General features: G+C 45.2%; 1 protein-coding gene across 1 annotated transcript; it reads right to left on the bottom strand.

Annotated features, from left to right (window-relative positions):
- Positions 1-7,670: 7,670 nt before the first annotated feature.
- On the bottom strand, positions 7,671-38,967 carry LOC143810102 (G-protein coupled receptor 55-like). Its single transcript, XM_077293001.1, has 2 exons — positions 38,899-38,967; positions 7,671-9,004 (listed from the first exon to the last, which is right to left on the bottom strand). The coding sequence occupies exon 2, from the start codon at positions 8,990-8,992 to the stop codon at positions 8,114-8,116; it is 879 nt and encodes a 292-aa protein (XP_077149116.1). The 5' UTR covers positions 8,993-9,004; positions 38,899-38,967; the 3' UTR covers positions 7,671-8,113.
- Between the last annotated feature and the right edge of the window lie 24,347 nt (positions 38,968-63,314).

Raw genomic sequence — 63,314 nt, 5'->3', positions numbered from 1 at the left:
CCTGGTGTCCATCAAGAGCCAAATCTAACCCCACCATCAGGGGCTTTAGTGTAGAATCAGGTGCTCATCTAGATACACTCCTCTAGGCTCTCCTTGGATCACATCACAGTGGTTCCACCACTCCGGTTACAACCCCAATATGCTGTTGGAAAATCTGCGTAAAAAAGTATACTTCTTCCACTTTCACAAAGAGTCCAGCTCCTTCTTTTCACTACACCATTTTGTTTAGGGTTGTATGGTACAGTGGTCTGAAACATGATTCAATTTTTCCTTAAAATGCTTTGTGCCTCATTACTTGCATATTCAGGTTCATTATCTGCATGCAGAATTTTTGACATTCTCCAAAATTTGTTGTATACTTCAGCGAGTTCTATTTCAAGTTTCTCTGAAACTTCATTTTTGCTGTGAAGCAGAGAGACAACTGTATATCAATCATCGATAAATGTGAGAAAATATTTCTTCTTTCCAGGAGTTTGAGTACTCATTAGACCACAAATATCTGTATATATTAATTCCAGAAATCATTATGATGTTGTAGTGTTATTTTTAGGAAAGGATTTTTCTGACATTTTCTTTTTAAAACAGCTAGTACATTTAATTGTCTAATTACACATATCAACTGTAAGGCCGGGGTCACACTAGAGAGAAATACGGACGAGGGAGAGGAGTAAAAACAACGCATTGCACACGGACCAATGTTTCTCTATGGGGCAGCTCCCATCAGCCGTATATATTTCTCGGCCGTATTTTACGGGCTGAGAAAATCGCAGCATGCTGCGATTGTCAGTGTATTCCTCCAAAAATACGCCAATGAAAGTCTATGGGTGCGAGAAAAATATGCATTACGCATGGACCATGCGTGTGACTTGTGAGAAATACGCACCAGTGTTCTATAGAAAAGCCAGCAATTCAGTGCAGTGTACAGTAAAATCACACTGACAGGTTAGAATAAAATAGATCAAATAAATGTCTACCTATAGTATATGTATATATATATATGTCATTGACACACACATATATATTTATATATATTTATATTTCATACAGCGCTAGATAGCAGAAAAGCTGGTAATTCAATTGCCGGCTTTTGCTAACTCCTTACCAAACCCTACAGGATATGAGACATGGTTTACATACAGTAAACCATTTCATATCCGTTATATTTTTACATATTCCTCACTAATAATGTTAGTAGTGTGTTTGTGCAAAATTTGGCTGCTCTAGGTATTAAAATAAAGGGTTAAAACACAGAAAAGAATGGCGTGGGCTCCCGCACAATTTTCTCCGCCAGAGTGGGAAATCCAGTGACTGAGGGCAGATATTAATAGCCTAGAGAGGGACCATGGTTATAGGACCCCCCGGCTAAAAACATCTGCCCCCAGCCACCCCAGAAAAGGCACATCTGTAAGATGCGCCTATTCTGGCACTTAGCCACTCTCTTCCCACTCCTGTGTAGCGGTGGGATATGGGGTAATAAGGGGTTAATGTCACCTTGCTAATGAAAGATGACATTAAGCCAGGTTAATAATGGAGAGATGTCAATAAGACACCTATCCATTATTAATCCAATATTAGTAAAGGGTTAAAAATGCACACACACATTAAGAATAAAGTATTTTAATGAAATAAATAAAAAAACATGGGGTTTTAATATCTTTATTGTATGCTCAATCCAATTTACGACCCTCGTTCTCCTGTAAGAGAAAGGAAAATAATAAAGCAACAATATCGCATACCTGTCCGCCGTACAGTCATGTCCCAGGCTGTAAATCCATCTGAAGGGGTTAAATACATTTACAACCAGGAGCCTGCTAATGCAGCCGCTCATGGCTGTAAACGACTGGGGAATGAATGGAATGCAGGTAATGTAGCTTCGTTGACTTGCAGTGCAGTCATAAAAGCTGCATCCCCTGGTGGCATAAACTCATATGAACTGTAGCGTGGGAATTTTTCTGAATATTTTCTCACGCTACAGTTCACGCAAGTTTTTCCGTGATTTAACCCTTTAATTTAACACCTAGAGCTCCCAAATTTTGCACACACAAACTACTAACATTATTAGTGAGGAATATGTAAAATTATTACTGTATGTAAACCATGTCTCATATCCTGTCGGGTTTGATAAGGAGTTAGCAAAAGCCGGCAATTGAATTACCGGCTTTTCTGCTATCTAGCCCTGTATTAAATATAAATATATATATATGCCTCACTGATATATATATATATATATATATATATATATATATATATATAGACTGTATATATGTTTTCACAAATATTTGAGCCCATGGATCCATTATATGTCCATTTTGCAAATCTCGCCGTACGGATGCCATACGGATGTTTACATGCGCAAAATGCACCAACGGATGACATACGGATCACTGTTCAGGAACTTTTCTGCATATCTCGGCCGTAAAAATCGGACCTAATTTTTATACGTTAGGTCTGACCCCGGTCTAATATTATCTGCAAATTGTTTTTGAACGAACTTTCTTATTACTTCTGGGTCTCTATGTGCAAGATTCCTGTGACATACATGGATACAATTCTTGTGCTGTTCATGTTTAGAAGTGCATACACTTTCCTTTAGATCTTCTCCAATGCCCTGCAGGTGCCTATCTGGCCTAACTTGAGGTTTAGAACCAGAGTTGCAGTGGTGACAGAAAGGAAGGCAAGTAGGCTTGTACTAGCCCTCCGCTGTCCTATTTGATGTGCCCACTCTGTGTTGACATGTCACAAAGGTGGTTGAAACACCCTTCCCTAGAACTCAGACAGGATATACATCTCTTTCCCTCATGTTCCCAGAGCGGAAAGTATTTAGGTTAAATATACACGCTAGGATAACATTTCTGAACCCGTAAGGAACATTGTTGCAGGAAATAGACAACAGAAAGTTACATAATCCCGTATAAACACCTTTCAGGTGTAGGAGAAACCGGAGTAGCCCAGGAAAAGAAACAGTCCTAGGAAAAGCGGAAGTGCTACATTTAGGCTGTGTGCACACGTAGCATATTTTTCGCGTTTTTTTCGTGGTTTTTCGCTATAAAAACGCTATAAAACCGCGAAAAAAACGCTAACATTAAGTATCCTATGTAATAGAATACATTCCGCATTTTTTGTGCACATGCTGCATTTTCTTCCTGAGCGGAATCGCATTCCAGAAAAAAACGCAGCATGTTCATTAAAATTGCGGAATCGTGGCGATTCTGCACCCATAGGAGTGCATTGATCTGCTTACTTCCCGCACGGGGCTGTGCACACCATGCGGCAAGCAAGCAGATCATGTGCGGTTGGTACCCAGGGTGGAGGAGAGGAGACTCTCCTCCACGGACTGGGCACCATATAATTGGTAAAAAATAAAAGAATTAAAATAAAAAATAGCGATATACTCACCTTCGATGTCCCCCGCAGTCTTCCGGCCTCTCCGCTGCACGCTGCCGCTTCGGTTCCTATAGATGGTGTGGTTCAGGACCTGTGATGACGTCACTGTCTTGTGATTGGTCGCGTGACCGCTCATGTGACTCACGCGACCAATCACAAGCCGTGACGTCATCTCAGGCCCTTCACCGCACAACAGACAGCTATAGGAACGGACGCCGCTGAGGTCTGCAGGTGAGTATAACCATGTTTTTTATTTTTTTATTATTTTTAAACATTCTTCCTTTTACTATAGATGCTGCATAGGCTGCATCTATAGTAAAAAGTTGTTCACACTTGTCAAACACTATGTTTGACAAGTGTGACCAACCTGTCAGTCAGTTTTCCAAGCGATGCTACAGATCGCTTGGAAAACTCTAGCATTCTGCAAGCTAATTATGCTTGCAAAACGCTAGTTTTCTGCGGGTATATGCATGCTAATTCTGCATGCGATATACCCGCGGCAGGAGACGCAGAATTGCCGCAGAAATTTCCGCGGCAATTCTGCAACGTGTGAACTTAGCCTTAGGATTCATCTTGTAACATGGGCACCAATCAGTCTAGGCCTGGCCAGGTTACAGCACAGGACCCAGTAGCAGAAAGAGAAGGAAAAAAATATGTGAAAAATGCAAAAGTCCTCCTGAAACTGGTGGGATCTTTAAACCTGTGGAGGAAGACTAAATGAAGAGGAATGGAAAGATGTGCTGATAAGTAAGAGGAATGCTGAGGTATGGTATAGAACGGCATGGAAAGTGAACAGACAAATGTGGATTGAAATAAGTGATTCTGTGACTGGTGAAAACATGTATAAGCCTCTGCCTGAGAAAATGATGCTGGCTGCAGCAGCCACACCCAAATAGACCAGACCACCCCCATACTTCCTGGAAGGCTTGATATGTACAGTCTGCCAAACGCAAAACCTAGACTGTCGTGAAATTCGTTCTTCCTGTGGGGCATCACGCCCACCCAAGCATACTTCCCTGTATCTGGTCAATGCAGATGATGTGGTCTGCACTCCAGCGGCCATATTAACTCACCCATTTCATATTAGATTTGTCAGCAGACACTTGAGAATATTGCACACCCCCGGAGTGTGCCCCCAAATCTCCAGGGCCCTGACCAAGCAGGGGGGTTCACTCGCACACTGGCACACTATGGGCTCATGAGTCAGGGGAGCCCAGTTCCAACACTCATGAGTGGGCCCCTCGCTTGCTCAGGGTCCCGGCACTAGCAATACTTACCTCTCCCTGTTCTTGTGTAGCTAGAGTGTCTTTCGAGTCTCCTGACTCTGTGACATCTCAGGGTAGAGGGCGCGATGACATCACTACAGTGCACCCTCTGCTCAGAGCAGTCACAGTGCAGAGAGCTGGAAGTGGAGTCCTGACTTGCGGCCAGCAAGAAGTGGTGAGTATTTCATTTTTTAATGTGCATTATGTGGTGTCCATTCTGTATGGAGCATTATATGGAGCCCATTCTGTATGGAGCAATATATGGGGCCCGTTCTGTATAAAGCAATATATGGGGCCCATTCTGCATGGCGCAATATATGGGGCCCATTCTGTATGGAGAACTATATGGGGACCATTCTGTATGGAGCATTATATGAGGTCCATTATGTATGGGGTCCATTCTGTATGGAGCATTATATGGGGCCGATTCTGTATGGAGCATTATATGGGGTCCATTATGTATGGAGGCGCTCTTGTCCTGAACATCTGATGTGATGACGAGTACCCTTTTTTTCTTACACCTTTTATCTTTTTGAAGCAAAATGTTACACCAGCTATCTATCTATACTGTGTGTTCACATGCTTGAGTTAAAACCAGCCTGCTTCTCACCAAGGTTAGGGCCACAATTTGATATCCATGGGGCCTATAAGCTAGATTTTAGGGATCTTTTTTAGGGTGAGCCATCGTTGAGCGGGGGTGCCATATCCACTGAACAGTAGGGTGCCAACCCCCGCAGCTAGGCGATAGACAGGAGCCAGCCGCCGTGGAGGGGGGGCACCAATCTCGAGATAATTATAGGGTGCCAACCTCCGCTGATAGGCAGTGGTAATTAGGATTCACAGTGTGAGGGAAATATTAGTTCAACACGGTTGAATTTTTTAAAGTGATTTAATAAAAAATAAGTTTTAATTATATGATCAATTAGAAACAAGTTTTTTTCTTGATTTTCTGTACCTTGAATGGCATTTTTTTTTTTGTCCATTATGTATGGAGCAATATATGGGTCCATTCTGTATGGAGCAATATATGGGGCCCATTCTGTATGGAGCATTATATGGGGTCCATTCTGTATGAAGTATTATATGGGGCCCATTCTGTATGGAACAATATTTAAAGCCCATTCTGTATGGAGTATTATATGGAGCCCATTCTGTATGGCGCAATATATCGGGCCCGTTTTGTATAAAGCAATATATGGGGCCCATTCTGCATGGTGCAATATATGGGGCCCATTATGTATGGATCACTAAATGGGGCCGATTCTGTATGGAGCATTATAGCATTATATGGGGCTCATTGTGTATGGAACAATATATGGGTCCGCTCTGTACCGAGCAATATATAAGAACCATTCTGCATAGAGCAAAATATGGGGGCGATTCTGTATGGAGCATTATATGGGATCCATTATGTATGGAGCAACATATGGTGCCCATTATGTATGGAGCAATATATGGGTCCATTCTGTATGGAGTACTATATGAGGCCCATTCTGTATCGAATATTATATGATGCCCATTCTGTATGGAGCTATAATGATGGTGGTAGCCCATGGATTGCTTCCAGACCCCCAAGGGTTAAATATGTTTATGCACTTGTATATGGTACAGGTAGAATATCTCCATGAGCTGCAGTTATCAAGCAAAGGGTTAACTGTAGTGACCAACCCAGATGGGATGGGGGAAACTGAGTGAAACCAAGGCAGGAAGTGACAGGCAGTTAATGGGAAGGCAGGAGTGCATATGCAGCAGGGATAGTAGGCTGCTAAGGTAATATTCAGGACAGCAGATTGCCGTAAATACCCTTCATGTGATTCCGTCTAATGGCCAAGGGCAACCTTGAGATGGATGTCGGGGACCAGTGGCACACTCAGTTTGCGAAGATAGATAGAAAGATGGACTCAGACTACATGTGGTGGAAGGTATCGCAATCCAGAAATGCTGCTAGAGGTGAGGAAGATCCCCAAGGGCCAGGAAAGCCAGAAAGGGGAATATGCCACCTATACCGAGAATCAGGGCTAAAGTTGTATACGGTACCTGTGGGAAAGATGACAACCCGTTGGACTTTATCCTTCAAACTTGTTTGTAAATATTGTACAGATTGCCATTCTCTCGGTAAAAGTTTGGATTTTATAAACCACATGTCTCCTGGACAGCTTGCTGCCCTGGTTCCAGAAGAGGGATTCCTGGACTCAGACTAGTCCTTGTCTCGTGTGCTGCACTATCCCAGAATGTGCCCTGTACCATACATTAGTGCTGGAAGTAAGGGTCCAGCTCACTGGCGCCTCCGCTTCACCGCCACGGATGTCTTCGATGCTTAACCTTCAATGCTCATCTATCAGACCTGGTCCTTGTTGTTCACTCCCCGCACCCTCACTTTTTACCTGCCGATTCCAAGAAAATGTCTGTAACCTTGATACGGTAAAATAAAAGACATCAACTTCACTGCAAACTGGGTGAGTGCCACATTTCTCTTTTGGCTATTATGGACTCTATGGACTATGGACTCTATGGACTCTATGGCTCTATGGACTATCTTTTGGCTATTATATGTGAAGCACCATTTCCCAGTGGCAAAAAGCAACCGTTTTTTTAGTCCTGAAGGATCATATGTTGTATGCCTTGAAGTGAGAACCTTTGAATATTGAATTAATTGACTGCATGACATTGGCTGTATACAACTCATGCCTTCACTGACCTCATATGATCAAAAAATGTGAATAACTGAATATTAAAAGAACTCCCATAAATTGTAAACATTGCATTCATTGTGTGACATTTCTCTTTTTCGACAGTTTATTGTTAAAGGGCCTCATTTTTACTATTTTCACAGTTTTCCTATTCATTTTACGTGTTAGATAAAATTGGGATGGAAGAAAAACAATGCTAATTTTATTATCATCCAGATTTAGCAACATAAAAAGCTTCATATTTGTAATTGCTCATTACCATTAACATCTACATGACACTTTTATTTTTCGACAATTACATACATTTTAATGAATCATAATAATCAGCAACACAAATACCCATATGTTTTCCGGCAGCTATCCCTGTGTGTTTTCATTAATATTTTATGCTCCTTTAATGAGTTCCTTGCATCACTCTTAATTTTTCCTCTAGGACTTACATCTTTATTTGCTTCTTGGAGATTTTGTCTCAAGTTGTTATTATTGTAACTGTTCACAATTCCATGAGGATTGGAGGTTTACAAAACAAATTAAACGTTTAATTGTATGAAAATTCAAGAACTGAAGTTATTAGCTTCTGATATTGCCCATGAAAAATTTAATGCAGATAGCTGGAACTAAGGAAGGCAGGAAGAAGGAGACTGAAAAAATCTGTAGTCCATGTCCTGATCCTACTTGCTGTTGAATGGGTGTGGTGGTTTGTGTCTTGATTTTTAGTTTTGTTATTTATTTTTAAGTTGAGTTTGTTAAAGAATGCAATATTTTCTCCATAAGTCACCTATCTGTCTTTAAAAATTCTTTGAGAACACAGTAATAACATACACCATCCAAAAAACAATTGGTATTAGCAGTGCAAAGACTGACTTGTATGAATATACGCAACGGCTTTGTATAAACTTGTGATATGAACCCATTTTTAACTAAGAAGTACAACAATAAGGACAAATGAAAGGGTCCAAATGAGAACAGGAAAGTTAGTAAGTTGGCCAAAAGTATCTTGCGTGACTTTTCTTGACCTCGTGAAGCACAAGAGAGGTCATCTTGGCTTTTCGTCTTAAGTGTATGAAGTATGTGCCCTGTGCAAAAAGTAATGAGGGCAGCGCTAAGAAAAAACATCAATTCAAGCAAAATAACCAAATGAGTGTTCGTCCAAGTTGTTTCTGAAAACCCATGGAAACAATGTAAATCATCGCTATTCCGAAGTTTAAAAAGAAAACTGCTAGATCCTCCCCACACAATAATGCACACCAAAGTGCACACTGCAGTGGCCTTCTTAGGAGACCTCCATACTTTGGAGGATAAAGGGAATTGTATGGCAATGTAGCGATCTATACAGATACACAATGATATGAGGATGCTACCATACATATTGACAAAATAGAGGCTTTCCAGGAATGTGCAGACACCGGTTCCCAGTGTCCATCTCTCCCCAACACTATATGCGTTTATTTTGAATGGAAGTGTTACAAGTAGCAAGGAATCAAAGCCGATGAGAGTGGCCATATATATTGTGGCTTCTATCCACTTCTTAATTCTGAAAACGAGCATCCAGAGAGCCATCAAGTTAAAGATTAGGCCAAAGATGAATGTTGGAATGTAAATGACTAACTGGAACAGTTGAACTGATTGTTCAATCCTGGTAACGTTGGGCATTTTGTGGGAAACCTGGAAAACACATGAAAGAACTTATAATCTTTTCACACATGATCTAGTCTCTATTGCATGTAATTTTTGCAATTTTCATGTTTCTTCATCTAAAATGTCTATTTACTGCCAATTTGAAGAGAAGCTGTTTAAAGAGGAAACTTATTTAATCTATTACAACACATTGACAAAGCCAGCATTTTGGCCCATTGGACATTGTATTTTTCACAAACCAGAATAACATGTGAAGCAACATTATTTACATAGTTATATAGGTTGAAAAAAGACCTAGGTCCATCAAATACACCCTTTCTCTACCAGTTACACATTCATTAGATCATTTATATTTATCATTTCATCACTAGATTATTTATAACCCACAATACCCTTTGTGAGAAAAATATCCAATAAAGCTGTTATAGTGTCTGCCATTATTACCTCCTGTGGTCGGGCATTCCACAGTCTGACTGCTCTAACTGTAAAGAACCCTTTCCTATTTAATTGCCGGAATCTGATGTGCTATCTGATGTTATATAGGATAGCACTTGGACCGATTTTATATAAAGGAGCAGCGCAGATCTTTTCTTTTTTGTCTGCAGACAGGTTTGGTCTGCGGAAAAAGACTCATAGCATGCTGCAAGTGGCTCTGCAAATCAGATCACATGCAACCATTCAAGTCTATGAGTGCATGTAAAACATTGGACTGCAGTTGTAGCGCCCCCACTGCCACAGGGCCGAGGGGTACCCGGTACCGGGCCTCTGAGTCTCTGCTCTGGGGTTGTCACGGTGGCTAGGCCCGGTCCGTGACCCTGCTGGTGGGGAGGCGACGTACAGTGAACGTTATGATGGATGTGGATAGTGGTAGTGGTGCGGTGTAATGCCGGTCACAGCAAATAACGAGGACACGAGTTTGCAGTCTCTTTACCTCTTTACTGAAGGTCTCTGGGTCCTCAGTCCGGATTCCGGTTAACCAGGCTGCGCAAGTCCGGCCGGTCCAATGGCACCTCCAGAGTTCTCTTTGCAGGTGGAAATCTGTGCCTTCCTGCTAGCGCTATGTGTTGTGGTCCTTCCCTGCTGTGCTTACGGAAAGTCCCCACAACTGTTGTGTCTGTTTCTTAAGTTCCCTCACAACTCGATTAGATGATGTTCTGCTAATCCTCCGTCCCTCCCTGATGTTGCGGTTAGGACGGCACCTGTTTGACGGGTAGGCTCGGAGCTCTTCCGGGACCCTAGAGTCGCCCCTCTCCACAAGTTGCCCCCCAAGACTGCATAGGTGATTTAGGTGAGACAGCCCGCCTGAGACTGACTGTCCTGCCGTAGGTTTGAAGTATTGCCTGAAGCTGTATATAGAAATACTTCCTCGGCGTTCCGGCCACCGGTTGTTTGCGCCTCAGTAGGATGTTGCCTCGGTCTTACAGCACGACTCCTACTGGTATTCTCCTTGTTGCTTTGATCTCGTTTCTCACTCAGCACAATCTATCTCGCTTCTAATCCTTCCTTGGGCACCGCCGCTATCCTGAGCAGGCACGGTCCCGTTACGTTCTTTCCTGTAGCCAGGCCTCTGTCAGGATCCCACCCCTGACAGGGACCCTACCGAATCTTCTCCCACAACACCCTCTGCCACAAGGTGTTGCCTGGTTCCAACCCAGTCAGCTTTCTCCCTAACTTCCTGCCTGACCCCCAGTTTTACCAGTATGTGAGGAGTGGCCTAATGAATAGAACCCTTAGCTCCCCCTGGAGGCCCGGCTGTGAAATGTATTGGTGTCTGTGATACCTGGTCAGATGAACTCCTTCAGTGCCATCAGACGTACCATGGCTCCCCTTAGTGGCGGAGCCACAGTACTGCAACGACCAGGACTCTGGGGCGATGCACTCCCCCCCGGTTAAATCCAGTACTCCTGGACTGGGAAGAAAACAACCATACAGGTTAGCAAAAGGACATACAATTTTGTTGAGTGCAATAACAATAAGCATATTTGAACAGAGCTTCCCTTTATGGGAGGTGAGGACACTTGAACGTTACAAACATGGTTAAATATTATAAATTACAGGCTATAAACAACTCCTGTTACCCAACCGGGTATTCTACTTAGTGCAAAATTGTTGAACAATAATTTAACATTGCCTTTAAGGATGTACACTTTAAATCCACTAAAGACCTTCTTATAACACATTATAAGGCTTGAGCAACTGTGCTACATTCTCCTACTTTACGTCTGCAGGACCGCCTGTCCTAACTGCTCCAGGCCTGCTGCCTCTCCTTTCTTTACAGGACCGCCCCTTTCAGCCCGGGCCTACTGCCTTTTCAACTACTATACACAGTATAGAACATAACATTACTTTCAGTTTGAAATCACTGAGCCATCCCTATATGGCTCCTAGGAGGACTCACCACTAACCCCTACGGGTTCACTTCCTGTCCTCATTCTTCCTTCAACATATTATAAAACATTAAACTTCCATCATTACTTTTCTTACTGACAAATATGCAGGACGCTAGGTCTACCCCTACGGGTCTGCTGCATCTTTCCTATAATTACTTTATTTCAGAGCACATTATCAACATTTCTTATAATTGACTCGTTGGTTACATATAACTTCTTCACATCAGCATCATTACTTTCTCTTTTAAGACATCATTAGCACTCTACTGTTTTAAGGCAGTATTACTCGTAAGTACACAGGTGAACATCCCCTTTAAGAGGGGACCAAGTCTTTATGAGGTAGCGCATCTTCTCAAGCTACCAGTCCATACTCAGCAAAGGCTCCGGTACGGTATCTTCGCAAAGAGTCCTTCTTTAAGTAAAACCAGTAGGAAGCACCTTTTAGAAGGTGCAAACTATTTACAAGCAGTTTGTATCATGCATTGTTCATGATCCAGCAGTTCTTTCAGTGATGAATAGTGTTGAGCATTCCGATACTGCAAGTATCGGGTATCGGCCGATACTTGCTGTATCGGAATTCCGATACCGAGATCCGATATTTTTGTGATATCGGGTATCGGTATCGAAACAACATTAATGTAAAAATGTGTAAAAGAGAGAATTAAAATAAAAAATATTGCTATACTCACCTCTCCGACGCAGCCTGCACCTTACCGAGGGAAGCGGCAGCGTTCTTTGTTTAAAATTCGCGCTTTTCTTTCCTTTACGTGAGTCCCGGCTTGTGATTGGTTGCGTGCCGCCCATGTGACCGGGACGCAACCAATCACAGCAAGCCGTGACGTAATTTCAGGTCCTTCAGGATTTTAAAATTACGTTCCGGCGTTGTGATTGGTTGCGTCGCAGTCACATGGGCGACACAACCAATCACAGCAAGCCGTGACGTAATTTCAGGTCCTTAAGGATTTTAAAATTACGTCCCGGCTTTGTGATTGGTTGCGTCGCAGTCACATGGGAGACGCAACCAATCACAAGCCGTGACGTCACGGGAGGCTGGACACGCGCGCATTTTAAAAAGCGCGCGTGTCCAGCCTCCCGTGACGTCACGGCTTGTGATTGGTTAATGGCGGCCATGTTGCCGGGACGCGGACCAATCACAGCAAGCCGTGACGTAATTTCGTCACGGCTTGCTGTGATTGGTCCGCGTCCCGGCAACATGGCCGCCCTGACCAATCACAAGCCGGGACTTCACGTAACCAAGTAAAAGCGCGAATTTTAAACAAACAACGCTGCCGGTTCCCTCGCTGAGGTCCAGGCTGCGTCGGACAGGTGAGTATAGCGATATTTTTTATTTTAATTCTTTCTTTTACACATTTATATGGATCCCAGGGCCTGAAGGAGAGTTTCCTCTCCTTCAGACCCTGGGAACCATCAGGAATACCGTCCGATACTTGAGTCCCATTGACTTGTATTGGTATCGGGTATCGGTATCGGATTGGATCCGATACTTTGCCGGTATCGGCCGATACTTTCCGATACCGATACTTTCAAGTATCGGACGGTATCGCTCAACACTAGTGATGAATAAACAGGAAACAAAACAAAAAGCAGAAGAAGGGATCCCGGGTAAACAAAGGGATCCCTTTAAGAATAACCCAGGTCGGGTTTAAAGTAGCAAAAAGCAGGGAAACAAACAGTTAACTATGTACAGTTTCAGGTTTCCGAGGTTTAGTTGGACGGCTTCCAGGGCTGCACCTGGCACTTAACCCCTCTTGGTCTGGGAAAAGTGAGGTCCAGGGTTACACCCAGTGCTGGACAAACACCGTTAATCCATCTTTCATGTACGGTTAAATCATGCGCAGCGATGGAGATCTGCGCAGCTTGAGTATGGGCATTTGCTGCAGCAGAGGTAGCGGCTGCTGCAAGATCAGTCACTGGAATGGAGTCAGCAGTTGTGGCACTAGCAGTCACTGGAGTGGTGTTGGTCGTCAGGGCAGGGTCGTCCTTCATACCTGCTTCAGATGCGGTCCCTCCGGTGCCGGTCTGCTCTGCCTCCGCTGGGATCTGGAACGCTGGTTGCAGGGCCTTGAGCTGCGGCATTGTCATCTCCATTTGCAGCATCTCGCTTTCCGGCAGGGCCTTGCTTTCTGGCTTCGGAGCGCTGGAACTTCTTTCTTGCTCCGGACCAGGCGAGGCTGCCGACAGATGTCTGGTGAGGCTCCCGATGATGGTCTTCTTCCACCCGGCCTCAGTGCTCAGCTGCGTCTGCAGGAGTTGGTGGATCAGCTCATCCGCTCCGGTCTGCAGGAGGTCAGCATCAACTGTGGAGGTCTGGCTGCGGTGCCTCTCCGGGTAGCTGGGGGAGTCCTCGGCTCCGACCCCACGCTCCGGCTCCGGGTGGCTGGCCATGGCGTCCTCCATCTCGCTGACTTCTTCTTCCTGGTCCTTTTCCCGCTCTCTCCTTCGTGGGCGGTTTCGTTTTCGTTGTCGCCACCCTCCATTGAGAATCAGGAGGTGGATCTCGGCTGCTGACGGACACGTCCTCAAGGGGCAGAAATACTTAGACTGGGCGGCCATTGTCTTTCGCGCTCTCCAGCTTGTTTACGCCCACTTCCACGCCCTTCTTCTTCTCCTGCGCTCCTCTTAGCGCTGTAATGGCGGCGGTTTTGGCGGGAACTTCTGGCGGCAATTGGCAACACACAGTCTTTGCGATAAGTCACAGTCCAATCACAATAAATCACAATTCCACGATTCTTCAGGCTTAAGTAGATCCTGTTCGTGACGCCAAGTTGTAGCGCCCCCACTGCCGCAGGGCCGAGGGGTACCCGGTACCGGGCCTCTGAGTCTCTGCTCTGGGGTTGTCACGGTGGCTAGGCCCGGTCCGTGACCCTGCTGGTGGGGAGGCGACGTACAGTGAACGTTATGATGGATGTGGATAGTGGTAGTGGTGCGGTGTAATGCCGGTTGCAGCAAATAACGAGGACACCAGTTTGCAGTCTCTTTACCTCTTTACTGAAGGTCTCTGGGTCCTCAGTCCGGATTCCGGTTAACCAGGCTGCGCAAGTCCGGCCGGTCCAATGGCACCTCCAGAGTTCTCTTTGCAGGTGGAAATCTGTGCCTTCCTGCTAGCGCTATGTGTTGTGGTCCTTCCCTGCTGTTGCTTACGGAAAGTCCCCACAACTGTTGTGTCTGTTTCTTAAGTTCCCTCACAACTCGATTAGATGATGTTCTGCTAATCCTCCGTCCCTCCCTGATGTTGCGGTTAGGACGGCACCCGTTTGACGGGTAGGCTCGGAGCTCTTCCGGGACCCTAGAGTCGCCCCTCTCCACAAGTTGCCCCCCAAGACTGCATAGGTGATTTAGGTGAGACAGCCCGCCTGAGACTGACTGTCCTGCCGTAGGTTTGAAGTATTGCCTGAAGCTGTATATAGAAATACTTCCTCGGCGTTCCGGCCACCGGTTGTTTGCGCCTCAGTAGGATGTTGCCTCGGTCTTACAGCACGACTCCTACTGGTATTCTCCTTGTTGCTTTGATCTCGTTTCTCACTCAGCACAATCTATCTCGCTTCTAATCCTTCCTTGGGCACCGCCGCTATCCTGAGCAGGCACGGTCCCGTTACGTTCTTTCCTGTAGCCAGGCCTCTGTCAGGATCCCACCCCTGACAGGGACCCTACCGAATCTTCTCCCACAACACCCTCTGCCACAAGGTGTTGCCTGGTTCCAACCCAGTCAGCTTTCTCCCTAACTTCCTGCCTGACCCCCAGTTTTACCAGTATGTGAGGAGTGGCCTAATGAATAGAACCCTTAGCTCCCCCTGGAGGCCCGGCTGTGAAATGTATTGGTGTCTGTGATACCTGGTCAGATGAACTCCTTCAGTGCCATCAGACGTACTATGGCTCCCCTTAGTGGCGGAGCCACAGTACTGCAACGACCAGGACTCTGGGGCGATGCACTCCCCCCCGGTTAAATCCAGTACTCCTGGACTGGGAAGAAAACAACAATACAGGTTAGCAAAAGGACATACAATTTTGTTGAGTGCAATAACAATAAGCATATTTGAACAGAGCTTCCCTTTATGGGAGGTGAGGACACTTGAACGTTACAAACATGGTTAAATATTATAAATTACAGGCTATAAACAACTCCTGTTACCCAACCGGGTATTCTACTTAGTGCAAAATTGTTGAACAATAATTTAACATTGCCTTTAACCCCTCTGTGACCTTTGACGTACTATCCCGTCGAGGTGACCTGGGCCTATCTGACCCTCGACGGGATAGTACGTCATAGCAGATCGGCCGCGATCACGGGGGGAGCGCGGCCGATCGCGGCCGGGTGTCAGCTGCATATCGCAGCTGACATCCGGCACTATGTGCCAGGAGCGGTCACGGACCGCCCCCGGCACATTAACCCCCGGCACACCGCGATCAAACATGATCGCGGTGTACCGGCGGTATAGGGAAGCATCGCGCAGGGAGGGGGCTCCCTGCGGGCTTCCCTGAGACCCCCGGAGCAACGCGATGTGATCGCGTTGCTCTGAGGGTCTCCTACCTCCCTCCTCGCCGCAGGTCCCGGATCCAAGATGGCCGCGGCATCCGGGTCCTGCAGGGAGGGAGGTGGCTTACCGAGTGTCTGCTCAGAGCAGGCGCTTGGTAAGCCTGCAGCCCTGCACAGCAGATCACAGATCTGGCAGAGTGCTGTGCACACTGCCAGATCAATGATCTGTGATGTCCCCCCCTGGGACAAAGTAAAAAAGTTTTAAAAAAATTCCCCACATGTGTGTAAAAAAAAAATAAAAAAAATATCCTAAATAAAGAAAAAAAAAAAAAAATTATTCCCATAAATACATTTCTTTAGCTAAATAAAATAAAAAAAACAATAAAAGTACACATATTTAGTATCGCCGCGTCCGTAACGACCCAACCTATAAAACTGCCCCACTAGTTAACCCCTTCAGTAAACACCGTAGGAAAAAAAAAAAAAAAAACGAGGCAAAAAACAACGCTTTATTACCATACTGCCGAACAAAAAGTGGAATAACACGCGATCAAAAAGACTGATATAAATAACCATGGTACCGCTGAAAACGTCATCTTGTCCCGCAAAAAAAGAGCCGCCATACAGCATCATCAGCAAAAAAATAAAAAAGTTATAGTCCTGAGAATAAAGCGATACCAAAATAATTATTTTTTTCTATAAAATAGTTTTTATCGTATAAAAGCGCCAAAACATAAAAAAATGATATAAATGAGATATCGCTGTAATCGTACTGACCCGACGAATAAAACTGCTTTATCAATTTTACCAAACGCGGAACGGTATAAACGCCTCCCCCAAAATAAATTCATGAATAGCTGGTTTTTGATCACTCTTGCCTCACAAAAATCGGAATAAAAAGCGATCAAAAAATGTCACGTGTCCGAAAATGTTACCAATAAAAACGTCAACGCGTCCCGCAAAAAAACAAGATCTCACATAACTCTGTGGACTCAAATATGGAAAAATTACAGCTCTCAAAATGTGGTAACGCAAAAAATATTTTTTGCAATGAAAAGCGTCTTTCAGTGTGTGACAGCTGCCAATCATAAAAATCTGCTAAATAACCCACTATAAAAGTAAATCAAACCCCCCTTCATCACCCCCTTAGTTAGGGAAAAATAAAAAAATTAAAAAATGTATTTATTTCCATTTTCCCATTAGGGTTAGGGTTAGGGCTAGAGTTAGGACTAGAGTTAGGGTTAGGGCAAGGGTTAGGGCTAGGGTTAGGGTTAGGGCTAGGGTTGGGGCTAGGGTTAGGGCTAGAGTTAGGACTAGAGTTAGGGCTAGGGTTAGGGTTAGGGCAAGGGTTAGGACTAGGGTTAGGGCTAGGGTTGGGGCTAGGGTTAGGGATGTGTTTGGATTAGGGTTTCAGTTATAATTGGGGGGTTTCCACTGTTTAGGCACATCAGGGGCTCTCCAAACGGGACATGGCATCCGATCTGAATTCCAGCCAATTCTGCGTTGAAAAAGGAAAACAGTGCTCCTTCCCTTCAGAGCTCTCCCGTGTGCCCAAACAGGGGTTTACCCCAACATATGGGGTATCAGCGTACTCAGGACAAATTGGACATCATCTTTTGGGGTCCAATTTCTCCTGCTACCCTTGGGAAAATACAAAACTGGGGGCCAAAAAATAAGTTTTGTGGGAAAAAAAAGATTTTTTATTTTCACGGCTCTGCGTTGTAAACTGTAGTGAAACACTTGGGGGTTCAAAGTTCTCACAACACATCTAGATAAGTTCCTTGGGGGGTCTAGTTTCCGATATGGGGTCACTTGTGGGGGGTTTGTACTGTTTGGGTACATCAGGGGCTCTGCAAATGCAACATGACGCCTGCAGACCAATCCATTTAAGTCTGCATTCCAAATGGCGCTCCTTCCCTTCCGAGCTCTGTCATGTGCCCAAACAGTGGTTCCCCCCCACATATGGGGTATCAGCGTACTCAGGACAAATTGATCAACAACTTTTGGGGTCCAATTTATCCTGATACCTTTGTGAAAATACAAAACTGGGGGCTAAAAAATCATTTTTGTGAAAAAAAAAAAGAATTTTTATTTTCACGGCTCTGCGTTATAAACTGTAGTGAAACACTTGGGGGTTCAAAGTTCTCACAACACATCTAGATAAGTTCCTTGGGGGGTCTAGTTTCCAATATGGGGTCACTTGTGGGGGGTTTGTACTGTTTGGGTACATCAGGGGCTCTGCAAATGCAACGTGACGCCTGCAGACCAATCCATTTAAGTCTGCATTCCAAATGACGCTCCTTCCCTTCCGAGCTCTGTCATGCACCCAAACAGTGGTTCCCCCCCACATATGGGGTATCAACGTACTCAGGACAAATTGGACAACAACTTTTGGAGCCCAATTTATCCTGGTACCCTTGTGAAAATACAAAACTGGGGGCTAAAAAATCATTTTTGTGAAAAAAAAAGGAATTTTTATTTTCACGGCTCTGCGTTATAAACTGTAGTGAAACACTTGGGGGTTCAAAGTTCTCACAACACATCTAGGTAAGTTCCTTGGGGGGTCTAGTTTCCAATATGGGGTCAATTGTGGGGGGTTTGTACTGTTTGGGTACATCAGGGGCTCTGCAAATGCAACGTGACGCCTGCAGACCAATCCATTTAAGTCTGCATTCCAAATGGCGCTCCTTCCCTTCCGAGCTCTGTCATGCGCCCAAACAGTGGTTCCCCCCACATATGGGGTATCAGCGTACTCAGGACAAATTGAACAACAAAGTTTGGGGTCCAATTTATCCTGATACCCTTGTGAAAATACAAAACTGGGGGCTAAAAATCATTTTTGTGAAAAAAAAAAAGGAATTTTTATTTTCACGGCTCTGCGTTATAAACTGTAGTGAAACACTTGGGGGTTCAAAGCTATCAAAACACATCTAGATAAGTTCCTTAGGGGGTCTACTTTCCAAAATGGTGTCACTTGTGGGGGTTTTTAATGTTTAGGCACATCAGGGGCTCTCCAAACGCAACATGGCATCCCATCTTAATTCCAGTCAATTTTGCATTGAAAAGTAAAATAGCGCTCCTTCCCTTCCGAGCTCTGCTATGCGCCCAAACAGTGGTTTACCCCCACATATGGGGTATCGTCGTACTCAGGACAAATTGCTCAACAACTTTTGTGGTCTAATTTCTTCTCTTACCCTTGGGGAAATAAAAAAATGGGGGCGAAAAGATCATTTTTGTGAAAAAATATGATTTTTATTTTTACGGCTCTGCATTATAAACTTCTGTGAAGCACTTGTTGGGTCAAAGTGCTCAACACACATCTAGATAAGTTCCTTAAGGGGTCTACTTTCCAAAATGGTGTCACTTGTGGGGGTTTTTAATGTTTAGGCACATCAGGGGCTCTCCAAACGCAACATGGCATCCCATCTTAATTCCAGTCAATTTTGCATTGAAAAGTAAAATAGCGCTCCTTCCCTTCCGAGCTCTGCTATGTGCCCAAACAGTGGTTTATCCCCACATATGGGGTATCGTCGTACTCAGGACAAATTGCACAACAACTTTTGTGGTCTAATTTCTTCTCTTACCCTTGGGGAAATAAAAAAATGGGGGCGAAAAGATCATTTTTGTGAAAAAATATGATTTTTATTTTTACGGCTCTGCATTATAAACTTCTGTGAAGCACTTGTTGGGTCAAAGTGCTCAAGACACATCTAGATAAGATCCTTAGGGGGTCTACTTTCCAAAATGGTGTCACTTGTGGGGGGTTTCAATGTTTACGCACATCAGGGGCTCTCCAAATGCAACATGGCGTCCCATCTCAATTCCAGTCAATTTTGCATTGAAAAGTCAAATGGCGCTCCTTTCCTTCCGAGCTCTGCCCTGCGCCCAAACAATGGTTTACACCCACATATGGGGTATCAGCGTACTCAGGACGAATTGTACAACAAATTTTGGGGTCTATTTTCTCCTGTTACCCTTGGTAAAATAAAACAAATTGGAGCTGAAACAAATTTTGAGTGAAAAAAAGTTAAATGTTTAATTTTATTTAAACATTCCAAAAATTCCTGTGAAACACCTGAAGGGTTAATAAACTTCTTGAAAGTGGTTTTGAGTACCTTGAGGGGTGCAGTTTTTAGAATGGTGTCACACTTGGGTATTTTCTATCATATAGACCCCTCAAAATGACTTCAAATGAGATGTGGTCCCTAAAAAAAAATGGTGTTGTAAAAATGAGAAATTGCTGGTCAACTTTTAACACTTATAACTCCGTCACCCAAAAAAATTTTGGTTCCAAAATTGTGCTGATGTAAAGTAGACATGTGGGAAATGTTACTTATTAAGTATTTTGCATGACATATGTCTGTGATTTAAGGGCATAAAAATTCAAAGTTGGAAAATTGCGAAATTTTCAAAATTTTCGCCAAATATTCGTTTTTTTCACAAATAAACGCAAGTTATATCGAAGAAATTTTACCACTATCATGAAGTACAATATGTCATAAGAAAACAATGTCAGAATCGCCAAGATCCGTTGAAGCGTTCCAGAGTTATAACCTCATAAAGGGACAGTGGTCAGAATTGTAAAAATTGGCCCGGTCATTAACGTGCAAACCACCCTTGGGGGTGAAGGGGTTAAGGATGTACACTTTAAATCCACTAAAGACCTTCTTATAACACATTATAAGGCTTGAGCAACTGTGCTACATTCTCCTACTTTACGTCTGCAGGACCGCCTGTCCTAACTGCTCCAGGCCTGCTGCCTCTCCTTTCTTTACAGGACCGCCCCTTTCAGCCCGGGCCTACTGCCTTTTCAACTACTATACACAGTATAGAACATAACATTACTTTCAGTTTGAAATCACTGAGCCATCCCTATATGGCTCCTAGGAGGACTCACCACTAACCCCTACGGGTTCACTTCCTGTCCTCATTCTTCCTTCAACATATTATAAAACATTAAACTTCCATCATTACTTTTCTTACTGACAAATATGCAGGACGCTAGGTCTACCCCTACGGGTCTGCTGCATCTTTCCTATAATTACTTTATTTCAGAGCACATTATCAACATTTCTTATAATTGACTCGTTGGTTACATATAACTTCTTCACATCAGCATCATTACTTTCTCTTTTAAGACATCATTAGCACTCTACTGTTTTAAGGCAGTATTACTCGTAAGTACACAGGTGAACATCCCCTTTAAGAGGGGACCAAGTCTTTATGAGGTAGCGCATCTTCTCAAGCTACCAGTCCATACTCAGCAAAGGCTCCGGTACGGTATCTTCGCAAAGAGTCCTTCTTTAAGTAAAACCAGTAGGAAGCACATTTTAGAAGGTGCAAACTATTTACAAGCAGTTTGTATCATGCATTGTTCATGATCCAGCAGTTCTTTCAGTGATGAATAAACAGGAAACAAAACAAAAAGCAGAAGAAGGGATCCCGGGTAAACAAAGGGATCCCTTTAAGAATAACCCAGGTCGGGTTTAAAGTAGCAAAAAGCAGGGAAACAAACAGTTAACTATGTACAGTTTCAGGTTTCCGAGGTTTAGTTGGACGGCTTCCAGGGCTGCACCTGGCACTTAACCCCTCTTGGTCTGGGAAAAGTGAGGTCCAGGGTTACACCCAGTGCTGGACAAACGCCGTTAATCCATCTTTCATGTACGGTTAAATCATGCGCAGCGATGGAGGTCTGCGCAGCTTGAGTATGGGCATTTGCTGCAGCAGAGGTAGCGGCTGCTGCAAGATCAGTCACTGGAATGGAGTCAGCAGTTGTGGCACTAGCAGTCACTGGAGTGGTGTTGGTCGTCAGGGCAGGGTCGTCCTGCATACCTGCTTCAGATGCGGTCCCTCCGGTGCCGGTCTGCTCTGCCTCCGCTGGGATCTGGAACGCTGGTTGCAGGGCCTTGCGCTGCGGCATTGTCATCTCCGTTTGCAGCATCTCGCTTTCCGGCAGGGCCTTGTTTTCTGGCTTCGGAGCGCTGGAACTTCTTTCTTGCTCCGGACCAGGCGAGGCTGCCGACAGATGTCTGGTGAGGCTCCTGATGATGGTCTTCTTCCACCCGGCCTCAGTGCTCAGCTGCGTCTGCAGGAGTTGGTGGATCAGCTCATCCGCTCTGGTCTGCAGGAGGTCAGCATCAACTGTGGAGGTCTGGCTGCGGTGCCTCTCCGGGTAGCTGGGGGAGTCCTCGGCTCCGACCCCACGCTCCGGCTCCGGGTGGCTGGCCATGGCGTCCTCCATCTCGCTGACTTCTTCTTCCTGGTCCTTTTCCCGCTCTCTCCTTCGTGGGCGGTTTCGTTTTCGTTGTCGCCACCCTCCATTGAGAATCAGGAGGTGGATCTCGGCTGCTGACGGACACGTCCTCAAGGGGCAGAAATACTTAGACTGGGCGGCCATTGTCTTTCGCGCTCTCCAGCTTGTTTACGCCCACTTCCACGCCCTTCTTCTTCTCCTGCGCTCCTCTTAGCGCTGTAATGGCGGCGGTTTTGGCGGGAACTTCTGGCGGCAATTGGCAACACACAGTCTTTGCGATAAGTCACAGTCCAATCACAATAAATCACAATTCCAAGGCACACATGACCTGATTCTTCAGGCTTAAGTAGATCCTGTTTGTGACGCCAAGTTGTAGCACCCCCACTGCCGCAGGGCCGAGGGGTACCCGGTACCGGGCCTCTGAGTCTCTGCTCTGGGGTTGTCACGGTGGCTAGGCCCGGTCCGTGACCCTGCTGGTGGGGAGGCGACGTACAGTGAACGTTATGATGGATGTGGATAGTGGTAGTGGTGCGGTGTAATGCCGGTCGCAGCAAATAACGAGGACACCAGTTTGCAGTCTCTTTACCTCTTTACTGAAGGTCTCTGGGTCCTCAGTCCGGATTCCGGTTAACCAGGCTGCGCAAGTCCGGCCGGTCCAATGGCACCTCCAGAGTTCTCTTTGCAGGTGGAAATCTGTGCCTTCCTGCTAGCGCTATGTGTTGTGGTCCTTCCCTGCTGTTGCTTACGGAAAGTCCCCACAACTGTTGTGTCTGTTTCTTAAGTTCCCTCACAACTCGATTAGATGATGTTCTGCTAATCCTCCGTCCCTCCCTGATGTTGCGGTTAGGACGGCACCCGTTTGACGGGTAGGCTCGGAGCTCTTCCGGGACCCTAGAGTCGCCCCTCTCCACAAGTTTCCCCCCAAGACTGCATAGGTGATTTAGGTGAGACAGCCCGCCTGAGACTGACTGTCCTGCCGTAGGTTTGAAGTATTGCCTGAAGCTGTATATAGAAATACTTCTTCGGCGTTCCGGCCACCGGTTGTTTGCGCCTCAGTAGGATGTTGCCTCGGTCTTACAGCACGACTCCTACTGGTATTCTCCTTGTTGCTTTGATCTCGTTTCTCACTCAGCACAATCTATCTCGCTTCTAATCCTTCCTTGGGCACCGCCGCTATCCTGAGCAGGCACGGTCCCGTTACGTTCTTTCCTGTAGCCAGGCCTCTGTCAGGATCCCACCCCTGACAGGGACCCTACCGAATCTTCTCCCACAACACCCTCTGCCACAAGGTGTTGCCTGGTTCCAACCCAGTCAGCTTTCTCCCTAACTTCCTGCCTGACCCCCAGTTTTACCAGTATGTGAGGAGTGGCCTAATGAATAGAACCCTTAGCTCCCCCTGGAGGCCCGGCTGTGAAATGTATTGGTGTCTGTGATACCTGGTCAGATGAACTCCTTCAGTGCCATCAGACGTACCATGGCTCCCCTTAGTGGCGGAGCCACAGTACTGCAACGACCAGGACTCTGGGGCGATGCACTCCCCCCCGGTTAAATCCAGTACTCCTGGACTGGGAAGAAAACAACAATACAGGTTAGCAAAAGGACATACAATTTTGTTGAGTGCAATAACAATAAGCATATTTGAACAGAGCTTCCCTTTATGGGAGGTGAGGACACTTGAACGTTACAAACATGGTTAAATATTATAAATTACAGGCTATAAACAACTCCTGTTACCCAACCGGGTATTCTACTTAGTGCAAAATTGTTGAACAATAATTTAACATTGCCTTTAAGGATGTACACTTTAAATCCACTAAAGACCTTCTTATAACACATTATAAGGCTTGAGCAACTGTGCTACATTCTCCTACTTTACGTCTGCAGGACCGCCTGTCCTAACTGCTCCAGGCCTGCTGCCTCTCCTTTCTTTACAGGACCGCCCCTTTCAGCCCGGGCCTACTGCCTTTTCAACTACTATACACAGTATAGAACATAACATTACTTTCAGTTTGAAATCACTGAGCCATCCCTATATGGCTCCTAGGAGGACTCACCACTAACCCCTACGGGTTCACTTCCTGTCCTCATTCTTCCTTCAACATATTATAAAACATTAAACTTCCATCATTACTTTTCTTACTGACAAATATGCAGGACGCTAGGTCTACCCCTACGGGTCTGCTGCATCTTTCCTATAATTACTTTATTTCAGAGCACATTATCAACATTTCTTATAATTGACTCGTTGGTTACATATAACTTCTTCACATCAGCATCATTACTTTCTCTTTTAAGACATCATTAGCACTCTACTGTTTTAAGGCAGTATTACTCGTAAGTACACAGGTGAACATCCCCATTAAGAGGGGACCAAGTCTTTATGAGGTAGCGCATCTTCTCAAGCTACCAGTCCATACTCAGCAAAGGCTCCGGTACGGTATCTTCGCAAAGAGTCCTTCTTTAAGTAAAACCAGTAGGAAGCACCTTTTAGAAGGTGCAAACTATTTACAAGCAGTTTGTATCATGCATTGTTCATGATCCAGCAGTTCTTTCAGTGATGAATAAACAGGAAACAAAACAAAAAGCAGAAGAAGGGATCCCGGGTAAACAAAGGGATCCCTTTAAGAATAACCCAGGTCGGGTTTAAAGTAGCAAAAAGCAGGGAAACAAACAGTTAACTATGTACAGTTTCAGGTTTCCGAGGTTTAGTTGGACGGCTTCCAGGGCTGCACCTGGCACTTAACCCCTCTTGGTCTGGGAAAAGTGAGGTCCAGGGTTACACCCAGTGCTGGACAAACGCCGTTAATCCATCTTTCATGTACGGTTAAATCATGCGCAGCGATGGAGGTCTGCGCAGCTTGAGTATGGGCATTTGCTGCAGCAGAGGTAGCGGCTGCTGCAAGATCAGTCACTGGAATGGAGTCAGCAGTTGTGGCACTAGCAGTCACTGGAGTGGTGTTGGTCGTCAGGGCAGGGTCGTCCTGCATACCTGCTTCAGATGCGGTCCCTCCGGTGCCGGTCTGCTCTGCCTCCGCTGGGATCTGGAACGCTGGTTGCAGGGCCTTGCGCTGCGGCATTGTCATCTCCGTTTGCAGCATCTCGCTTTCCGGCAGGGCCTTGTTTTCTGGCTTCGGAGCGCTGGAACTTCTTTCTTGCTCCGGACCAGGCGAGGCTGCCGACAGATGTCTGGTGAGGCTCCTGATGATGGTCTTCTTCCACCCGGCCTCAGTGCTCAGCTGCGTCTGCAGGAGTTGGTGGATCAGCTCATCCGCTCTGGTCTGCAGGAGGTCAGCATCAACTGTGGAGGTCTGGCTGCGGTGCCTCTCCGGGTAGCTGGGGGAGTCCTCGGCTCCGACCCCACGCTCCGGCTCCGGGTGGCTGGCCATGGCGTCCTCCATCTCGCTGACTTCTTCTTCCTGGTCCTTTTCCCGCTCTCTCCTTCGTGGGCGGTTTCGTTTTCGTTGTCGCCACCCTCCATTGAGAATCAGGAGGTGGATCTCGGCTGCTGACGGACACGTCCTCAAGGGGCAGAAATACTTAGACTGGGCGGCCATTGTCTTTCGCGCTCTCCAGCTTGTTTACGCCCACTTCCACGCCCTTCTTCTTCTCCTGCGCTCCTCTTAGCGCTGTAATGGCGGCGGTTTTGGCGGGAACTTCTGGCGGCAATTGGCAACACACAGTCTTTGCGATAAGTCACAGTCCAATCACAATAAATCACAATTCCAAGGCACACATGACCTGATTCTTCAGGCTTAAGTAGATCCTGTTTGTGACGCCAAGTTGTAGCACCCCCACTGCCGCAGGGCCGAGGGGTACCCGGTACCGGGCCTCTGAGTCTCTGCTCTGGGGTTGTCACGGTGGCTAGGCCCGGTCCGTGACCCTGCTGGTGGGGAGGCGACGTACAGTGAACGTTATGATGGATGTGGATAGTGGTAGTGGTGCGGTGTAATGCCGGTCGCAGCAAATAACGAGGACACCAGTTTGCAGTCTCTTTACCTCTTTACTGAAGGTCTCTGGGTCCTCAGTCCGGATTCCGGTTAACCAGGCTGCGCAAGTCCGGCCGGTCCAATGGCACCTCCAGAGTTCTCTTTGCAGGTGGAAATCTGTGCCTTCCTGCTAGCGCTATGTGTTGTGGTCCTTCCCTGCTGTTGCTTACGGAAAGTCCCCACAACTGTTGTGTCTGTTTCTTAAGTTCCCTCACAACTCGATTAGATGATGTTCTGCTAATCCTCCGTCCCTCCCTGATGTTGCGGTTAGGACGGCACCCGTTTGACGGGTAGGCTCGGAGCTCTTCCGGGACCCTAGAGTCGCCCCTCTCCACAAGTTTCCCCCCAAGACTGCATAGGTGATTTAGGTGAGACAGCCCGCCTGAGACTGACTGTCCTGCCGTAGGTTTGAAGTATTGCCTGAAGCTGTATATAGAAATACTTCTTTGGCGTTCCGGCCACCGGTTGTTTGCGCCTCAGTAGGATGTTGCCTCGGTCTTACAGCACGACTCCTACTGGTATTCTCCTTGTTGCTTTGATCTCGTTTCTCACTCAGCACAATCTATCTCGCTTCTAATCCTTCCTTGGGCACCGCCGCTATCCTGAGCAGGCACGGTCCCGTTACGTTCTTTCCTGTAGCCAGGCCTCTGTCAGGATCCCACCCCTGACAGGGACCCTACCGAATCTTCTCCCACAACACCCTCTGCCACAAGGTGTTGCCTGGTTCCAACCCAGTCAGCTTTCTCCCTAACTTCCTGCCTGACCCCCAGTTTTACCAGTATGTGAGGAGTGGCCTAATGAATAGAACCCTTAGCTCCCCCTGGAGGCCCGGCTGTGAAATGTATTGGTGTCTGTGATACCTGGTCAGATGAACTCCTTCAGTGCCATCAGACGTACCATGGCTCCCCTTAGTGGCGGAGCCACAGTACTGCAACGACCAGGACTCTGGGGCGATGCACTCCCCCCCAGTTAAATCCAGTACTCCTGGACTGGGAAGAAAACAACAATACAGGTTAGCAAAAGGACATACAATTTTGTTGAGTGCAATAACAATAAGCATATTTGAACAGAGCTTCCCTTTATGGGAGGTGAGGACACTTGAACGTTACAAACATGGTTAAATATTATAAATTACAGGCTATAAACAACTCCTGTTACCCAACCGGGTATTCTACTTAGTGCAAAATTGTTGAACAATAATTTAACATTGCCTTTAAGGATGTACACTTTAAATCCACTAAAGACCTTCTTATAACACATTATAAGGCTTGAGCAACTGTGCTACATTCTCCTACTTTACGTCTGCAGGACCGCCTGTCCTAACTGCTCCAGGCCTGCTGCCTCTCCTTTCTTTACAGGACCGCCCCTTTCAGCCCGGGCCTACTGCCTTTTCAACTACTATACACAGTATAGAACATAACATTACTTTCAGTTTGAAATCACTGAGCCATCCCTATATGGCTCCTAGGAGGACTCACCACTAACCCCTACGGGTTCACTTCCTGTCCTCATTCTTCCTTCAACATATTATAAAACATTAAACTTCCATCATTACTTTTCTTACTGACAAATATGCAGGACGCTAGGTCTACCCCTACGGGTCTGCTGCATCTTTCCTATAATTACTTTATTTCAGAGCACATTATCAACATTTCTTATAATTGACTCGTTGGTTACATATAACTTCTTCACATCAGCATCATTACTTTCTCTTTTAAGACATCATTAGCACTCTACTGTTTTAAGGCAGTATTACTCGTAAGTACACAGGTGAACATCCCCATTAAGAGGGGACCAAGTCTTTATGAGGTAGCGCATCTTCTCAAGCTACCAGTCCATACTCAGCAAAGGCTCCGGTACGGTATCTTCGCAAAGAGTCCTTCTTTAAGTAAAACCAGTAGGAAGCACCTTTTAGAAGGTGCAAACTATTTACAAGCAGTTTGTATCATGCATTGTTCATGATCCAGCAGTTCTTTCAGTGATGAATAAACAGGAAACAAAACAAAAAGCAGAAGAAGGGATCCCGGGTAAACAAAGGGATCCCTTTAAGAATAACCCAGGTCGGGTTTAAAGTAGCAAAAAGCAGGGAAACAAACAGTTAACTATGTACAGTTTCAGGTTTCCGAGGTTTAGTTGGACGGCTTCCAGGGCTGCACCTGGCACTTAACCCCTCTTGGTCTGGGAAAAGTGAGGTCCAGGGTTACACCCAGTGCTGGACAAACGCCGTTAATCCATCTTTCATGTACGGTTAAATCATGCGCAGCGATGGAGGTCTGCGCAGCTTGAGTATGGGCATTTGCTGCAGCAGAGGTAGCGGCTGCTGCAAGATCAGTCACTGGAATGGAGTCAGCAGTTGTGGCACTAGCAGTCACTGGAGTGGTGTTGGTCGTCAGGGCAGGGTCGTCCTGCATACCTGCTTCAGATGCGGTCCCTCCGGTGCCGGTCTGCTCTGCCTCCGCTGGGATCTGGAACGCTGGTTGCAGGGCCTTGCGCTGCGGCATTGTCATCTCCGTTTGCAGCATCTCGCTTTCCGGCAGGGCCTTGTTTTCTGGCTTCGGAGCGCTGGAACTTCTTTCTTGCTCCGGACCAGGCGAGGCTGCCGACAGATGTCTGGTGAGGCTCCTGATGATGGTCTTCTTCCACCCGGCCTCAGTGCTCAGCTGCGTCTGCAGGAGTTGGTGGATCAGCTCATCCGCTCTGGTCTGCAGGAGGTCAGCATCAACTGTGGAGGTCTGGCTGCGGTGCCTCTCCGGGTAGCTGGGGGAGTCCTCGGCTCCGACCCCACGCTCCGGCTCCGGGTGGCTGGCCATGGCGTCCTCCATCTCGCTGACTTCTTCTTCCTGGTCCTTTTCCCGCTCTCTCCTTCGTGGGCGGTTTCGTTTTCGTTGTCGCCACCCTCCATTGAGAATCAGGAGGTGGATCTCGGCTGCTGACGGACACGTCCTCAAGGGGCAGAAATACTTAGACTGGGCGGCCATTGTCTTTCGCGCTCTCCAGCTTGTTTACGCCCACTTCCACGCCCTTCTTCTTCTCCTGCGCTCCTCTTAGCGCTGTAATGGCGGCGGTTTTGGCGGGAACTTCTGGCGGCAATTGGCAACACACAGTCTTTGCGATAAGTCACAGTCCAATCACAATAAATCACAATTCCAAGGCACACATGACCTGATTCTTCAGGCTTAAGTAGATCCTGTTTGTGACGCCAAGTTGTAGCACCCCCACTGCCGCAGGGCCGAGGGGTACCCGGTACCGGGCCTCTGAGTCTCTGCTCTGGGGTTGTCACGGTGGCTAGGCCCGGTCCGTGACCCTGCTGGTGGGGAGGCGACGTACAGTGAACGTTATGATGGATGTGGATAGTGGTAGTGGTGCGGTGTAATGCCGGTCGCAGCAAATAACGAGGACACCAGTTTGCAGTCTCTTTACCTCTTTACTGAAGGTCTCTGGGTCCTCAGTCCGGATTCCGGTTAACCAGGCTGCGCAAGTCCGGCCGGTCCAATGGCACCTCCAGAGTTCTCTTTGCAGGTGGAAATCTGTGCCTTCCTGCTAGCGCTATGTGTTGTGGTCCTTCCCTGCTGTTGCTTACGGAAAGTCCCCACAACTGTTGTGTCTGTTTCTTAAGTTCCCTCACAACTCGATTAGATGATGTTCTGCTAATCCTCCGTCCCTCCCTGATGTTGCGGTTAGGACGGCACCCGTTTGACGGGTAGGCTCGGAGCTCTTCCGGGACCCTAGAGTCGCCCCTCTCCACAAGTTTCCCCCCAAGACTGCATAGGTGATTTAGGTGAGACAGCCCGCCTGAGACTGACTGTCCTGCCGTAGGTTTGAAGTATTGCCTGAAGCTGTATATAGAAATACTTCTTCGGCGTTCCGGCCACCGGTTGTTTGCGCCTCAGTAGGATGTTGCCTCGGTCTTACAGCACGACTCCTACTGGTATTCTCCTTGTTGCTTTGATCTCGTTTCTCACTCAGCACAATCTATCTCGCTTCTAATCCTTCCTTGGGCACCGCCGCTATCCTGAGCAGGCACGGTCCCGTTACGTTCTTTCCTGTAGCCAGGCCTCTGTCAGGATCCCACCCCTGACAGGGACCCTACCGAATCTTCTCCCACAACACCCTCTGCCACAAGGTGTTGCCTGGTTCCAACCCAGTCAGCTTTCTCCCTAACTTCCTGCCTGACCCCCAGTTTTACCAGTATGTGAGGAGTGGCCTAATGAATAGAACCCTTAGCTCCCCCTGGAGGCCCGGCTGTGAAATGTATTGGTGTCTGTGATACCTGGTCAGATGAACTCCTTCAGTGCCATCAGACGTACCATGGCTCCCCTTAGTGGCGGAGCCACAGTACTGCAACGACCAGGACTCTGGGGCGATGCACTCCCCCCCGGTTAAATCCAGTACTCCTGGACTGGGAAGAAAACAACAATACAGGTTAGCAAAAGGACATACAATTTTGTTGAGTGCAATAACAATAAGCATATTTGAACAGAGCTTCCCTTTATGGGAGGTGAGGACACTTGAACGTTACAAACATGGTTAAATATTATAAATTACAGGCTATAAACAACTCCTGTTACCCAACCGGGTATTCTACTTAGTGCAAAATTGTTGAACAATAATTTAACATTGCCTTTAAGGATGTACACTTTAAATCCACTAAAGACCTTCTTATAACACATTATAAGGCTTGAGCAACTGTGCTACATTCTCCTACTTTACGTCTGCAGGACCGCCTGTCCTAACTGCTCCAGGCCTGCTGCCTCTCCTTTCTTTACAGGACCGCCCCTTTCAGCCCGGGCCTACTGCCTTTTCAACTACTATACACAGTATAGAACATAACATTACTTTCAGTTTGAAATCACTGAGCCATCCCTATATGGCTCCTAGGAGGACTCACCACTAACCCCTACGGGTTCACTTCCTGTCCTCATTCTTCCTTCAACATATTATAAAACATTAAACTTCCATCATTACTTTTCTTACTGACAAATATGCAGGACGCTAGGTCTACCCCTACGGGTCTGCTGCATCTTTCCTATAATTACTTTATTTCAGAGCACATTATCAACATTTCTTATAATTGACTCGTTGGTTACATATAACTTCTTCACATCAGCATCATTACTTTCTCTTTTAAGACATCATTAGCACTCTACTGTTTTAAGGCAGTATTACTCGTAAGTACACAGGTGAACATCCCCATTAAGAGGGGACCAAGTCTTTATGAGGTAGCGCATCTTCTCAAGCTACCAGTCCATACTCAGCAAAGGCTCCGGTACGGTATCTTCGCAAAGAGTCCTTCTTTAAGTAAAACCAGTAGGAAGCACCTTTTAGAAGGTGCAAACTATTTACAAGCAGTTTGTATCATGCATTGTTCATGATCCAGCAGTTCTTTCAGTGATGAATAAACAGGAAACAAAACAAAAAGCAGAAGAAGGGATCCCGGGTAAACAAAGGGATCCCTTTAAGAATAACCCAGGTCGGGTTTAAAGTAGCAAAAAGCAGGGAAACAAACAGTTAACTATGTACAGTTTCAGGTTTCCGAGGTTTAGTTGGACGGCTTCCAGGGCTGCACCTGGCACTTAACCCCTCTTGGTCTGGGAAAAGTGAGGTCCAGGGTTACACCCAGTGCTGGACAAACGCCGTTAATCCATCTTTCATGTACGGTTAAATCATGCGCAGCGATGGAGGTCTGCGCAGCTTGAGTATGGGCATTTGCTGCAGCAGAGGTAGCGGCTGCTGCAAGATCAGTCACTGGAATGGAGTCAGCAGTTGTGGCACTAGCAGTCACTGGAGTGGTGTTGGTCGTCAGGGCAGGGTCGTCCTTCATACCTGCTTCAGATGCGGTCCCTCCGGTGCCGGTCTGCTCTGCCTCCGCTGGGATCTGGAACGCTGGTTGCAGGGCCTTGCGCTGCGGCATTGTCATCTCCGTTTGCAGCATCTCGCTTTCCGGCAGGGCCTTGCTTTCTGGCTTCGGAGCGCTGGAACTTCTTTCTTGCTCCGGACCAGGCGAGGCTGCCAACAGATGTCTGGTGAGGCTCCCGATGATGGTCTTCTTCCACCCGGCCTCAGTGCTCAGCTGCGTCTGCAGGAGTTGGTGGATCAGCTCATCCGCTCCGGTCTGCAGGAGGTCAGCATCAACTGTGGAGGTCTGGCTGCGGTGCCTCTCCGGGTAGCTGGGGGAGTCCTCGGCTCCGACCCCACGCTCCGGCTCCGGGTGGCTGGCCATGGCGTCCTCCATCTCGCTGACTTCTTCTTCCTGGTCCTTTTCCCGCTCTCTCCTTCGTGGGCGGTTTCGTTTTCGTTGTCGCCACCCTCCATTGAGAATCAGGAGGTGGATCTCGGCTGCTGACGGACACGTCCTCAAGGGGCAGAAATACTTAGACTGGGCGGCCATTGTCTTTCGCGCTCTCCAGCTTGTTTACGCCCACTTCCACGCCCTTCTTCTTCTCCTGCGCTCCTCTTAGCGCTGTAATGGCGGCCGTTTTGGCGGGAACTTCTGGCGGCAATTGGCAACACACAGTCTTTGCGATAAGTCACAGTCCAATCACAATAAATCACAATTCCAAGGCACACATGACCTGATTCTTCAGGCTTAAGTAGATCCTGTTCGTGACGCCAAGTTGTAGCGCCCCCACTGCCGCAGGGCCGAGGGGTACCCGGTACCGGGCCTCTGAGTCTCTGCTCTGGGGTTGTCACGGTGGCTAGGCCCGGTCCGTGACCCTGCTGGTGGGGAGGCGACGTACAGTGAACGTTATGATGGATGTGGATAGTGGTAGTGGTGCGGTGTAATGCCGGTTGCAGCAAATAACGAGGACACCAGTTTGCAGTCTCTTTACCTCTTTACTGAAGGTCTCTGGGTCCTCAGTCCGGATTCCGGTTAACCAGGCTGCGCAAGTCCGGCCGGTCCAATGGCACCTCCAGAGTTCTCTTTGCAGGTGGAAATATGTGCCTTCCTGCTAGCGCTATGTGTTGTGGTCCTTCCCTGCTGTGCTTACGGAAAGTCCCCACAACTGTTGTGTCTGTTTCTTAAGTTCCCTCACAACTCGATTAGATGATGTTCTGCTAATCCTCCGTCCCTCCCTGATGTTGCGGTTAGGACGGCACCCGTTTGACGGGTAGGCTCGGAGCTCTTCCGGGACCCTAGAGTCGCCCCTCTCCACAAGTTGCCCCCCAAGACTGCATAGGTGATTTAGGTGAGACAGCCCGCCTGAGACTGACTGTCCTGCCGTAGGTTTGAAGTATTGCCTGAAGCTGTATATAGAAATACTTCCTCGGCGTTCCGGCCACCGGTTGTTTGCGCCTCAGTAGGATGTTGCCTCGGTCTTACAGCACGACTCCTACTGGTATTCTCCTTGTTGCTTTGATCTCGTTTCTCACTCAGCACAATCTATCTCGCTTCTAATCCTTCCTTGGGCACCGCCGCTATCCTGAGCAGGCACGGTCCCGTTACGTTCTTTCCTGTAGCCAGGCCTCTGTCAGGATCCCACCCCTGACAGGGACCCTACCGAATCTTCTCCCACAACACCCTCTGCCACAAGGTGTTGCCTGGTTCCAACCCAGTCAGCTTTCTCCCTAACTTCCTGCCTGACCCCCAGTTTTACCAGTGTGTGAGGAGTGGCCTAATGAATAGAACCCTTAGCTCCCCCTGGAGGCCCGGCTGTGAAATGTATTGGTGTCTGTGATACCTGGTCAGATGAACTCCTTCAGTGCCATCAGACGTACCATGGCTCCCCTTAGTGGCGGAGCCACAGTACTGCAACGACCAGGACTCTGGGGCGCTGCACTTTCAGATCTCATTTGAATGCAGTCTGATTTATGAGGGCACAGGGAATGGAGAAGATGGAGACATTAAGTTATCTGTCTTTTTTCTCTGCGCCTGTGATTTGATTCATTCAGCCAAGAGAATCGGATCACAATAAAATTACACTTTCATCCAACTCTGTCACAAGGGTGTCACGTCCCCTAAGAGACCTGGACTTAGACGGTCACATCTCGTAATTAATTGCACTCTTCTTTAGAGATGGTGTGATTCATGTCCTATTTTAAATGGATTGCCTTTCCTTTGATGCTGAGAGGGCTAAGGACTCTTTCCATGTTGGCTGAGACCATTCAGCCTGGTTGTTCTCTGCTGCAACTGCTTATAATTTACTCCCTCTATATATACTGGCTTTGGGCGTTTAGTCCCTGCCAGTGAAAGACTCATATTCCTGTGCTGAGTGCTAAAGCTAAGTGGTTGGAGTGGAGTTGTTATAGTAGTTATCTGTAGTTTGCTGTAGTACGTTTGTGTTTATCTCCTGGACCCTATTTCCAATTAGTTTATTCCTCCCTGTTCCTATCCTCCTCCTCTCTATTGTTGGCTTGTGCTTTAGTATGATACAGGTTTTCTGTTATCCCTGTTTTGTCTTTGTGTCTTGTTTAACTTACATTTCTGCCCCATGTCTCATGGGGTACAGGAGGGGACAGATTAGTGTTTAACAGGAGCATAGCAAGGTTGGAGACCTGGGCCTCTCTACCTTCAAGAGTGCCCCTTTGGACAAGGATACTTGGGGTCCAAGCTCCAGGAATAGTTTGAAGCGTGAAAAACTTGGATCAGACTTTGATCAGAGTGTCATTACCATATGTGAAGAATATGGGAAAAATGAATGGAAGTTTACAATCATCCTTCAGCATGTGTGGCTGTAACAGGACACCTGGCTCAGCAAATAAACTGTATGTGGCATGTTCACAAGGGACCCTTGACGCGGGTTTCCGGCTTAAGTATTGTGGCCATAATATAAACCAGTACCTTGCATACATTATTATGTTTTTGTGCACTTTACATCTTTCAGGGTGCAGTTGGACCCTAGTTTGGCTCTGTATACTGTGTCCGCTGTTCACACAGGATGCATTAGTCAGCACTCATTAAGCCCGCCATATGGCGTCACTAATAGGCTTTTGGTCAGATGCTCTGCATTTCTGTGTGAACATGCCACATACAGTTTATTTGTCTGCACTGGTGTGCCAAGCGGCCAATCCCTGATTGTAGGCTGGCTGCCTCATCGGTATTATTGCACCTGTATAGTTGCCATCTTAACTTGGGTCCGCTGCACCTTGATAGTGCATTTGTTTGGAGGCCGCGACAGGTAAGCACCTTTACCTGTGTACTGTTAGTGGAGGTTTTTCCTCTTATGGTGTTTTAAGTTTTGGAGTTTAGCTGCCAGAGCAAGTGGGAGGGAGTCTAGAATCCTCTCTGGGGGGCGGGAATGGGTGTGACTGACCAAGGGGTTAAGTGCACATGCGAAGATGTGGGCCATTGTTCTCTGTCATGAGAGGTCATGCTATGCAGCATGTTGGAAGAAAGCAGAAATAGCTGGCCCCACACCTCCCATGTGGTTGCCAGCATCCAACAGCCAAACATTAAGCCGGTAACTGACTTTTGTATCATCTGCTTATATTTTTTGTACTTCACCTGTATGTGCACACCTGACCATTGCATATGTATTGTGTATATAGTGTATTGTCTAGTGTACCCTTAAGGCAATAAAATATATAATTTAACCCCTGGGCTTCTCTTTTATCTCGATCCACGAACCAACATGTGCCTGTTCTCGATTTTATCTTTCCATCATACAGGGCTGGTTTCTGGCCCATTATAATCCCTTTAATGGACCAGGCTTATATCTAATGAGGATCCCACCAAGGACAACATCTGCAAGGAGTTTGTATGTTCTCCCCGTGTTTGCGTGGGTTTCCCCCGGGTACTCCGGTTTCCTCCCACATTTCAAAGACATACTGATAGGGAAATTAGATTGTGAGCCCCATCGGGGACAGCGATGATAATGTGTGCACACTGTAAAGCGCTGTGGAATATGTTATTGCTATATAAAAATAAAAGATTATTATAAGATAATAAAACTGGTGGCAGTCTTACTGGGTTGATAAGGTTCTGTTTCACTGGTGCTAGTGAAAGGGCCTCTTAGCCTGTCCAAGTTGAGTGAGTGTGGTGCCACGTCAGCGACTGCGTGGGCCACATCCTATCAATCCCTGGGTCTCCCTCGTCCTGTGTGTACAGGGGAATATCTGTGTAAAACTATGCCAAGCTGACCTTTTGTGTCCCCAGGGGGTATCAAACGTTACGTTGGTGCAAGAGAGGAGACCTTTCCACGTGATCCCTCCAATGCAATAGTGGCGTCATGTGGGGGGGTGAGGTGCAGTTTCATCACACCATAATTGATCTGATCACTCGTGTGAGTGAGCCCTTTGAGAGGCCTTCCATCCCTTGTAATAATCTAGTTGCCCACCTTTGATTTGACTCTAACTTCTGAATCTCCTTTTTAAAATGTGGAGCCCAAAACTGGATCCCATATTCTAGAAGTGGTCTCACAAGTGATTTATAAAGGGGTAATAATACAATATGATCATGGGATATTATCTTTTTTCATACACCCTGAAATCTTGAATGCTTTTGCAGCTGCTATTTGACATTGAGTACTTGCTTTAAGCCCATCTATATATATAATAGTCTAAGGGGCACTTCCATCTGTTTGTCTGTCTGTCTGTTTGTCTGTCTGTCACGGAAATCCCACGTTGCTGATTGGTCACGGCCGGCACAGTCCGACCGTGAATTCACCCCTTCCTACTCTCTGTCAGTGCCCCCTCCATACTCCCCTACAGTCAGCGCTCACACAGGGTTAATGGCTGCGTTACACCGCGTGATGCCGCGGTGTAACGCAGTCCGTTAACGCTGCTATTAACCCTATGTGACCAACTTTTTACTATAGATGCTGCCTATGCAGCATCAATAGTAAAAATATCTAATGTTAAAAATAATTAAAAAAATAAAAAATCATTATATACTCACCTTCCGGCGTCTTTCCTGCTCCTCGCGACACTCCGGGCCATGCATTGTGAGACAGCTACGTCATCATCACGCGAGACCGCAATGCATTCTTGGGACCGGAGCGTCGTGAAGAGCATCGCTAAATGCCTCACCTGGATCCGGGGGCCGCCGAAAGGTGAGTATATAACTATTTTTTATTTTTATTCTTTTTCAGCAGGGATATGGTGCCCACATTGCTATATACTACGTGGGCTATGTTATATACAACATGGGCTGTGTTATATACTGCATGGGCTGTGTTATATACTAGGTGTCTGTGCTATATACATTACATGGGCTGTGCTATATACTACATCGCTGTGCTATATACTACGTGGGCTGTGTTATATACTGCATGAGCTGTGTTATATACCACGTCTCTGTGCTATATACTATACGGGCTGTGCAATATATTACGTGGCTGGGCAATATACTACGTGACTGTGTTATATACTGCGTGAGCTGTGCTATATACTATGTGAGCTGTGCTATATACTATGTGAGCTGTGCTATATACTCCGTAGCTGTGCAATATATTATGTGCCTGGGCAATATACTATGTGGCTGTGTTATATACTGTGTGGGCTGTGCTATATACTACATAGCTGTGCAATATACATCGCTGGGCAATATACTGCGTGGCTGTGCTATATACAACGTGGCTGTGTTATATACTATGTGGCCTGTGTTATATACTACGTGGGCTGTGTTATATACTACGTGGGCTGTGCTATATACTGCGTGGGCTGTTATATACTACGTGGGCTGTTATACACTGCGTGGGCTGTGTTATTTACTACATGGGCTGTGCTATATACTACGTGGGCTGTGTTATACACTGTGTGGGCTGTGCTATATACTACATGGGCTGTGTTATACACTGCGTGGGCTGTGTTATACACTGCGTGGGCTGTGCTTTATACTGCGTGGGCTGTGCAATATACTACGTGGGCTGTGCTATATACTTCGTGGGCTGTGCTATATACTACGCGGCTGTGCTATATGCTACATGGCTGTGTTATATGCTACGTGGCTGTGCTGTATGCTACGTGGCTGTGCTATATACTACATGGGCTGTGCTATATGCTACCTTGGCTGTGTTATATACTACGTGGCCTGTGCTATATACTACGTGGCCTGTGCTATATGCTATGTGGCTGTGCTATATGCTATGTGGGCTGTGTTATATGCTACGTGGGCTGTGTTATATGCTACTTGGCTGTGGTATATTTCTCTGCTGTATCTGTGCATCATGAATCGTGGTATGTGTTAAAGAGGGGGGCCCAATGAGACTATTTCGCCCGGGGCCCTCAAAAACCTGGAGCCGGCCCTGGCTTCACTGATTGGTCAAGCCCGGCCGGCCGCGAACAATCAGCGACAGGGGCAGTCCAGCCATGAATTGGCACGGAATTTGAACCACGCTTTGCTAATTGGTCATGCCCAGCCGGCTGAATCCTGTGTATAAATTGCATTATTCTGAAAACTTCATAAAAAAACTACATACATATTCTAGAATACCCGATGCGTCAGAATCGGGCTACCATCTAGTCCACTATAATCACGTACATGTACATGATAGCTTTAACAGACAGCCATTCTCCAGGACCAACAGATAGGATTGAAGACAAATTGGTAGCTTTAACCCTTTCTGCATTGTGGTCAGTGTACACAGTGGTACTAAGAAAGGGAGTGGTCTTTGTTTGTCCAGTCATCCCTGGCAATGCGATTGCTTGGGTTGCTTTGGAAATTGTGACTGCCATAGGCATTATAAAGTCCCCTAAAGCTGACTACTGAAAGAGCCTGAGGGGGCATACCTTATGTGTGTCTTAACAGATGCCTTAAGATTTGACATGCACAGACAATAATGTAAAGTCATACAAACAAATTAAACTGTTAAAAATTATATTTCAAGGCAAAAATGACTATAATATCTATATAGACCTACCAGTTTAGTAAAGTTATGTCCTGTTGTAATTGTAATGGTGAATGACTTAATTTCCTGCAGACATAGGAAGCCGCTGTGAGGATAGACAGTAAAGTTAGAAGTTGTTAAACATTGTGTGAAGTGCCAAAGATAAGCTCTTTACTTAGGGTACCGTCACACAGTGCCATTTTCATCGCTACGACGGCACGATTCGTGACGTTGCAGCGTCGTATGATTATCGCTCCAGCGTCGTAGACTGCAGTCACACGTTGCAATACACGGCGCTGGAGCGATAATTTCATGACGTATTTGCGATGTAGAAGCCGTTGGTTACTGTGCGCACATCGTATACAACCTGTGTCACACGATGCAATCATGCCGCCACAGCGGGACACTAGACGACGAAAGAAAGTTTCAAACGATCTGCTACGACGTACGATTCTCAGCGGGGATCCGGATCGCAGTAGCGTGTCAGACACAACGATATCGTAACGATATCGCTAGAACGTCACGAATCGTGCCGTCGTAGCGATGAAAATGGCACTGTGTGACGGTACTCTTAGACAGGAAAGTCTGCTGATGGCTGAGGAACTGAGGGCCACTATATTATTCTGTGTAGATTTAACGTGCAAACTTAACTAGAACTTATGAAATACCTCACAAATATTTGCATGCTATGTGGGTTTAATTCTTGTTTCTGCAAAATGTGTGGGAAGCATGATGCCACAGAGCTTCCTGTTGATTAAATAAAGTTCCTCTGTTGAGACAAAGTCATCGTCAAGATGCCAATCTAGTTATTAATTATCCAGGATCTATAAACCCCCTCCATACATCTGATGACATCTGTCAAGAACAGAGTTTGATACGTGGTTTATTGTGTGTGGCTGGCACTCAGCAGAATATACAGTGGGGCAAAAAAGTATTTAGTCAGTCAGCAATAGTGCAAGTTCCACCACTTAAAAAGATGAGAGGCGTCTGTAATTTACATCATAGGTAGACCTCAACTATGGGAGACAAACTGAGAAAAAAAAATCCAGAAAATCACATTGTCTGTTTTTTTATCATTTTATTTGCATATTATGGTGGAAAATAAGTATTTGGTCAGAAACAAAATTTCATCTCAATACTTTGTAATATATCCTTTGTTAGTGCAGCGCCCCAGAGTCCTGGTCATTGCAGTACTGTGGCTCCGCCACTATGGGGAGCTATGGTGCGTCTGATGGCACTGAAGGAGTTCATCTGATCAGGTATCACAGTCACCAATACATTTCACAGCTGGGCCTCCGGGGGGAGCTAAGGGTGCTATTCATTAGGCCACTCCCCACCATAGTGGGTAAACTGGGGGTCAGGCAGGAAGTTAGATGAGAAAGCTGACTGGGTTGGAACCAGGCAACACCTTGTGGCAGAGGGTGTTGCAGGGGAAGATACAGTAGGGTCTCTGTCAGGGGTGGGATCCTGACAGAGGCTTGGCAACGAGAACGAACGTAACGGGACCGTGCCTGCTCCGGGTAGCGGCGGTGCCCAAGAAAGGACTAGAAGAGAGATAGATTGTGCTGAGTGAGAAACGGGATCACGCAAAAGGAGAAATACCAGTAGGAGTCGTGCTGTAAGACCGAAGCAACATCCTACTGAGGCGCATTACCGGTGGCCGGAACGCCGAGGGAGTATCATAATATTCAGCTTCAAGCAATACTCCAAACCGCGGCAGGGCAGTCAGTCTCAGGCGGGCTGTCTAACTCAAATCACCTATGAAGTCTTGGGGGGCAACTTGTGGAGAGGGGCGTCTCTAGGGTCCTGGAAGAGCTCCGAGCCTACCCGTCAAACAGGTGCCGTTCCTACCCGAACCTCAGGGAGGGACGGAGGATTAGCAGAAGATCATCTAATTGAGTTGTGAGGGAACTTAAGAAACAGACACAACAGTTGTGGGGACTTTCCGTAAGCACAGCAGGGAAGGACTGCAACACATAGCGCTAGGGGGAAGGCACAGATTTCCTCCTGTGAAGAGAACTCTGGAAGTGCCATTGGACCGGCCGGACTTGCGCAGCCTGGTGAACCGTATTCTGGACTGAGGACTCAGAGATCTTCAGTAAAGAGGTAAAGAGACTGCAACCTGGTGTCCTCGTTATTTACCGCGACCTGCACCTCACAACTGCACCATTATCATCTCACCCCACACTTATTGCACTGGACGTCCCCCACTGACAGACAGGGCCACGGACCGGGTCTAGCCACCGTGACAACCCCAGAACAGAGACTTCCAGAGACCCGGCGCCGGGTACCCCTCGGCCCTGCGGCGGTGTGGGGGCGCTTCATTGGCAATGACAGAGGTCAAACGTTTTCTGTAAGTCTTCACAAGGTTGCCACACACTGTTGTTGGTATGTTGGCCCATTCCTCCATGCAGATCTCCTCTAGAGCAGTGATGTTTTTGGCTTTTCGCTTGGCAACACGGACTTTCAACTCCCTCCAAAGGTTTTCTATAGGGTTGAGATCTGGAGACTGGCTAGGCCACTCCAGGACCTTGAAATGCTTCTTACGATGCCACTCCTTCGTTGCCCTGGCGGTGTGCTTTGGATCATTGTCATGTTGAAAGACCCAGCCACGTTTCATCTTCAATGCCCTTGCTGATGGAAGGAGGTTTGCACTCAAAATCTCACGATACATGGCCCCATTCATTCTTTCATGTACCCGGATCAGTCGTCCTGGCCCCTTTGCAGAGAAACAGCCCCAAAGCATGATGTTTCCACCACCATGCTTTACAGTAGGTATGGTGTTTGATGGATGCAACTCAGTATTCTTTTTCCTCCAAACACGACACGTTGTGTTTCTACCAAACAGTTCCAGTTTGGTTTCATCAGACCATAGGACATTCTCCCAAAACTCCTCTGGATCATCCAAATGCTCTCTAGCAAACTTCAGACGGGCCCGGACATGTACTGGCTTAAGCAGGGGGACACGTCTGGCACTGCAGGATCTGAGTCCATGGTGGCATAGTGTGTTACTTATGGTAGGCCTTGTTACATTGGTCCCAGCTCTCTGCAGTTCATTCACTAGGTCCCCCTGCGTGGTTCTGGGATTTTTGCTCACCGTTCTTGTGATCATTCTGACCCCACGGGGTGGGATTTTGCGTGGAGCCCCAGATCGAGGGAGATTATCAGTGGTCTTGAATGTCTTCCATTTTCTAATTATTGCTCCCACTGTTGATTTCTTCACTCCAAGCTGGTTGGCTATTGCAGATTCAGTCTTCCCAGCCTGGTGCAGGGCTACAATTTTGTTTCTGGTGTCCTTTGACAGCTCTTTGGTCTTCACCATAGTGGAGTTTGGAGTCAGACTGTTTGAGGGTGTGCACAGGTGTCTTTTTATACTGATAACAAGTTTAAACAGGTGCCATTACTACAGGTAATGAGTGGAGGAAAGAGGAGACTCTTAAAGAAGAAGTTACAGGTCTGTGAGAGCCAGAAATCTTGATTGTTTGTTTCTGACCAAATACTTATTTTCCACCATAAAATGCAAATAAAATGATAAAAAAAACAGACAATGTGATTTTCTGGATTTTTTTTTCTCAGTTTGTCTCCCATAGTTGAGGTCTACCTATGATGTAAATTACAGACGCCTCTCATCTTTTTAAGTGGTGGAACTTGCACTATTGCTGACTGACTAAATACTTTTTTGCCCCACTGTATACACTTGGAAGAATTGCTGAAATTGCTCAACAATGCTGATTGGCTGTAGGCAGCTGATTCATAGCATTGTCCGTTTCAGTTGGATGCCAGACAGTAGTAAAGCCCTCAAACTCTGGTTCTGGGTGATACCTAAAGCTAAGTTTAGATAGAAATTACACCTAATAATTATTTAATTATCTCCCTCCCTCTACGCCAAGTCTTGCCGACTAGCAAGCTGCAGATATCTCCCAAGTAGAATTAAATGCTCCTTTATCTGATTTCTATCAGATTTGAGTTCTTTCAGATTTCACAACAATCACAGGGTTGCCTAGAATGCTATTCTTGCAGTCAAAAACCTGAAAACCAGACTGAAGTCCTGATAGGCCCCATTGTATGTCTGAGGGTCCTTCTGAGGACAATTAGGGAGTGTATTATGGACCCAGCAGAGTGTCATGTCTTCATTTATGATCAGTAGCCATGAAGCAGATGTGATTAGACCTGTCAATAGCTGCTGTTGTCAGCATCACTTCTCACCTCCTAATGTGGGGTAAGAAACCCTAAATAGACCTTTAAACTTAAATAAAATACGTTTTACAAAAATATGCATTCACAAAAATGCAATTCTTTGTAACTTGCTTTCAGCAAAATGTTGGCAACCATTTTTGTGAACTGTAAAGGCCTTCAAAAAGTTTTAAAAAAAAGAATTTCTTATATCCACCTCTCCAGACCCTCACATCTTATGATCTCCAACATTCGCGTGTGCAAGGTCCCGACACACATCATGACTTCATGAAATCACAATCTTTCGTTTCCTAGCGCAAAACCCTCCCATGCCTCATCCGAGCTGGATGTCTTGCTTCGATGTGAGAGGCTTGGGAATTTATGGAATCATAAGCAGTGGGGAGCAGAAAATGCAACAATGACCAGATGGGTTATGCGGAGGAGCTGAAGGGGTGAGCGGTGAGGTGAGTATAAGGATTTTTTTTTTTACATATTAATTTGAATGTTTTCTCAGGTTTGAATAGACCCCAGAGCATAATAAGAATCATTACATATGCAGAGAATAACCTCTCCACAAATTGAAATTCTCTGGAAAATTTTTGCAAATAGACGAATCTGAATCTTGCATGATCCCCTCATCTCTAGAATTAGTTCAATATATTGTGTAAATGTTTTTTTTTTTACCCACAATAACCATTCATCACCTATCCTCAGGAGTTCTGAATTTGTTTGTTTTCCAAATTCAACCCAGCTGCAAGTTACAGAGAGGACTCAACACTCAAACCTGCTCCGTACACCTGTACCTGACATGGGAAATAAACAGTTCATCCTTTGTCAGGAAGGGATTTATATAGTATTACTATCTCAACCTTTTCACTGATTGTGTGGGTACCTCAATAAAAAAAAGTATACAGGGCAGGCAGGAAGTCCGGCTGTGATGACAGGGACCAGGGGCTGACTGGCCCAGGTGGCAAAGAGGCAAATGCCCCCCGGGCCGCTCCCCCAGCAGCTGTTCAGGGCCGGCTGCCTGGTGGTGGCTACAGCCACACAGCAAATTGTGCGCAGCCATGTCTACTGTACTGTGACGTGGCTGGCAGGAGACACAGCCGCATCACAGTTAGCGCACACGTCTGCGCTGGGGCCAGGAGCTATGCTTGGCTGTCACCTTGACGGCTGCGCAGCTACTGCTCCCTTCATGTTCTCTATACTTCCAGGTTAGGTGTTGGGCATGCGCGATGGCGTCCTCACGCACACGCCGACATGACCCGGATGCTAGAAGCAGAGAGGCACTGCAGGGGAGCGACTGGTGAGGTAAGTATGAAGAACTTTTTTGTTTTCTTTAGAAAATAAATTTAATGGTGGGTAACTGCAAGTTATGAAGTGGGGGGTGTAAGGAGGCTGCACATGATGGAATTTGGGGGTTAAAGGAGACTGCACATGATGGAGTGAGGGGGTAAGTGGGGCTGCACATGATGAAGGTTGAGTGGGGCTGCACATGATGAAGGGGGAGTGGGGCTGCACATGATAGTTTAGTGGATAAAGGAGACTGCACATGATGAAGTGGGGAGAGTGGGGCTGTACATGATGGAATGGGGCAGCACATGATGATGTGGGGGTAAGGGGGATTGCGCATGATGAAGGGGGAGTGGGGCTGCACATGAAGTGGGGGGTAAGGGGGACTGCACATGATGAAGTGGGGGGTAAGGGGGACTGCACATGATGAATTGGGGGTTAAAGGGGACTGCACATGATGAAGTGGGGGGTAAGGTGATCTGCACATGAAGTGGGGGGTAATGGGGACTGCACATGATAAAGTGGAGTGTAAGATTGACTGCACATGATATGGGGGGTAAGGGTGACTGCACATGATGAAGTGGGGGGTAAGGGGACTGCACATGATGAAGTGGGGGGGTAAGGGGACTGCACATGATGAAGTGGGAGAAGGTGACTGCAGGACTGCACATGATGAAGTGTGTCTGATGTGGGACTGCTCATGATGAAATGGAAGGGGGATAGGGGGCTGCAAATGATGAAGGGGCACTGCAGATGAAGTGAGGGTGATAGGGGACTGCAATGAATGAAGTAAGGGGACTTCAAATTAAAGTGGGGGGACTGCAAAATGATAAATTCAGTGTGAGGGACGGGACAGCAATTTAATTGAAGGTGGGGGTGGGGAGAGCAAATGATCAATTGAAGAGGGGGTGGGAAGAGCAAATGATGATCTAGGGGAAGAACAAATAATGAATTTTAAGGGTGGGGGAGTAAATGATGTATTGAATGTGGGGTAGAGCAGTTGATAATGAATAGAGGGTGAGAGAGAAAGACATGACAATGAATTGGGGCGGGAGGGGCATGTAACTATAATGAATCGGGGTTAGGGTTAGAGTGGTAGGTACATAGTGGGGGGCGTTGAGGATGAAGTGACTGGTAATGAATTGGGGGAAAGAGTACAGGTGCTAATTAATTTATATATTAAATGGGGAAAGTGGCTATTTATAGTTAGTGGGTGCACAGTGGTGGATTATAATTTATATTTGGAATGGTCGGTTAATAATAATAATTATGATAATTTTATTTCTATAGTGCCAACACTTTACATTTTAGAGGGGACTTGTACAGACAATGGACATTAAGCATAACAATAAACACATAGATCAATAGATACCAAAAGGAATGAGGGCCCTGCTCGCAAGCTTACAATCTATGAGGTTGCATAATAACCAGTTATATATTGTTTGTGGGTGCACCTCTGTATTCAGATGTCTAGTGTACACCATGTTCCAAATTATTATGCAAATTGGATTTAATTGTTTTTCAAATAAACTCGTAAACTTAAAAGTGATCATCATACTGTGAAGAGATTTGTGACTGAAACAGCACAGACAGAGTTCATGCAGATAAAGGCATAATGAGGAAGGTTTCTGTCAGACAAATTCATTGGATAAAGAGAGCAGCTGCCAAAATACCATTAGGCTAGGTTCACATTGCGCTATTGGGTGATCGCTAACGGACAGCAATGCACGGCGAAAATGTCGCAATTAACGCCGTGCAACGGGTCCGTTAGCGCACCCATTGACAGCAATCTTGTTTCTGCCTGTAGCGCATCACTAGCGCATGTCTTTTTCGACTCGCGCTAGCGATGTGCCGTTCTTTTGCAGCGTCCGCGGCGCGCCCAAGGTCCGTTCCTCGCTCTCGCAGATCAGGGATCTGCGAGAGCGGGGACGTTAATGCGAACCCTAAACGCGACCCCTACAAATACATTGCGTTAGCGCAATCCGCTAGCGCTAAACGGATTGCCCTAACGCAATGTGAACCTAGCCTTACAAAGCAGCAAACAGTTATTTGAAGCTGCTGGTGCCTCTGGAGTCCCTCGAATCTCAAGGTGTAGGACCCTTCATAGGCTTGCTGTGTTGCATAAACCTACTATTCGGCCACCCCTAAACAGTGTTCATAAGCAGAAATGGTTGCAGTGGGCCCAGACACACATGAAGACTGATTTCCAAACAGTCTTGTTTACTGATGAGTGTCGAGCAACCCTGGATGGTCCAGATGGATGGAGTAGTGGATGGTTGGTGGATGGCCACCATGTCCCAACAAGGCTGCAATGTCAGCAAGGAGATGGAGGAGTAATGTTTTGGGCTGGAATCATGGGGAAACAGCTGGAAGGGCCCTTTAAAGGGCCACTGTCACCCCCCTCCAGCCGTTATAAACTAAAAGAGCCACCTTGTGCAGCAGTAATGCTGCATTCTAACAAGGTGGCTCTTTTAGTTTTAGGTTCAAGCATACCCCAAATAAAGCGTTTTTATACTTAGCCACAATTCCTGTCTCTAGCCAGGTAGGCGGGTCCTCACTCCCCAGCTTGGCCAGCTCCTCTGCCGTCACTCACATCTTCCTGCGCTTTCGGCGCCGCCCCCTCAGCGCTGTTATCGTTTCAAATCCGGCGCCTGCGCTGTGTACTGGTGTCCTGCGCAGACGCAGTAAGCTCTGGCCGTCTGAAGTAATGGCTGATACCAGAGAACAAAAGGCATCCACAGAACACCAGGATGGATCTGCTGCACAGCAAATAGCTGTAGGACCTGCGATGACGTTACTGCCATGTGATTGCCCTAATCAGCCATTACATCAGACGGCCAGAGCTTACTGCGTCTGCGCAGGACACCAGTACACAGCGCAGGCGCCGGATTTGAAACGATAACAGCGCTGAGGGAGCGGCGCCGAAAGTGCAGGAAGATGTGAGTGATGGCAGAGGAGCTGGCCAAGCTGGGGAGTGAGGACCCGCCTACCTGGCTAGAGACAGGAATTGTGGCTAAGTATAAAAACGTTTTATTTGGGGTATGCTTGAACCTAAAACTAAAAGAGCCACCTTGTTAGAATGCAGCATTACTGCTGCACAAGGTGGCTCTTTTAGTTTATAACGGCTGGAGGGGGGTGACAGTGGCCCTTTAAGGTACCTGAAGGTGTGAAAATGACCTCGGCAAAGTATATAGAGTTTCTGACTGACAACTTTCTTCCATGGTATAAAAATCAGAATTGTGCCTTCAGGAGCAAAATCATCTTCATGCATGTCAATGCACCATCTCATGCTGCAAAGAATAACTCTGAGTCATTGGCTGCTATGGGCATAAAAGGAGATAAACTCATGGTGTGGCCACCATCTTCCCCTGACCTCAACCCTATACAGAACCTTTGGAGTATCATCAAGCAAAAGATCTATGACAGTGGGAGGCAGTTCACATCAAAACAGCAGCTCTGGGAGGCGATTCTGACTTCATGCAAAGAAATACAAGCAGAAACTCTCCAAATACTCACAAGTTCAATGGAGGCGAGAATTGTGAACGTGATAACAAAGAAGGTTTCCTATGGTAACATGTGACTTGACCTGTTAGGATGTTTTGGAGTTAAATAGCTTTTTTGTTCAGTGAATGTGACCTCCTAATGCTGCAAATTCCACAAATAAGCATTTTCAGTTCTTTAAAACAGATCAAATGTTTAGAAATTCTACTGTGCTTAATAATTTGGAACAGTGCATTTGAGTTTTTATTCATTTTGGAGATTATACTGTTATCATTGGGAGGTTTCTCCAATAAAATTCAATGTATACTCTTAACGGGTGATGACTTTTATTAGACTGACTGTCATTTGCACCGACCATTTAGGAAAATCCAAGAAAAATATAATTTGCATAATAATTTGGAACATGGTGTAGAAGAAAGGTAAAAAGTGGGGAATGTGGTCTGGAAACCGTGCTCTAGGTAACTGTGTTATTTTATGCAGAGACGAGTCCTGGCTGGAAGAAGTGATGGCAGTCTGTGCTGGATAAAAATGAAAAGCAAAAATGAAGGACTTCAGCTAGAGACATCACTAGTTAGTCAGTGTATTACCTGTACACTGACACTATACACTGTATACTATATACAAAGCTACTGTGTATAATGTCACTGGCAGTGGTGATCACTGTATTACCTGTACACTGACACCTTATACAGATCTCCTGTGTATAATATCACCAGTGATCACTGTAGTATCTTTACACTGACCGTAAATACAGAGTTCCTGTATACAATGGCACTTAGTGTTGTGCTTTTTTAAAAATTAATGATCAGTATTGTAGTATACTAGTAGTAAAAGTTGTACACTCCCTGACAGAAGTAATGTCGCTTATCCATGTTATGTAAATAAAAGCTTATAACCTGATGTTAAATTAATCCATTGGTTGTATAAATTATTCTTTTGAAAGCTGAAACCTTCCAAAATGTGGTTTAGGTTAAGAAAATAAATTTACATTAATGCAGAAATATTGATCAGTTAATGGAAACAGAATGGTCAGATTTTAGCAAGACAAAAGTTTTGTCGCCTGGTAATATAATGCACCCAATCCTAGTTTACATCCTCACCTGTGCTCAGTAAATGATCGGTTATTTAGTGTGTGTGTATAAAAAGAAACCCAGCACCCCAGACCTTCACTTGAACTGCAACTTGAGCTCTTGACAACATGCCTAAAATCCACCCTGCGACCGAAGCCTGGAATATCAAGAGGCTGAAGACCAGAACCACTGCAGAGGTGGCGGGCACCTTTAATGTGTCTCAGCGTCAAGTACAAAGAATTAAAAAAAAGATTTGAAGAGACTGGAGATGTGTTTGACTAGCTCAGGTCCGGCAGACCCCGCAAGACAACTGCTCAGGAGGAATGTTTGTTGGTTAGAAAATCCAAAGCAAGCCCTTCTTCCACAGCAGCAGAGCTCCAACAGGTCTGGTCACCTCAAGTCCCTGTGTCAACTAGTAAAAGTTAAAATCACCGCATTTGACACGCCGATCGCTAGCAAGGCGCGGGAGCGCCGCTTGTCATAACAGACACTGCAGGTCCACACTACTGGACAGGATCTTCCATAGGCGGACATTAAGATTACAATAGAGCTTATATTGCACCGCTGGGACTTTCCGCCTTCTCTGTATATCACTATCTTAGCTGGAACAAGCGATTACGTGACAAAAGCTCTGGTTGAGCCAAAACGTTGTATATAAAAAAAAATCACAGATGCTGTAATATTCTGTTAAGCTCCCAGTTTATGTATAATAAATTTATACCCGACTTTGCATAAGAAACCTAGAGAGAGTGCAGTGAATTTAACTTTTACTGCTATTCTGGGCCATTGGTTCGTTACACCAGCACCTCGCCATATTAAGGCTGAGTGCACACCTAAACCTTTACCTGTGTCAACTAGAACAGTTTGTAGGATTCTGTCTCAAAATGGCCTCCATGGTCGAATCAGTGCCCAGAAGCCAACACTAAACAAAAGGCAAATAAAAAACCGTGTGGCATTTGCAAACTCCCACAACCTGCTAAATAGATGGACACTAGAAAAGTGGCAGAAGATGGATTTCTCTGCAGTAGAATTACACCACAGCTGCCACAAACACTGCAGGAGACTTACTGGAGCCAGTATGTATCCAAAATACACCCAGAAGACAGTTAGATTTAGTGGTGGAAAGATCATGGTCTGTGGTTACATTCAGTATGGGGGTGTGCGAAACATTTGCAAGGTGGAAGGCAATATCAATAGCCTAAAATATCAAGAAGTATTAGATACCGCTTATATTCCAAATCATAAAAGAGGTCAAATTCGGCAGCATGATGGTGCTCCATCTCATACATCCATCTCTACAACAAAGTTCCTCCAGGCAAAAAAGATCAAGGTGCTCAAGAACTGGCCAACCGAGTCACCAGACATGAACATCATTGAGCATGTTTGGGGAAGGATGAAAGAGGAAGCTTGGAAGACAAAACCAAAGAATCTAGATGAGCACCACAACTTCATTCACCAATGTTATGCAACATATATTTGTATTTTAAGTTAATTATTTGTCTGTGGGCAACAAAAATTTTGTCTTGCCAAAATCTGACCATTAACTGATCAATATTTCTGCTTTGATAATTTATTTTCTTAACCTAAATCACATTTTGGAGGGTTCCAGCTTTCAAAAGAATAACTTATACAACCAATGGATTAATTTAACATCAGGTTATAAGCTTTTATTTACATAACATGGATAAGCGACATAACTTCTGTCAGGGAGTGTATGGTGGCATCATTGGTCTTTGTATAGAATGTAGTTTCATGTAGAGGTAATGGTGATATTATAATATTATGTATTCTCTGTGTAGTGGTGATAGTACTAGGCACTGTGCAGCTGTATTGTTGTGTGTATGTTTGTAAGTAAGCTCCGTTATGGTACCATATCTAAGCAGTAAGCTTGGTTCTGGTACTGTATCAATGTAGTAATCTAGATTATGGTACTGTATGTATGTTGTAATCTCAGTTCTGCTCCAGTTTCTATGTAGCAGACTTGGTTCCATGTAGTAGACTTATTAAGCTCGGTTCTGCTCCCTTATCTCTGTAGTAAGCTCGGTTCTGCTCCCATATCTCTGCAGTAAGCTCGGTTCTGCTCCCATATCTCTGTAGTAAGCTTGGTTCTGCTCCCTTATCTCTCTAGTAAGCTCGGTTCTGCTCCCTTATCTCGGTAGTATACTAGGTTCTGCTCCCATATCTCTCTAGTAAGTTTGGTTCTGCTCCTATATCTCTGTAGTAAGGTCGATTCTGTTCCCATATCTCTGCAGTAAGCTCGGTTCTGCTCCCATTTCTCTGCACTAAGCTCGGTTCTGCTCCCATATCTCTGTAGTAAGCTCGGTTCTGCTCCCATATCTTTGCAGTAAGCTCGGTTCTGCGTCCATATCTCTGTAGTAAGCTCGGTTCTGTTCCCATATCTCTGTAGTAAGCTCGGTTCTGCTTCCTTATCTCTGTAGTAAGCTCGTTTCTGCTCCCTTATCTCTGTAGTAAGCTCGTTTCTGCTGCCATATCTCTGCAGTAAGCTTGGTTCTGCTCCCATATCCTTGCTGTTAGCTCGCTTCTGCTCCCATATCTCTGTAGTAAGCTCGGTTCTGCTCCCATATCTTTGCAGTAAGCTCGGTTCGGCTCCCATATCTCTGAATCTAGTAAGTTCGGTTCTGCTCCCATATCTCTATAATAAGCTCTGTTCTGCTCCCATATCTCTGTAGTAAGCTCTGTTCTGCTCACATATCTCTGTAGTAAGCTCTGTTCTGCTCACATATCTCTGTAGTAAGCTCCGTTCTGTTCCCATATCTCTGGAGTAAGCTCGATTCTGCTCCCATATCTATGCAGCAAACTCCGTTCAGTTCCCATATCTGTGTACCAGCCTGTTTTTAAAGCCTATTATCTCTGCTACTTTAATGCAGTGGCCAGATATAAGCAGGGAAAAGGAGGGCCACCGCAACTCGAGGGCCACTGCCTTGTAATTGCCCCCCAGGCTGAAAATTGCCAGCCAGCCCCTGACAGGGACTAGAGCAGAGACCAGAGTGGTGAGGGACTCCACAGGTAAATAATGGTTATTTTGCAACATTCTCAACTGAGGGAAAACACACCAAAGAAACTTCATAAACCAAAATGAATTCGCACACATGTACTGTTGTATGTAATGCTATCCTTGGTTTGGTTTAATAAAAACGTTTTTCTCTATCAAAAACACTTTGGCAAGGTGTTACTTTGAAGCTTATATTCCACTACATGCTACTATGCACAATTTGTTTTGGCTTGTTGCATTTTGGAGCTGATTTATGGCGTAGAGGCAGCAGCTCCTGACTGGCTATCTGTCCATCTAGGCCATGGTTCATTAACCCACAGTGGTTCACGTGCTCTTGTCTCTGCCTTTCTTAGCCCCAGATGTTTTTTCTGCTGTCCATAATGACCAGCAAAAAACAGTGTCTGTGATTTTTTTTTTAAGTTCCCACAGTTTGTAATGCGCATTCCTTTTTGCCACGTAAGAATATACAAGCAGAGTCTCAGAATATCTGATGTGATATATGCAGTAGAATCTCAATGTATCTTATGTGATGTGTACAGCAGTTTCAGAATATTATATATGATATTTAACGCAAAATCTCATATTATCCTATTTGATATATAAAGAAGTATCTGTGTCTCCTATGTGATGTATACAGCAGTCTCTGTATATCCTTTATGATGTTTGCTGCAGTTTCAGTGTATCCCATGTGATGTATACAGCAGTCTCAGAATATCCTTTGTGATGTATCAACAGCAGTCTCAGTGTATCTATGTGATATATTTATATATATACAGCAATCTCTGTGTATCCTATGTGATAGATACTGCAGTCTCAGTGTATCCCATGTGATGTATATACAGAAAACTCAGTGTATCCTATGTAATTTAAACATCACAGTCTCAATGTATACTATGTGATGTAGACAGCAGTCTCAGGGTATCCTATGTGATGTATATAGAGCATTCCCAGTGTATCCTATGTAATGTATACTCAGCAGTCTCAGTGGATCCTATGTGATGTATACTGCAGTCTCAGCGTATCCTATGTGATGTATTTACATCACACTCAGTGTATCATATGTGATGGATATATAGCAGACTCTGTGTACCCTATGTGATGAAAACAAGTCTGAGTATATCAAATGTGATGTATACAGCAGTCTCAGTTTATCCCACGTAATGTATACAGTAGTCTCAGTGTATCCTATATGATGTACACAGAAGCATCAATGTATCCCATGTAATGTATACAGTAGTCTCAGTGAGTCCTGCGAAATGTATACAGCAGTCTCAGTGTATTCTACATTATGTAAACAGGCAAGTCTCAATGTATCCTTTGTGATGTATACAGCAGTTTCATTGTCTCCTTTGTAATGTAAACAGCATAGTCTCAGTGATATGTGATTAATATACAGCTGTCTCAGTGTATCCTATGTAATGTGCAGTCATGGCCAAAAGTATTGGCACCCTTGCAATTTTTCAAGAAAATTAATAATTTATCCCAGAAAAGTTTGGCAATTACACATGTTTTGGTATACACATTTGCTTTGTGTTTATTGGAACAACACAAAACAATGAGGAAAAAAAGGAAAATTGGATATTATTACACACAAAAAAAAAGAAAAATGGGCAGGGCAATATTGTTGGCACCTTTCTAAAATTCAGGGTAAGCAACTTTGTTCCTAGCATGTGATGCTCGCTCAAACTTACCTGTGGCAAGTAACCTGTGGCAATATCAAAATCACACCTGAAGCCAGATACAAAGGGGAGAAGTTGACTCAATCTTTGCATTGTGTTTCTGTGTGTCACACTAAACATGGAGAACAGAAAGAGGAGAAAAGAACTAAAATTGAGACCCTAAATTTTTAAAAAATATCAACAATTTCAAAGTTTCAAGTCCATCTGCAGATATCTTGATATTACTTTGTCCACGGTGCGCAATATAATCAAGAAGTTTACAACCCGCGGCACTTTGGCTAGTCTTCCTGGACGTGTTCGTGAACAGCACAGAAAAATTGATGAAAGGTTGCAAAGCAGTATAGTCCAGATGGTGGTAATGTCATGTCAGACGCTATTCACACTAGGGTGTCCGACAGACAGAGGTAATTCCACATTCGTCCACTATACGCTCAGTGGCGCCGGCTAGATTTTTATCCAGGTTGCCCAGGGTTAATCTAGCTGGTACTCGGGTTGGAGGCTGGGTCACGCCCATGGCCTTTAAATAGTATTGCTGGACTTTGGGCGTCGCCGATTATAGCTTGTGCCTCGTGCCTAGTGATTCCGGTCTGGAGTGGTGGTCTTGGAGAAGAAATATTGTATCTGGTGGTGTATTATCCTTTGTTATATTTCTCCTTCCTATATTTGTATTTGTTTTGCCCTGGGCACATTATTGTGTTTTCCTGTGTGTCTGCGGCGTGGTGCATTTTTTAGTTTTCCCTGTCTGTGCTTTCTGTGGGGGTTGGTCTGTGGTCTATTCACTGGGTGGCGGGTGGTGGTTTCAGCATAGGGCTGAAACAGGAGTCAGGGCCAGGCCTGGTGGCCCAGACAAGCACACCATTAGTGTAAATTCTGGGAGAGGGACAGACAGGGTTTTCCCTAGTCTGAGGGATATCGCAGGGGTCCGGGTAACCAGCCTTAGCTTACCTAGTCTCCCCGTGACGGTTAAGCAGCCCCAAACAAGTTGCAAGGAAATTCAAGCTGTCCTGCAGGCTCCGGGTGTATGAGAGTCAGAGGCCTCCAAACACTATCAGGATGCAGTGGACCCATGTAGTTAAGATGCACTTTATTATTCAGGGTGTAGTTGGGCCCATTTAATCTTGTGAACTGTGGTGCTTGTTCACATGGGATGCATCTGGATAGTGCTGGCAGCCCGCCTGATCTAATAGTATGGGCGGCACTAATAGGCTTTTAACCTGGATGCTGTGCATTTTCATTGTGTGAACAGTGCCACATACAAGTCTTCTTTGTGCAATAATATACCAAGCAACCACCCCCTCCATTGGGATTGGTAGGCTGTGAGTGGTTGCCTCATCGGTATTTTTGCACATGTGTTGCTGCCATCTTAACTACATGGGTCCACTGCATCCTGATAGTGTATTTGTTTGGAGGCCTGGGCAGGTAAACATCTCTGCCTTTTGCTAGTATTTTTGAATTTTTGGAGGATCTCTAAATCCTCTTTTTTGTGCTATATCTGTTTTGCATCAGTGTCAGCATAAACTATCTGCAGACATTTGAATGAAATTAAACACTATGGTAAGAGACCCAGGAGGACCCCACAGAGACATAAAAAAGCTAGACTGCAGTTTATGAAAATGTACATTAGTAAGCTAAAATCATTCTTGGAAAGAATCTTCTGGACAGATGAGACCAAAATAGAGATTTTTGGTAAAGCACAACATTCCACTGTTAACCGAAAACGGAATGAGGTCTACAAAGAAAAGAACATGGTACCTACAGTGAAATATGGTGGAGGTTCAAAGATGTTTTGGGGTTGTTTTGCTGCCTCTTGCACTGGGTGCATTGACCGTGTCGCAATGTAGAGCCCGGTGTCAGAAAATTGGGTTTGCATGCTAGCTAATAGGTCTTCCAGCAGGACAAAGATCCCAAAAATATTTAAAAAACAAACAGTGGAAACAAAGCAGTGGAGAGTTCTTAAGTGGTCAACAATGAGTCCAGATCTAAATCTTATTGAACACCTGTGGAAAGATCTTAAAATTGGTGTTGGGAGAAGGCACCTTTCAAATATGAGAGACCTGGAGCAGAGAAGAGTGGTTCAAAATTCTAGTTGAGAGACGTAAGAAGCTTGTTGATGGTGATAGGAAGCAATTGATTGCATTATTTATTCCAAAGGATGTGCAACCAAATATTAAGATTAAAGTGCCAACAATTTTATCTTGCCAATTTTTGGGGTTTGGTGTGAAATGATGTCCAACTTGCCTTTTTTATCAGTTTTTTTGTGTTGTTCCAAAACACACAAATGAAAAACACATGTACAGTATGTAACAAAACATGTGTAATTGCAATAATTTTCAGGGAGAAATACTTTATTTTCTGGAATAATTTAAAGGGAGCCAACACTTTTGGCCATGACTGTATAAACAGCAGACCCTTAGTGTATCCTAAATAGATGTTTATAGCTGTATATCCAATGTCAAATCTCAGGCAGGTTGCACAACCAAAAACATTTCTGCAACTTGACTACAACTTGTTCTCTTATGACCATTTTAGAGCTTCAATTTCTCTGTAATAAACTGCTAAATCGGAGGCAAGGCATATGCAACTCAAATACGACTTGCATTGAAGTTTGTGGCAAATTAGTAGTGTGCAACTTGCTACTATTGACAAAAAAATAAAGAAAATTTGTAATATAGGCAACTTTTAGTTGCAGTTGTGGTACGTGGTAGATTGCAATGTGACACCAATGGAACTCATTAGATGCATTGTCACAATGTTACACCACAATCTTTATGCAGTGAGATACGTCACTTTGTAACTCTTGCCTTAGAATATACAATACAAATTTGTTGCAAATAGTTTCTGGTCTATGCTTATTTCATATGAAATACTTAGTTTAGCCTCATTTGTATCGTTGTTTCGATGTACAACAAGAGATTTAGAGGAAACAAAATAAAGATACTCAGAGTTATAGCAAAATGTGAATATAGATATATAAACGTCAGCAAATATTCAGAAAATCACAGATAAAATGAAATATGATGAATAATCTGACCTTCAGATGTGTCTCATGCAAGGAGAAGAATAAACTGTAATTGTGAAATGTGACAGGGAATCTTCTAATAGGAAGTGAACAGAATACGCTCTGTAGGCACACCTACTAACATTTTGGACTGTGATGTAAGGACGCCTATGGCCAAGCTCATTGCATGAAAAATAAACTCTTTCATGAATATTTCTAGGATTTAATAGTTCTTATTTATAATGTAGTGCAAAAATCATCTGAATATAATCATTCTATGGTACAAATTACATCAAATAATGAAAGCTAATGTCTAAGGCCCCTTTCACACATCAGTTTTTTTCTATCAGTTGCAATCCATCGAATTTTGAAAAAAAACGTATCCGGCGACTGATGCCGCTAGATCTGTTTTTTTTTCTCATAGACTTGAATCAGCGATGGATTGCAACAGATGGCCTCACGTTTCCTCCGTCGTTCGCCGAATGCATAGAAAATTGTTTGTCCGGCGGCCGGAGACAACGGACAAAGTAAAATTTTTTGTGTCCGTTGAAACAACGAACAGTGATGGATTATTCGCCGTCCGTCGTTTTCTCGAGAGGAAGCCTATGGGTCCCGGATCCGTCAAATGACGGAATCCGGTGACGGATTCCTTTTTTTTTAACTGAGCATGCTCTGATTTTTTTAGGATCCAAGTAGCCAGATCTGCTAGTCGGATCCGTCGAAAAAACGGATCCGTCGCATCATTTTTTCATAATCTGTGATGGATCCTTCGAGCCAACGGATTGTGACTGACAGCAAAAAAGTGATGTGTGAAAGGGGCCTAATGCTATGTGCATACACTCTGTAACAAACCCTTTTATTGTCTAAAGGACTACTGCGTAATGCAAAAAAAATATTTTATATCTTTGGTGGCGATATGCTAATTAGTGGATGATTATTTGTGCTTTCCCCAGACTAATTATCCCACTAATCATGTTATTGCACCATTATGGGTATGAATGCAGGGGCATATCTAAGGGGGAAGACAAGGCATTTGCCCCGTGCACAGCCGGAACGGGGGCACTGTAGGTGATCCGAGGTGTCACCCTTGTGGCTGAATTTTACTGCCCATTGTAGTAGGACTCGGCTGTTCTCCAAGGTGGGTATCAAGCTGGCAAACAGCTCAGAGAAGGTGCAGTGTGATGGCTCCCAGTGATCAATTGTACTCGTGAGTTTCAGGTTTGGTGTGGTAAGCTGAAGACACCAAAGATTTATTGCAATTAGGAGAATGGGGGAGAAATGTGAATACATAGTATGGGAGACAGGGTGTGGTGACACCGTATGGACACAGTATGAGGCATAAATGAGGGAAGAAATTTGAGGTGACAGTATGGCGAGTGAAGGGGATGGGTGTGGACACAGTATGGGGAGCGAGGGGAGTAAATTTGAGGATACAGTGTGTAGAGCTGTTGAGGGAGAATCTGAAGTGACCCTTCACGGTTGACTCAGTGATTTTCAAATTGATTCACAGGGCGTTGCCGGCAACTGAGAATAACCAGACGGAGATGTGTCTCTGGGGAGATCAAAAGCAGATCTCTTAACCCCCGTTTATTGTGTCATCTCTTTTATAATCTTTGCAAATTATACTTCAACCAATCAACATAAGAACACGCTCACAGTTCTTAACCTATAAGAATGCAGGAAACCTGGAAACTACAAATATGTCCAGGTCTACGTAGCATAGAAAGAAGCATACCAGCATGTACGTCAAGGCCTCGTAGAACAATACACCCTCAGTGTCATATCTTGTTCGGGCTGGAACAATCAAGGTCTCATAACAACTATGAACTTTTACCTAGTAACAAAATTTATCTTAAAACAACAAGATGGAGTCGAAAAGCACAAAATGAAGCCTGCTTTAATTTTTCTTAGTTTAACCCTTCACATTCCCCCCTAGATAAATTTTGTTAACTAATATGCAGCATCAGAGGTACTATCCCGAGCTATAAGCTCGAAAGGTACGGTCTTCACATGACTGGTGCCATGTTACCAGCCATGGCTGTTGCGGCGCACCCGTCCCCCCTGTATGCTACAATTTACGGATAACAATTTTTGATGACGGTGGTGGGGATCTTTTGAAGGTAGTCATGCGCTTGGCTTCAACATCTTCATCAGGTAACTTTGTAAAATATGTGTAGAGAAGAGCAGGGGTGGCAACGCTTTTGGTATCATCATTAGTTGTCCTAGTGCAGAATTTCCTAATACATACAGAAATACACCAAAGAACAAGTTTTAGTATTACATACATGACAAGGATAAAGGCAGCAATGTGTAACAAACTTTGCAAGATTCCAGCTATCCAGCTCCCAAATCCCTTAAACCAATTGGCTGGATTAAGAAAGGAGAAGGTGTCTGCCCACCAACTGTCCTTATTACGGTCGTTGTCTTTATCATATTGATCTCTGAGTCTTTGAATGTCTTCTAACTTTAACTTTAACTTCATAGTGCTATTGGAATCTATATAATGACAGCAAGCGGGTCCAATAACCTGACACATACCACCCTGTGCTGCTGTTAAGTAATCCAGTACTACAGTATGCTGATTAGTGACTATGATAAGTTGGTTTTGGACACCAACAGTAGTATTTGGGGCCTCTCCTTTGCTCAGCATTTAGGTCTGTATCATCTTCATTATATCTTAGTACCATGTAATACTTATGGTCATACCCACTATGGATATTGGGGTTACCATCTGCTTACTATCTATGATTCTCTTGCATTATGTGTAGGCTATTATGAGTGGACTGATTTATATTATGTACTAGCTATTTGTAGCAGTTGCGCACTGGTGTATACAGGCATATAGGCCACTCTTTTATGTCATGCATATGCTAAACTTCATTTCCCCCAGCCTTTTGGGCTTATCTGTTTGAATCTACTTGGTACTATACATCTTGCTGAGCATTGATCATTTGGTGTCACTATCCCTGATATTTTATGCTTTATTGTGTTTTTGTTATGGATTTTTAATGATTATTACAATAAAATAATATATTTTATTATATTTTGCTCTGTGACTCACTTTTTTCTTTGGGAAAATAAACAGTAGTATTAGGTATATCCAATATATCCCAAATTTGATCATCTAGATAGTCTGTGGCCCTAACCTATTTATCCCACAATTGTGTAATCATAGGGTAAATGAAAATAGAACTGACAATTTTATTGGCTATACCCATCTGTACTACATGTGGTCTCCCCGAAGGCCGGGGTGAGTTATCTGCAGCTCTTTTATATAACGTATGTTTGGGTATAAAAATAAATGCAAGGCCGACAGCACATCTGACGAAAATTTTTTTTTTTTTTGGGGGGGAACAAAGGCAGAGGATGCCCGTTCTATATCCACCGGACCCAGGTGGAAAAGCACATACCATAAGTTGAAGTGAAGGACAGCATCCAGTCAAGGTGAAAGTGAAAAATTCTTCTTTATTGTGCCATAAAATGCGACGTTTCAACCCAAATGGGTCTATATCAAGCATACCATATTGACAAAGTGGGGGCCTTAAATAGGAAGTTGGGCATCTCTGAACCAATCATCACACCTCAGACCGCCCACATGATTTACATAGTAAAGTTCAGTAATCACAAAAACAATATAAAATTTACAACACGATAATTAAAAACTACACATCACAGTTTATACATTAAATGCAGCACATAATAGAACCCAGAACTATAGTAATGAACACATGTAGGAAATCAAGTATGTGTAAACAGTGAAGCCCTCCACTCATCAACGCCGTAACAGCCATGTTGTGTGATCCACCAATGCAGTCCCTTGTTATTCATGCACACCGCAAGCGCAAATCAGAGTGAGTCTACTGAAGCCCAATCATCGAAGGTAACACAAAAGAGCCTATTTAGCCAGATCCAATCCAGATCTTCATTTAAAACCCTACATCGAGCGCTCATATGACCCGATCACACTAACCTCCATGTAACAGAGCTCGCATCATCTTTGTCCGGCTGCCTAATTCGTCCACCAATGGGCACACACATACACCGGACACCTGACCGAGTCACAAGACCAAGCCTGCGACGCCGGCATGGTAACCGGGAGGGCACGCCCACCGGTTTCTAAGCAACACAGCGGGTGTCAAAGGGCAGCAAATCACACGTAGTGGTGCAGAATCCAGGACATTACAAGTGACTAAGGCTGAAGCAGAAAATCATATGACCGATGCAAGAAACAAAAACCCACATGCAGCTGTACCCAGGACTCATGTATAGCACATGTAGCGCAGCCATGGTTAAAAAAGTACCCACCCACCTATCCAAGTGGGCATCGGCCATGATACAAAACAACCTGTCACATAAATAGAGTAATATATGCTTAGATGTCCGCTAACTTATAGCCACTCAGGTCAGTACACTGTCTAATTATTTATCAGTGTTGGTCGCAACACGAACGCGTCAGCCATATACACAGTGCTTCCATCATAAAAACAATGACAGAAAGCACAGCATGCGGTGTTGTCATAGTGACCGAAACACCGCCTACAAAGGGCGTCACATATAGTGTAAATAAACGCCCGTCACTATTGTCCTGCCTTCGTGTTTCAGCACAAGCACCCAATGTACATATCGGAAAATGCAGTCCAGATCAAGTTACGAAGATCTATATCCTAACGCATAAATTCCATAATAAATGCAGCATCTGTGAGAGGACAGAGACCGTGATCGGCCCCATTTATCAAATTGTGGAACATCCACATCCATGACTAGCTGTTGTGATTAGATCATTAATAAATTCCACATACAAAAAGAAGGATCCCCATAATCTAATGATCATGTATTTGGCACAAACAATACCAAGATCATACATAGGGTATATTATGTGTAAAAAATTCATTCTATACTTGAAAAAAATTTTTTTACGTAAACATTTTTTTTATACCAAACCCCCCATAAAAACAATAATACACGAAGGATACAACACGAACCTATAGTGTGATCTATCTACGCGCACAGACCTGTAAATTGTAATCCAAATTTAAACCCCCAGGATGACAAGAGCCCAATTTGGAGATCCACTCAAGTTCCTTCTGTTTCAACAGTTTGACCCTATCTCCACCCCTATGTAACAGGGGTACACTATCGATAACCCTGAACCTTAGTTGACTAATTGCATGACCATTCTCAATGAAATGCTTGGGTATTGGTAAATTAATCTTTTTGGTCCTTATAGTGCTTTTGTGTTTACTGATGCGTGCCTTTATTTGCATCGTGGTCTCACCCACGTATGTTAATCCACATGGGCATGTAATCAGGTATATCACAAAGCTCGAAGTACATGTGTATCTTCCCTTAATAAGGATTTTTTTACCTGTATGGGGATGATTAAAAAATTCCCCTTTCACCAAATTGCCACAGCATGCACACCCCAAACAGGGAAAATTCCCAAATTTAGGGGGGCATAGAGTACTTTGAGTATCCACAATTGTTGGACCTACTTCAGATTTAACTAGCTTATCTTTTAGATTACGTCCTCTTTTGTAAGACAAAAGTGGAGGATGGGTAAATTCATCAATCCCGGGTAATCCTTGTTGTAAAATATGCCAATGCTTCAGTATTATATTTCTCATATGACCACTGGCTGTATTGTAGGTGGACTGTTATGATCTGGTGACCTTGGAGCCGCATGAAAACTTTCTCTGGAGTCGGTGGAACCTGTACTGACCGCAATCCTGAACTAACACCGCAACTAGAAGTAGCCGTGGGGTGTGCCTAACAAACCCTAGACACCTCGACACAGCCGGAGGACTAAATACCCCTATAGATGGAAATAGGAATGCTATCTTGCCTCAGAGCAGACCCCCAAAGGATAGGCAGCCCCCCACAAATAATGACTGTGAGTAGGAGAAGAATAGACACACGCAGGTAGAAAACAGGATTTCGCAAAAGAGGTCACTCTAGCTAAATAGGAAAGGATAGGACAGATTACTAGGCGGTCAGTATTAAAACCCTTCCAAAAATATCCACAACAGATAATACAAAAAGTTCCACAATCTAATTAAAGACATGGAATGTATATCTGCCACTGAAGACAATCCAGCAAGACTGAGAAAATACTGACACAATCTAAGCTGGACAAGAAAACACAAAGAATAGCACTGAATTGTGAAGCACACAGCATGTGTGCCACAGGAAAAAAAAACCAGACACTTATCTTTGCTGATTTGGCAGAATGACAGGAGGAACCAGGCAGAGGTCCAACACCTCCCAACAACAATTGACAACTGTCAAGGACTAATGAATCCTGCACACCTAAATACCCCAGTCAGAACTGCAATCAGCAGACACAGCTGACCAGGACTGCAACCCAGGGACAACTGCATTACCACCTACTACCACCGGAGGGAACCCAAAAGCAGAATTCACAACAGTACCCTCCCCTTGAGGAGGGGTCACCGAACCCTCACCAGGGCCCCCAGGCCGATCAGGACGAGCCAGATGAAAGGCACGGACCAGATCAGCAGCATGGACATCAGAAGCAAAAACCCAAGAATTATCCTCCTGGCCATAACCCTTCCATTTGACAAGGTACTGAAGCATCCGCCTCGAAAAACGAGAATCCAAAATCTTCTCAACCACATACTCCAGCTCCCCATCAACCAAAACAGGGGCCAGAGGATCAACAGAGGGAACAACAGGCACCACATATTTCCGCAATAAAGATCTAT

This window comes from Ranitomeya variabilis, chromosome 2 (genome assembly GCF_051348905.1).
Source record: "Ranitomeya variabilis isolate aRanVar5 chromosome 2, aRanVar5.hap1, whole genome shotgun sequence".
Lineage (NCBI taxonomy): Eukaryota > Metazoa > Chordata > Amphibia > Anura > Dendrobatidae > Ranitomeya > Ranitomeya variabilis.
The sequence above is the reverse complement of the archived record's forward strand: the minus strand, read 5'-3'. Positions and strand labels throughout refer to the sequence as shown.

What these genes read in the sequence shown, in the direction of transcription:
- LOC143810102 (XM_077293001.1), bottom strand. Translation starts at nt 8,992, where the DNA reads ATGCCCAACGTTACCAGGATTGAACAATCAGTTCAACTGTTCCAGTTA.